At 47.8% G+C, this 60,948-nt stretch overlaps 1 long non-coding RNA gene across 1 annotated transcript; it reads right to left on the reverse strand.

The window, feature by feature from the left end:
• Positions 1-54,188: 54,188 nt before the first annotated feature.
• Positions 54,189-54,618, reverse strand: LOC124708608. Its single transcript, XR_007005216.1, has 3 exons — positions 54,556-54,618; positions 54,413-54,478; positions 54,189-54,250 (listed from the first exon to the last, which is right to left on the reverse strand). It is a non-coding gene; the product is annotated as an uncharacterized LOC124708608 (long non-coding RNA).
• Between the last annotated feature and the right edge of the window lie 6,330 nt (positions 54,619-60,948).

Raw genomic sequence — 60,948 nt, forward strand, 5'->3', positions numbered from 1 at the left:
ACAGCAGGCGCATCAAGTCAGAGGTTGGGTTGGTTTCATCCAGCCTGACCAAGTAGCAAGATCAAACCAATGGGCAAACCAGGAGAGGCTGATCCTTGTGATCGGCCCCAAAAAATTTACGAAGGGAACTTACAAAACCCTCAACGAACAAGCAACGTGGAGGCCGATTCCAGCAATCGGCCAAAATTATCCTCACCTACCTTTCTACTCCGGGTTCAACATGTTATCCAACAGAGCCGATACCATCAATTTTCTTGACAGAATCGGCTCGGGGGGGCACCCAGGTATATGAAAATGCGAGGATATGCAACAGAAGCATCTCATCTTTTGTTGATGGGTATTGGAATATGGGGGCCGATGTACAGGTCGGCCGTAATAAAAAAAAATGAAAATTCGAAAATTTTCGAACACAGCCGATGCAGCAGGCATCGACTTAAGGACATGAAAGCCGATGCATGGCCATCGACTCAAGGGAGATTTCTTCAAGGACAATGTCAGGAGCAGCATGGGCGCGCGGATCAGATCAATGATCAGATCAATGTCAGGGAGCCTATCTGGCCGGCAGGAACTGAAGAAACTCGGGGGGCAGCTCACCTTGAGGGCTCTCCGTTTTTTGGGAAGCCGATGCATATTTAAATCGGCTAGCTCGGCATAAGGAGCTCCCTCAGACATGATCGAGCCTAGGTCCATACAGCTCTGCTTTATCTTGGCTGAGACTCGGGGGGCAACAAGCCTGGAAGATGCCCTGTTTTTGAGAGCCGATTAGGGTCACCTCGGTAGCGGCTGCATCACGGTCGTCTCAGGCAGGAACTGGAAAGGAAAAGCCGACGCCTAGTACAGGGCTTGGACTGTGCTGTTGCTGCAAGAAAGGAAAGAAGTCCGACGCGTTGCTATCGGTCTTAGCATGGCAAACGGAGGGAATGAAATTGGAGCGATTAAAGGATAAATGGAAAGAACAATTTCATTAATTCCAAGGAGCGGCTTTACAAGAAAGAGCCGATGGCTCTCAAAAGAGGGATCTCGGTGCCTAGTGCACCGCTACTACTAGTCCTATACTACTAGTCGTCGCCGTCCTCGTCATCGCCGCCGTCGACGTCATCGGCGCCGCTCCCGGGGAGCTCTTCGTCGCCGCTGCCCCAGCCCTTGGCCGGAGCCTCTTCCTCCTCGTCATCATCATCATCCTCGCTGTCCGCCCAGGAGCGGAAGCGCTTGGTCGGCGGGGTACCCGATGGAGGAGGAGGAGTCATCCTCCTCCTCTTCCTCTTCGTCATCATCCTCGTCCTCGCCGTCCGCCCACATGCGGGGGCGCTTCTTCGGCGGGAGCCGGGAGGAAGGAGAGGCTTTGGCCTTCGCTGCTTCTCCTTCTTTTTCCTCCTTGTCGGAGGAGAAGGGATTCACTCGCGGGGTGGAGGCTGTCCTCGGTCTTCTTCTTCGGCGAAGATTGGGGGAAGAGTTTTGAGAAGGAAGAGGAAGAGGAAGACATTGCTACAGGAGGAGAGGGTTTTTTGGTGCCGATAGCTGGGATGGAATAGAGGATATGAGAGAGAGCTAACCAGTCGGCGCGGTTAAATAATGATAAATCTGGTGAAGGATTAATGCCATTACAACTTCCAAGGGATCGATGCTAAAGCCGTCGGGATTTTTAGAGAAGCTGAGAAGACAGGGCATAATGATGACGGATGCTCGTAACGGCTCGCTTCTGCTACGACATGACCTTTCGAAGAGAAAGCATAATGATTTTGGAAATGTTATTTCCAAAACCAGGGGGCATGTGTTATCACCAGATTTTAGACGAATCCAGAGGTGGGCCGGGCTTGGAAGATTACCTGTGGAAGAATTCTAAGGCGGCCTGGCACGAAGGGTCTTGGGCTGAATTGCCCGTGTATCTTTATTTAGTAGTTTATTATTTTAGATAAGAGATAGAATCTTAGTCGTGCACGGTTTAGTGCACGCCTCATTAGAAAGTCCCCTGGACTATAAATATGTACCTAGGGTTTATGGAATAAACAACAACTCACGTTCAACCCCAAAAACAAACCAATCTCGGCGCATCGCCAACTCCTTCATCTCGAGGGTTTCTATCGTAGTAGCGACATGCTGCCTAGATCGCATCTTGCGATCTAGGCAGCACAAGCCCCACGTTGTTCATGCGTTGCTCGTACCGAAGCGTTTTTGATGGCGAGCAACGTAGTTATCATTAGATGTGTTAGGGTTAGCATTGTTCTTCGTTTAAGCATGCTTACGTAGTGCAACCCTTGCATATCTAGCCGTCCTCACGCCTATCTCAGGTGTGGGGGCGGCACCCGCTTGACCATTATTTAGTAGATCTCGATCCGTTACGATTGCTCCTTGTTCTACAAGGATTAGTTTAATATCTGCAATAGTTTGGCCTTACAATGGGGGGAGGATCCAAGTGGCACGTAGGGTGGCGTTCGCAAGTCCTAAACGGGATGTTCCTAGGATCAACTTCATGTTGGTTTTTTGGCCTTGTTTAGGATCGGCTTACGAGCACCGTGCGTGGCCGCAAGGCCCAACCTCGGAGTAGGATGATCCGGTTATGCGGTGAAAACCCTAAATCGTCGTAGATCTCATTAGCTTCATCTTGATCAAGCAGACCACCAAGTATTCGTGCACCCCGTACGGATCATGGGTGGATCGGCTCTTTGAGCCGATTCACAGGATAACCCGAGAGCCGATCGAGGCTCGTATTTAACGTTTACATGTATGCCCCGCAGAAACTAAGCGAGGCAACCTCATCACCTTCCCCGACCGTGCATAGGTCAGGTGGCACGCCCTTGCACTTCGCAACGCCGCGTGTGACCAGAAGAGCATTGCGGGCCGTCGCTCGGAGGGGTCTCAGCCAGCCGCAGCTCTAGGCTCCCCCCGGCTCTACAGTGTTGACAAGGCCGCTGCCCGCCGGTGGGTTTTGGCAGTCAACAAAAACACACTTGCAATCATAAAGGGATATAAATAAGCACTTCACTATGCCATTCATAACAGTGAATAAGTATTCTGTGAAATATAGCCTAAGAGACCCACACGGTGCACACACTGTCACCTTTACACACGTGGGACAAGGAGTCTCCGGAGATCACATAAGTAAAACCCACTTGACTAGCATAATGACATCTAGATTACAAGCATCATCATATGAATCTCAATCATGTAAGGCAGCTCATGAGATTATTGTATTGAAGTACATAGGAGAGAGATGAACCACATAGCTACCGGTACAGCCCTTAGCCTCGATGGAGAACTACTCCCTCCTCATGGGAGACAAGCAGCGTTGATGAAGATGGCGGTGGTGTCGATGGAGGAGCCTTCCGGGGCACTTCCCCGTCCCGGCGGCGTGCCGGAACGGAGACTCCTGTCCCCGCGATCTTGGCTTCGCGATGGCGGCGGCTCTGGAAGGTTTCTCGTACCGTGGCTTTTCCGTCTCGAGGTTTTAGGTCAGGGACCTTTATATAGGCGAAGAGGCGGAGTCGGAGGGTCGACGAGGCGACGACACAACAGGGGGGCGCAGCCCACACCCTGGCCGCGCCAGCCTGGTGTGTGGGGCCCCCAGGGCTCCCCTCTGGCGGCTCTCGGGTGTTCTGGAAGCTTCGTCCAATTCTAAGACTCTGGGCGTTGATTTCGTCCAATTCCGAGAATATTTCCTTACTAGGATTTCTGAAACCAAAAACAGCAGAAAACAGGAACTGGCCCTTCGGCATCTCGTCAATAGGTTACTTCCGGAAAACGCATAAATATGACATAAAGTATGCATAAAACATGTAGATGTCATCAATAATGTGGCATGGAACATATGAAATTATCGATACGTCGGAGACGTATCAGCATCCCCAAGCTTAGTTCCTGCTCGTCCCGAGCAGGGTAAACGATAACAAAGATAATTTCTGGAGTGACATGCCATCATAACCTTGATCATACTATTGTAAACACATGTAATGAATGCAGCGATCAAAACAATGGTAATGACATGAGTAAACAACTGAATCATAAAGCAAAGACTTTTCATGAATAGTACTTTCAAGACAAGCATCAATAAGTCTTGCATAAGAGTTAACTCATAAAGCAATAAATTCATAGTAAAGGTATTGAAACAACACAAAGGAGGATTAAGTTTCAGCGGTTGCTTTCAACTTATAACATGTATATCTCATGGATATTGTCAATGTAAAGTAATATAACAAGTGCAATATGCAAGTATGTAGGAATCAATGCACAGTTCACACAAGTGTTTGCTTCTTGAGGTGGAGAGAGATAGGTGAACTAACTCAACAATAAAAGTAAAAGAAGGGCCCTTCGCAGAGCGAAGCATTGATTGCTATATTTGTGCTAGAGCTTTGGTTTTTGAAAACATAAAGAGAGCATAAAAGTAAAGTTTTGAGAGGTGTTTGTTGTTGTCAACGAATGGTAGTGGGTACTCTAACCCCTTGCCGTACAAACCTTCAAAGAGCGGCTCCCATGAATTATTTTTATTTTTGGGTGGCACTCCTTCCAACCTTTCTTTCACAAACCATGGCTAACCGAATCCTCGGGTGCCTCGCCAACAATCTCATACCATGAAGGAGTGCCTTTTTATTTTAGTTTTATTATGATGACACTCCTCCCCACCTTTGCTTTCTCAAGCCATGGCTAACCGAATCCTTCGGGTGCCGTCCAACAATCACATACCATGGAGGAGTGTCTATTTAGGTTAATTAATTTGGGACTGGGAATCCCATTGCCAGCTCTTTTTGCAAAATTATTGGATAAGCGGATGAAGCCACTAGTCCATTGGTGAAAGTTGCCCAACAAGAATGAAAGATAAACACCACATACTTCCTCATGAGCTATAAAACATTGACACAAATCAGAGGTGATAAATTTTGAATTATTTAAAGGTAGCACTCAAGCAATTTACTTTGGAATGGCGGAGAAATACCATGTAGTAGGTAGGTATGGTGGACACAAATGGCATAGTGGTTGGCTCAAGGATTTTGGATGCATGAGAAGTATTCCCTCTCGATACAAGGCTTAGGCTAGCAAGGTTATTTGAAACAAACACAAGGATGAACCGGTGCAGCAAAACTCACATAAAAGATATATTGTAAACATTATAAGACTCTACACCGTCTTCCTTGTTGTTCAAACTCTTTACTAGAAATTATCTAGACCTTAGAGAGACCAATTATGCAAACCAATTTTTAGCAAGGTCTATGTATTTCTTCATTAATGGGTGCAAAGTATATGATGCAAGAGCTTAAACATGAGCACAACAATTTCCAAGTATCAAATTATCCAAGACATTTTAGAATTACTACATGTAGCATTTCCCGATTCCAACCATATAACAATTAACGAAGCAGTTTCAACCTTCGCCATGAAAAATGAAAGCTAAGAACACATGTGTTCATATGAAGGAGCGAAGCGTGTCTCTCTCCCACACAAGCATTTATTCAAACAAGAACAAAAACAAAAGCACACAGACGCTCCAAGTAAAGTACATAAGATGTGGCCGAATAAAAATATAGTTTCAAGAGAAGGAACCTCGATAATTTGTCGATGAAGAAGGGGATGCCTTGGGCATCCCCAAGCTTAGATGCTTGAGTCTTCTTGAAATATGCAGGGGTGAACCACCGGGGCATCCCCAAGCTTAGACTTTTCACTCTTCTTGATCATATTGTATCATCCTCCTCTCTTGACCCTTGAAAACTTCCTCCACACCAAACTCGAAACAAACTCATTAGAGGGTTAGTGCATAATCAAAAACTCACATGTTAAGAGGTGACACAATCATTATTAACACTTCTGGACATTGCTCAAAGCTACTGGAAGTTAATGGAACAAAGAAATCCATCCAACATAGCAAAAGAAGCAATGCGAAATAAAAGGCAGAATCTGTCAAAACAGAACAGTTTGTAAAGACGAATTTTATTGAGGCACCAGACTTGCTCAGATGAAAATTCTCAAATTTAATGAAAGTTGCGTACATATCTGAGGATCACTCACGTAAATTGGCATAATTTTCTGAGTTACCTATAGAGAATTAGGCCCAGATTCGTGACAGCAAAGAAATCTGTTTCTGCGCAGTAATCCAAATCTAGTATGAACCTTACTATCAACGACTTTACTTGGCACAACAATGCACAAAACTAAGATAAGGAGAGGTTGCTACAGTAGTAACAACTTCCAATACTCAAAATAAAAAACAAAATTACTGTAGTAAAATAAACACATGGGTTATCTCCCAAGAAGTTCTTTCTTTATAGCCATTAAGATGGGCTCAGCAGTTTTAATGATGCACTCGCAAGAGATAGTATTTGAAGCAAAAGAGAGCATCAAGAGGCAAATTCAAAACACATTTAAGCCTAACATGCTTCCTATGAAAAGGAATCTTGTAATTAAACAAGTCATGTAGGCATAATGCAACAAGCATAGAAAGATAAAACAAGTGTAACTTCAAAAATTTCAGCGTATAGAGAGGTGTTTTAGTAACATGAAAATTTCTACAACCATATTTTCCTCTCTCATAATAATATCCAGTAGCATCATGAGCAAACTCAACAATATAAGTATCACATAAAACATCTTTATTCACATGCATAAAAGTATCATTACCCTCCACATAAGCATAGTCAATTTTATTGGTAATAGTGGGAGCAAATTCAACAAATTAGCTATCATTATTATTCTCATCATCAAATATAGGAGGCATATTGTAATCATAATCAAATTTATCCTCCATAACAAGGCGGTACTAAAAGACTACTATCATTATAATCATCATAAATAGGAGGCAAAGTATCATCAAAGTAAATTTTCTCCTCAATGCTTGGGGGACTAAAAAGATCATGCTCATCGAAACCAGCTTCCCCAAGCTTAGAACTTTCTATATCATTAGCAACAATGGTATTCAAAGTGTTCATACTAATATGTTCCATGGGTTTTTTAATTTTCGCATCAAACCATCCATGTCTTAAATCAGGAAATAGAATAAGAAGCTCATTGTTGTCCATTATGCCAAACTAGTGTAAACAAGAAACAAAAAGATGCAATTGCAGGATCTAAAGGAAATAGCTTTGAGTACTTACAACGGTCGTCGTAAAAGTGCTTAGTAGCCGAGATCCGGAGTGTGAGTACCTTTTACCTTTCCTCCCAAGCAACGGCGCCGTAAAAGTGCTTGATGTCTACGGGTGCTTCTATTCTTGTAGACAAGTGTTGGGCCTCCAAGAGCAAGAGGTTTGTAGAACAGCAGACAAGTTTCCCTTAAGTGGATCACCCAAGGTTTATCGAACTCGTGGAGGAAGAGGTCAAAGATATCCCTCTCAAGCAACCCCGCAACCACAAAGCAAGAAGTCTCTTGTGTCCCCAACACACCTAATAGGTGCACTAGTTCGGCGAAGAGATAGTGAAATACGTGTGGTATGAATAAGTATGAGCAAGTAGTAACTGGCACCGTAAAAGTTCTTGCCGGCGTGTGGTTGATGGTGGTAATATTGCAGGAAGTACAGTATGCAGTAAAACAAGAAACAAGCAGACGATAGCGATATTTAGGAACAAGGCCTAGGGATCATACTTTCACTAGTGGACACCCTCAACATTGATCACATAACAGAATAAATAGATAGATGCTAGACTCTACACTCTCTTGTTGGATGATGAACACCACTAATCGTGTAGGATTACACGAACCCTCAATGCCGGAGTTAACAAGCTCCACAATATTCGATGTTCATGTTTAAATAACCTTAGAGTGCACGACAGATCAACATAACCAAACCAAGTACTAACATAGCATGCACACTGTCACCTTCACGCTACGAAAGGAGGCATAGATCACATCAATACCATCATAGCAATAGTTAACTTCATAATCTACAAGAGATCACAATCATAGCCTACGCCAAGTACTACACGATGCACACACTCGTCACCATTACACCGTGCAGGAGGAATAAACTACTTTAATAACATCACTAGAGTAGCACACGGATAAATTGTGATACAAAACACATTGCAATCATAAAGGAATATAAATAAGCACTTCACTATGCCATTCATAACGTTGAATAAGTATTCTCGTGAAATATAGCCTAAGAGACCCACACGGTGCACACACTCGTCACCTTTACACACGTGGGACAAGGAGTCTCCGGAGATCACATAAGTAAAACCCACTTGACTAGCATAATGACATCTAGATTACAAGCATCATCATATGAATCTCAATCATGTAAGGCAGCTCATGAGATTATTGTATTGAAGTACATAGGAGAGAGATGAACCACATAGCTACCGGTACAGCCCTTAGCCTCGATGGAGAGCTACTCCCTCCTCATGGGAGACAGCAGCGTTGATGAAGATGGCGGTGGTGTCGATGGAGGAGCCTTCCGGGGGCACTTCCCCGTCCCGGCGGCGTGCCGGAACAGAGACTCCTGTCCCCCAGATCTTGGCTTCGCGATGGCGGCGGCTCTGGAAGGTTTCTCGTACCGTGGCTTTTCCGTCTCGAGGTTTTAGGTCAGGGACCTTTATATAGGCGAAGAGGCGGAGTCGGAGGGTCGACGAGGCGACGACACAATAGGGGGCGCGGCCCACACCCTGGCCACGCCAGCCTGGTGTGTGGGGCCCCCAGGGCTCCCCTCTGGCGGCTCTCGGGTGTTCTGGAAGCTTCGTCCAATTCTAAGACTCGGGCGTTGATTTCGTCCAATTCCGAGAATATTTCCTTACTAGGATTTCTGAAACCAAAAACAGCGAGAAAACAGAACTGGCCCTTCGGCATCTCGTCAATAGGTTAGTTCCGGAAAACGCATAAATATGACATAAAGTATGCATAAAACATGTAGATGTCATCAATAATGTGGCATGGAACATAAGAAATTATCGATACGTCGGAGACGTATCACTCCCCCAACCAAAGCTCTTGATCTTTGGAGATTCGAAGGAGAAGACACCGATCTACATCCTCACCGAAGCGATTTACTTTTCCCCCTCATTTGTTTGAGGGCCCTCTTGCTAGTGTTCCTCTTTGGATCCCTAGTTGATTTGTGTTGATGTATTGTTGTTGATTGTTGTGTTGTTACAGATTTGGGAGCCTCCAATTCGGTTGTGGATGTGTGCCCAAGAACCTTGTAAAGGCCCGGTTTCCGCCTCGAGGAAATCCCTTAGTGGAAGTGGGCTAGGCCTTCGTGGCGTTGCTCATAGGAGATCTGAGTGAAGCCTTCGTGGCTGTTGGTTTGGCTTTCGTAGCAACCACACTCCTCCAAACGTAGACGTACCTTCTTGCAAAGGAAGGGAACTACGGGAATCATCTCCGTGTCATCACGTGCTCCACTCTCGGTTACTTCTATCCTATTGTATCTCCTATATATTGTGTAGTTATAGCTTGCTTAGTTGGTAGTCTTGTCATATAGGTAAATTCACTTAGTTGCATATCTAGAGAATTTACCTTTGTGTCAAGCCTAAATTGAAAAAGAACTAAAAATTGGTTAGCACCTATTCACCCCCCTCTAGGTGCGGCATACGATCCTTTCAATTGGTATCAGAGCCTCGGCTCTTATTTCGGGCTTAACCGCCTAAGAGTATGCCGGACGAGGAGCCTCCGGAAGGGGCCGCTAAGATGGTCACCATGGATGATTTCAATTCATTGAGGTCCTCCATGGAAGCTCAAATGGAAAGCATGAGAAAGATGATTTCCGAGCTTTTGACTTCGGCCCCTCCCATGGCTCCCACCGTAGAGGTAAAGGACACGGGTGGGTTAGAAGAGGGAGATGCTTCGACATTACCCTCCTGTACCAAACCCGTGGATGGTGATAACTTAAACACTATCAAATCTCCCATTGCATCTCCTAGGGGAACTGGTGGAGGTGAGAGCTACAATCGAGTGCCTCCTCCTTTCCTATCTCCCGATATACCGGTTCCCCATCCTCATATGAACATTCGGGAAGACCCACCTAAGTTTTCCGTTAAAGATTTCGATACTTGGCAATTTGAGTTTCGCTCTCATGTTCGTAGTGCTTCCAATGAACTTTGGAGAATCATCGTGGAAGGCTTCAAGCCCTACAACCCCGACAAGTTGACTAGAAGAGAAGCGGTTGATAGTCAACTCAATAACACCGCCTTGCACATGATTCAAACTAGTGTGGGGACAAAGGAATTGTCTCGTGTTCGGAATTACACCACCACCAAGGAAGCTTGGGATGGTTTGGCCGCTAGTTTCATTGGAAGTGATAGCATGAGAAGGAACAAGTATAATGCTCTTCGGAATGAAGCCGAAGGCTTCTTGAGGCTACCGGGTGAAGATCATGAAGCCATGTATGGTAGACTTCTCACCGTTGCCGATGCTTTCCGGAATGTGGGTGCCACCCACATCAATGACTCTTGGATCAAGGATAAGTACATTGATTGCATGATGCCGTTTGAACCCATTGATGTCAAGACTCTTGTTGGGAGAGAATGCTTTTCCTCTCTCACTTCTCAACAAGCCGTGCACGAGATGCAAGCTCTCAAGGTGCTTGAGCAAAACTCTCATGATTCTCGCAATCGAGCTCTTGGGATGTCAAAAGGGTCCAACCTTGCCTTGACCGTCAAGTCCGTAGTAGAAGTGATCCCTCAAGATCAATATAGGGCATCTTGGAGTATGTCCTATCCGGAAGACTTGGAACTCCACTACAACGATCACATGGCCTTCCATGCAAAATCCTTTTGGATTGATCCTTCCAAGGCCAAGGAAGACAACATCAAGAGAAACAACAAAAGTGGGTTCACTAGCATGGGTCCAAGAACAAGATCATGCTACAACTGTGATGACAAGCGCCATTTCATCGCCGAATGCCCCTATGAGAATAGGGAGGCTCATGGTGGAAGGCTCATTCCCAAGGACAAGAGCAAAGACTCAAAGGGCAAGTATTCAAAGGCCCCCAACAAGAAATTCTACAACAAGAGCAAGAAGGGCAAGAGGCCCTCAAGGATTGTACTAGTGACTAAGGAAGAATATTCTTCCGATGAAGTTGAAAGTTCTAGTGATGATGAAGAAGAAGAAAGCTCAAAGGAAGTGGCCGCCATTGTCACTACCAACATTCCCTCTTCATCTCTCTTTGAATCCCCCAATGAGAATCCTCATATCAAGAATGCACATTGCTTCATGGCAAGGTCCACCTTGGACACATCTATTGTGCTATCAACTCAAGAAGAATATACCTCCGGAGATGATGATGTTGATGATGAAGAAGATGCAACCTCAAATGGATTGGTTGCTCTTGCATCCCTCTCCACTAACTCTTCATCACCAAGTGAATCCCCCAATGAGGTCATTCATGTGGAGGAAGAAAGTTGCCTCATGGCTAAATCTTCCGAGGTATCATCTCCTAACCCCTCTATGCCTAACATATCAAATGATCTAGGGGTTGATCTTGCTAGTCTAAAAGTGAAACAAGAATTGCTAGAGTTTGATGAGTTCATTCTTAACTTACAAGGTAACACTAAAAAGCATGTTTCAAATCTCATGGTTCGTATGGCTCAACTAAATGATACTCTTGAGAAAAAATGTCAAATAGAGAGAGAAGACTCTCTTGAAATTCATGCTCTTAAAAATGCTCTTGAGGAAAGTCAAGAAACCATAGCTTCCCTTGAAGAGAGGCTAGAAAGTCTTGAAGAACCTCAAGATAAAATTAACAAGCTCACTAAAGCTAGAGACCTTGCTAGAGCTAAGACTAAAGTGCTTATAAAAGAAAAGGCCAAATTTGGTGTTGATCATGAGAAATTTGTGAAGGATCTAGATGAACTAGACAAGGCTCACAAAGCCTTGAAGAGTGAATACTCTCTCCTCTCCAAGTCTAATGAGCAACTTCAAATTAGGCTTGCTTCATATGACATACCTAGTACCTCTACTCCTTCATGTGATCATGCAAATATTGTTGAGGAAAATGCTAGGTTGAAGGATGAACTTGCTAAGGCCTCCTCTCCCCAAAGTAAACTTTCCTTGGATGATCTTTTGAGTAAGCAAAGGTCAAACAATAGGAAGGAGGGCCTTGGTTTTAATACCAAGGCAAAGAAGGCAAACAAGCAAAAGGCCAAGCCCGCACAAAAGAAGGTTATCACTAATGATGAAGCCCCTAGGGCCAATATCATTAATAATGATGATGCGGGAATTGATAATCCTCACTATGTTTTATTTAAAGATTATTATGGTGATGTTTATGCAAAGTATGTTGGTCCTTATGACGGTTATGTTGCTTGGTCTATTTGGGTCCCAAAGACCCTTGTTGCTAACAAAAGAGGACCCATTGAAAAATGGGTACCTAAATCCAAGAATTGATCTCATGTAGGACTATGTCGCCGGAGGTTCAAAATGGGTACTTGATAGTGGATGTACAAGTCATATGACCGGCGGCAAGAACCTCGTCAAGGAGTTGAGGCCCAACATAAACAATATCACCGTCTCCTTTGGCGATAATTCTACATCCGAGGTATTGGGTTTTGGCAAGGTTGTGGTTGCACACAACATTACTCTTGTGGATGTCATGCTTGTCAAAACCCTTGGTTACAATTTACTTTCCGTTTCCGCCCTTGGCAAGATGGGTTTCTCCGTCTTTATTGATAATGATATTGTGGTCCTCTTGTGGAGCAAGACTCTAAAAGTCGCTTTCGTTGGGTATCGCGAACACAACTTGTATGTGGTGGACTTTTCGGGGAACACCACGACAAGTGCGATGTGCCTATTCGGAAAGGCGGATGTGGGTTGGTTGTGGCATCGCCGCTTGGCCCATGTCAACATGAGAACTTTGCAAAGTCTTCACAAGGGGAACCATATTGTGGGACTAATGGAAAATGTGTCTTTTGCCAAAGATCGTGTTTGTAGGGCTTGTGTTGAAGGCAAAATGCATGACTCTCCGCATCCAAGCAAGACTATCATCTCTTCCAAGAGGATCTTGGAGCTCCTTCATGTGGATCTCTTTGGTCCCGTTTCTCATGCAAGTCTTGGTGCGAAGAAACATTGCTTGGTGATTGTTGATGACTACTCAAGATACACTTGGGTCTACTTTCTCAAGACGAAAGATGAGACTCAACAAATATTCATTGACTTTGCTACCGAGGTGCAACGCCAACACAACCTCCTCATTATGGCAATAAGAAGTGACAACGGCTCCGAGTTCAAGAACTATACACTCAATGATTTTCTTAGTGATGAGGGGATTCGACATCAATATTCCGTCGCTTACACCCCTCAACAAAATGGTGTTGCGGAGAGGAAGAACCGGACTCTTATGGATATGGCAAGATCTATGATGGCGGAGTATAAATCCCGCTATAACTTTTGGGCCGAAGCCATCTCCACCGCTTGCCACTCTTCTAACCGGCTCTATCTCCGCAAGGGCTTGAACAAGACTCCATATGAAATACTCACCGGGAACAAGCCTAATATCTCTTACTTCAAGGTGTTCGGGTGTAAGTGTTTCTACAAAATCAAAGGAGTTCGTTTATCTAAATTTGCTCCTAAAGCTTTGGAGGGTATATTTGTTGGTTACGGTGCCGAATCTCACACTTATAGAGTCTTTGATGTATCCTCCGGGATTATCATCGAATCTTGTAGTGTGAGGTTCGAAGAAAATGATGGCTCCCAAGTGGGGCAAGTTGATGTATGTGCAGGTGATGAAATACCTCAAGATGCCATAGTAAGAATGGGTGTGGGATTTTTCCGCCCCATTGAGGGACACGGTGTGGCGTCTCGGGAAGGACTATGCTCTACCACGGTGGAGCCCTCATCTTCTCAACATCAACAAACCCCATCTAGTGAAGCAAATGATGCACCAACCCAAGAACAAGAACAAGACCCTCCCTCTTGTGTGCAAGATCAAGGACAAGATCAACCAAGCATTCATGATGGCTCCAATGAGGATCCATTCAATTCTTGTCATTCACCGAATAATGTTCAAGATCAAGCACATGAGGATGAGCAATCTCAAGAAATTGAGGAAGCTCAAGTTGAAGGTCAAGACGGGGACCCAAATGATCAAGTTGATCAAGTGATACCTCCAAGGCCAAGAAGAACCAAGGAGGAGATCGAGGCCCGTCGTCTAGCAAGAAGAGAAAGGAACCTTGAAATTCGTGAACACACTCATGACAAGGTCCTTGGTGATTTAAGGGCAAGTGTTTCCACAAGAAGGCAATTGGCTAACTTTAGCAATCATCATGCTTATATCTCCTTAGTGGAACCCAAGAAAGTATTTGAAGCCCTTGAAGATTCGGATTGGTTGGAAGCTATGCACGATGAACTCAACAACTTCAAGCGCAACAAAGTATGGACCTTAGTAGAGAAGCCAAAGGGGTGCCGCAATGTTATAGGCACTAAATGGATTTTCAAGAACAAGCAAGATGAGTTTGGAAATGTTGTGAGGAACAAGGCAAGATTGGTGGCTCAAGGGTTCTCTCAAGTTGAGGGAATTGACTTTGGAGAAACCTATGCTCCCGTGGCTCGCCTTGAGTCCATCCGTATCCTTCTTGCTTATGCATCGCATCATAACTTTAAGTTACAACAAATGGATGTGAAAAGTGCATTTCTTAATGGTCCTTTGCATGAAGAGGTTTATGTTAAGCAACCCCGGGGTTTGAGGATCTCAACTTTCCTAACCATGTCTATAAGCTTGATAAAGCACTTTATGGTCTCAAACAAGCTCCTAGAGCTTGGTACGAGCACCTTAAGGAATTGTTGATAGACCGTGGATTTGATGTTGGGCTAATCGATCCCACTCTTTTTACTAAGAGGGTCAATGGGGAGCTTTTCGTTTGCCAATTATATGTTGATGATATTATCTTTGGCTCTACTAACAAAGCTTTCAATGATGAATTTTCAAAGCTTATGACCGATAGGTTTGAGATGTCTATGATGGGAGAGATGAAGTTCTTTCTTGGTTTTGAGATCAAGCAATTGAGAGAAGGGACCTTCATCAATCAAGCAAAATATCTCCAAGACATGCTCAAGAGGTTCAAGATGACCGAGATGAAGGGTGTGGCCACTCCTATGGTTACCAAATGTCATCTTGCACTTGATCCCAATGGTAAAGAGGTGGATCAAAAGGTATATCGCTCCATGATTGGATCCTTGCTTTACCTTTGTGCATCTAGATCGGACATAGTGTTGAGTGTTGGTGTGTGTGCAAGGTATCAAGCTTCTCCTAAGGAGAGTCACATGTTGGCTCTCAAAAGAATCTTTCGATACTTAGTTGATACCCCAAGATATGGTATTTGGTACCCTAAAGGCTCAAGTTTTATTCTCAATGGATACACCGATGCGGATTGGGCGGGAGACAAGGATGATAGGAAATCAACTTCCGGGGCTTGCCAATTCCTTGGTAGGTCCTTGGTGTGTTGGTCTTCTAAGAAGCAAAATTGTATATCTCTCTCCACCGCCGAAGCCGAATATGTTGCCGCCGCAAGTGGATGCACTCAATTGTTATGGATGAGGCAAACTTTAAAGGAATACGGTGTCATTTGTGACAAAGTGCCTCTATTATGTGACAATGAAAGTGCCATCAAGATTGCCTATAATCCGGTGCAACATTCAAGAACGAAGCATATTGAGATCCGGAATCATTTCATTAGGGATCATGTTGCCCGTGGTGATATTGAGCTTATCTATGTTCCTACCAAAGATCAACTTGCCGATATATTCACGAAGCCTCTTGATGAAGCAAGGTTTTGCTATTTGAGGAATGAGCTAAATATCATTGATTCAAGGAGTATAGCTTGACCATCTTGCAAACACACCTTTGTCTCAAAACTTTATTTGGTTTAGATGTGGGCATGGAAATAGGGGGAGTGCGGTTTAAATTATTGAGCTATCCCTCCCACCATAATGCCAACATTAAGAAATCATTCTCTTTATATCATATGTTGATATGTGAGCTTCAATGATGAGTAGTGGTTTGGGCCCAAGATATATCTTCGCGGTGCCATGCCATAACACTCATATATGGTGGCCTAGGCCACCACACTCTTCTTTGTGAAGAGTTGGAGTTATTTGGATCTTCATGTTTTTATTTGACAACTCCTTGTTCTTATGGGAAATCACTCTAGTTTGGCCTTATTTGCTCGTATCTTGCAAACTTGAGTGATCATGTACCATTAACAGTTTGAGCTTTCTAAACCCAAGCCTACACTCATCTATAAGCCATTTCCATCTTGCTCATATGTCATGTTTTGGTAAAAACTTGGAGTTTGAGGAATTTCGGTCGGATGATCTAGGTTGCCCCATCTTATTGGTCAATATGCATCTTATATGTGTTGTGATACTTCATTGCACCACATATGGGTTTATGCAAATAACCAACAAAAGATAGGCAGGATTTCCGGTGTTCTGGAATTTTCCAGAAAACCGGATAATCCGGCCCCAGGGCAACCCGGAAAATCCGGCCCGGCCGGATTATCCGCCCTAAACTAGGGCCGGATTATCCGGCCTGGGCAGGTCTTGAAGGGGTTGAGGACGAGGCCGCGGGGGCAAACGGTTCACAACCAGCCCCCACGCGCCTCTCTCTCCTCTCTCTCCCCTCAAGGTCGCCGGAGCTCCTCCTCCTCGCCGGAGCCGCCCCGTCCGCTCCCTTCCGGAGTTTTTGGGTGGATCGGGTGCTCCTCCTCCCTAGCTCTCATCTCCTCCAAGCGGCTCCTCCAATGGATGGGGGTATGGCTCACAATCCCTAACCCTAGGTGTTGTGTTTTATATGTGCTATTTTCTTGGTGGAGATGTTGCCTAGTTGTTTTAAATCATGTGTGGTATACTCCTCTTGCATGCTATAAAGCCGATCTGGTCGTAGACAAGTTTTTGATTGCGATTTCTGCAGATTCACAGGGCCGGATTATCCGGCCCCGCGCTAGCCGGATTATCCGGCCAGGCCGGATTATCCGCCCCTCGGGGACACCGGATTATCCGTCCTGGAGCTTCATCTCTGCTGCAGTGTTGATTCAATCTATCATGTCTAGACTTCTACCGACTTATAGTATGTTTCTAGAGTACATTACTGTATCATACATGACTTATGAGCATTATCTTCTCTTTACTACCCGTCTTTGCTTCTCACATGTAGTGGTTCTCGGGGTCGGAGACGCCCAAGGCATGACCGGTCGAGTGGTGAATTTGCACCAAATGCTCCTCGCAAGTCCACCGCTACAAGGCAGAAGAACAAGGCACCTAGGGTGAACTACAAGTCAATGGACATTATCTCTTATGCAGCAATCCGTATGAAGAACTGGTATGAAGACCTTGCAAGGGATGATGAGATAGAGGACAGGCGCTTCTGGTGCTTGGAGCAGGAGTTCATCTACAAGGATATATATGAGCCCATGAGGAAAGTGCGACCCATGCAAGCTATCAATGTGGATGATCTGGCAGTCAATGATCATTTTGAGGATGCCATCTGGGTGACTGGTAGGATGGGTTTGCAGGATCTGATGAAGATTCAGTGTGACTACAGTCCAGAGTTGATTAAGCAATTCTTTGCCACTCTAGCCATCAAGAAAGATGATGAGCGCACTATGGAATGTATGTCTGGCTCCACCCATTGTGTGGCAACCTTGCGCCGGTTTGCCTCTATTCTTGGACTTCCACCAGCAGGTGGTCTTCGCCTCCATGGTCCTTAGAAGATGGATAAAAATGTGCTTTTTCATCTCTATGACTCGTCTGGGGTGGTTGGTACTACCAAGGGGCTTCTTCCCATCTACAGTCAGGTGCTCCGTTTGCTTCGAGCCACCATTGCTCCTAGTGGTGGCAACAATGATGCACTCCGTGGAGCTCTTGTGGATCTTTTGCACCTCAGCCTTAAGTGTGCTCGTGATAGTAATGAGGACCAAGACTTCTCTATTGATGTCATGGACTTCATCTTTAATGAGATTCATGATGCCATGGTCTCCCGGACCACCATGCCATATGCACCATATATCCAGCTCCTCATCAACAACTCTGTGGCTATGGATGAAGACTTGAGTCGGTTCCCATTGGAGAAGCACTCTGTCAAGAAGGCATACAAGAAGAAGCCAGTTCCCCCTGCTGCACCTGCTACTGACTCCTTTATGGGAGATGCCCGCTCTAGTGGCTTTGCCCCCGCTCGTCATGTTGATATGCCTGTGATGAAGAAGCAAGTGAAGAAGCTTAGTTGGTTTCAGCGCCACATTATGTGCATGAATATTGAGATTCATAAGGAGAACTATGCGGCCAGCCGAGAGCGTTCTGAAATTCAGCATACTCAGGCGGTCATTCTTCACAAGCTCAGTGGTGAGCAAGGACCTCCACCTCAGCCTCCCGTTCACCCAGGTTACCGTGGGTGGCACTCTTCACAGGTTCCGTGGAATGATCTTGAGGACTGCATTCAGAGGGCCAACTACACTCGCAGCTCTCCTCCTGCCCCTGACACTGAAGATGAAGAGGAAGAGGCGTACCAAACCGAGGACGAAGGAGGCTCCGAGTAATCTCCATGGGGGTGAGTAGCATCGCGCTTCTTCCTTTTTGGCGTCTCGATGCCAAAGGGGGAGAAGTGTTCTATTAGGTTCTCTCTACGGGATTTGCATGGTGGTTAGGGCACAAGCATATGCGTTTATCATTCTTTTATTGCTTGTGTCCTCCTTTATGTCGTTTACTTGAACTATTTGGCTTGTTGGTTTGTTCGTACAAAACTACGTGTTTTATGTGGTTGTGAGACATTGTTAAGGTTTTCGGATTTCTTTGTTGAGATCAAGGTTATTATAGTGTGTGAGATCAAGGTTATTATAATGTGTGTGATGCTATATATCCGGTATAATATATCTCCACATGGGTATGATTTCTATCACCTTATCTCAACTTCATATATGCCTATGTCTCTTGTTTGAGCTCATGTTGGATACCTCTTGTGTTGAGGCACCTCGCACCTATATGTTGTGTATTTGTATTCAAATGCAAATTACTTGTATGCACACATGTAGGGAGAGTGCCTCTATGTTTTGCCAACATGCTTGCTCTCTATAGTGATTTTCTTGCAAATCCGTATATTGTCATCAAACACCAAAAAGGGGGAGATTGAAAGAACATCTCTCATAATATGTTTTGTGTGTTTGATGTCAATGTATGTGATACTCTAATGTTCGATAAAGTGGTGCAGGGATTATATAGATACATGAATATGAGTGACTTGTGCGGAAAAACGAGTCAAAAGATAGCTGAAAAGATTTCACTAGGCCGGATAATCTGGGCCGGACATTTGCAAAATATCCGGCCCCCAAATTTTGGCTAAGGACTCGAGGCTTTGAGGCTCAGTACCTCCTTGGCATGAAGCCGGATTATTGGCCGGACATTTGGCCGGAATTTCCCCAAGACCGGATTATCCGGGCCGGATACTGGCAAAATATCCGCCCCCCAAAAAATCGACTAAGGACCAGAAGCAACACGGCTCAGTACACCCCTGGCATGAGGCCGGACATTTGGCCGGACATTTGGCCGGATTTTCCCCTGAGCCGGATTTTTCCCAAATCAGGCCGGATTATCCGGCCCCCGAAATGCACCAACGGCTGGATTTTGAGAGGGGGTATTTATACCCCCTTCTCCTACCTTCCTCCTTGCTCAATCATTGAAGAAATTCTGCCAAGCCTCACCACCATTAGAGCCACCTCAAGAACTCAAGATTTGCAAGATCTTCTTCCTCCCCCAACCAAAGCTCTTGATCTTTGGAGATTCGAAGGAGAAGACACCGATCTACATCCTCACCGAAGCGATTTACATTTCTCCCTCATTTGTTTGAGGGCCCTCTTGCTAGTGTTCCTCTTTGGATCCCTAGTTGATTTGTGTTGATGTATTGTTGTTGATTGTTGTGTTGTTACAGATTTGGGAGCCTCCAATTCGGTTGTGGATGTGTGCCCCAAGAACCTTGTAAAGGCCCGGTTTCCGCCTCGAGGAAATCCCTTAGTGGAAGTGGGCTAGGCCTTCGTGGCGTTGCTCATAGGAGATCTGAGTGAAGCCTTCGTGGCTGTTGGTTTGGCTTTCGTAGCAACCACACTCCTCCAAACGTAGACGTACCTTCTTGCAAAGGAAGGGAACTACGGGAATCATCTCCGTGTCATCGCGTGCTCCACTCTCGGTTACCTCTATCCTATTCTATCTCCTATATATTGCGTAGTTATAGCTTGCTTAGTTGGTAGTCTTGTCATATAGGTAAATTCACTTAGTTGCATATCTAGAGAATTTACCTTTGTGTCAAGCCTAAATTGAAAAGGAACTAAAAATTGGTTAGCACCTATTCACCCCCCTCTAGGTGCGACATACGATCCTTTCAACATTGGGCTCCTGATTGCCCAGAACGCCATGATCGGCGTGGAAACAGCGGCAAGTCCGCAAATGTTGTTATTGGCGTTGATACTAAGATGACGTTGGGTACAGTACTTGTCCTACTGTCCTTTCAGTATGTAATTCTCCTGGTTGGTGGATAGACACCGGAGCGAATACACATGTATGTTCTGATGTCTCTATGTTTTCTTCTTATCAGGTCGCAAGGACTTCCTCCGTGCTGATGGGAAACGGCTCACGTGCTTCTATTCGTGGTGTTGGTACGGTGGATCTGAAGTTTACTTCGGGAAAGACCATCCAGCTGAAGAATGTGCAACACGTTCCCTCCGTTAATAAGAATCTCGTTAGCGGATCGCTTTTATGTCGAGATGGTTTTAAGTTGGTTTTTGAGTCCAATAAAGTTGTAATTTCCAAGTGTGGACAATTTGTTGGAAAGGGTTATGTGTGCGGAGGCTTGTTCCGCTTATCTTTATCAGACTTATGTACTCAAATTATTAATCATGTTTGCAATGATAGTGAGTCCGATATTTGGCATTAACGACTTTGTCATATTAATTTTGGGTGCATGACGCGGCAAGTGAATATGAATATAATTTCGAAATTTGCTATTGTCAAGAAATCCAAGTGCCAAGTATGTGTGCAAGCTAAGCAACCACGTAAGTCTCATAAGACTACGGAGGCAAGAGACTTGGCACCGCTGGAGCTTATACATTCATATCTTTGTGAAATGAATGGTGAATTGACAAAAGGAGGGAAAAGATACTTCATGACTTTAATTGATGACTCTACTCGATATTTTTATGTGTACCTCCTGAAATCTAAAGATGAAGCTCTTAATCACTTCAAAATCTTTAAAGCCGAAGCAGAAAACCAACTTGATCGAAAGATCAAGCGGCTAAGGTCTGATCGTGGTGGAGAGTATTTTTCCAACGAGTTTGATTCTTTTGGTGCGGAACATGGTATTATCCATGAGAGGACGCCTCCCTACTCACCTCAGTAAAATGGGGTGGCCAAAAGAAAGAACCGTACTCTAACTGATTTGGTTAACTCCATGTTAGATACATCGGGTCTATCCAAGGCATGGTGGGGGAGGCGATATTGACTGCATGTCATGTTCTAAACCGTGTCCCCACAAAGAACAAAACCATTACCCCGTTTGAGGAATGGGAAAGGAAAAGGTTGAAACTCTCTTACCTACGAACTTGGGGCTGCATGGTGAAATTAAATGTGCCGATACCCAAGAAGCGCAAGCTTGGACCAAAAACCGTGGATTGTGTTCTTCTGGGATATGCATTTCATAGCATTCGCTACATATTTTTGATAGTAAAATCTGAGGTATCTGACATGCATGTTGGTACAATTATGGAGTCGAATGATGCGACATTCTTTGAGGACATCTTTCCTATGAAAAAAACGTCTAGCTCATCAATTCAGGAGATGCCCAGTTCATCTACCCAGGAATTATTTCCTGAACCTACCATGGCTATAGAACACTTTGATAATCTTGTGGAGGATGACAACGAAGCTCCCAAAAGGAGCAAGAGACAGAGGACTGCAAAGTCCTTTTGACATGATTTCATTGTGTACCTCGTGGATGACACTCCCACTTCTATTTCAGAAGCCTATGCATCTCTGGATGCTGACTACTGGAAGGAAGCTGTCCGTAGCAAGATGGATTCCATCTTCGCCAATGGAACTTGGGAAATTACTGATCGTCCTTATGGGTGCAAACCTGTAGGATGTAAATGGGTGTTCAAGAAAAAGCTTAGGTCTGATGATACTATTGAAAAGTACAAGGCACGTCTTGTGGTCAAGGGTTATACCCAGAAAGAAGGTGAAGATTTCTTTGATACATACTCACATGTTGCCAGACTGACCACTATTCGAGTGCTACTATCCTTGGCTGCCTCACATGGTCTTCTCGTTCATCAAATGGATGTTAAGACTGCTTTCCTAAATGAAGAGCTTGAAGAGGAAATTTATATGGATCAGCCTGATGGATTTGTAGTAGATGGTCAAGAAGGAAAGGTGTGTAAATTACTGAAGTCTTTGTATGGGCTTAAGCAAGCGCCTAAGAAGTGGCATGAGAAGTTTGAAAGAACTTTAACCGCTGAAGGCTTTGTTGTAAACAAAGCTGACATGTGTGTATACTATCGCCATGGTGGGGGCGAGGGAGTTATTCTTTGTCTCTATGTCGATGACATATTGACATTTGGGACCAACCTTACTGTGATTAAGGAGGTCAAGGAGTTCCTATCTCGTTGTTTTGAGATGAAGGACTTGGGAGTAGCTGATGTGATCTTAAACATCAAGCTGCTGAAGGATGACGATGGTGGGATTACATTGCTTCGGTCCCACTATGTGGAAAAGATCCTGAGTCGCTTCGGGTATAGCGACTGCAAATCTTCTCCAACGCCTTATGATCCTAGTGTGATAATTCGTAAGCATAAAAGAATTGCTAGAGATCAATTGCGATATTCGAAAATCATTGGCTCGCTTATGTATTTAGCCAGCACCACGAGGCCTGACATCTCCTTTGATGTAAGTAAACTCAGCCGTTTTGTGTCTAGACCTGGAGATGTTCATTGGCATGCTCTTGAGAGAGTTCTGCGCTATTTGAAAGGCACTGCGATTTATGGCATTCACTATACTGGGCATCCAAGGGTACTTGAGGGTTATAGTGATGCAAATTGGATATCTGATGCTGATGAGACTAAGGCCACAAGTGGTTATTTGTTTACACTTGAAGGTGGCGCTGTTTCCTGGAAGTCTTGCAAGCAGACCATCATTACGAGGTCAACTATGGAAGCATAACTCACATCATTAGACTCATCCACTGTTGAAGCAGAGTAGCTTCGTGAGCTCTTGATGGACTTATCTGTGGTTGAGAAACCAATACCCGCTATTCCTATGAACTGTGATAATCAAACTGTGATCGTCAAAGTAAACAGTTCTAAGGATAATATGAAGTCATCAAGGCATGTGAATAGGAGGCTGAAAACTGTCAGGAAAATGAGAAACTACCGAGTTATAGCGTTGGATTATATCCATACGTCTAGAAACCTGGCAGACCTCTTCACAAAGGGACTATCACGAAATGTGATAGAAAATGCATCGAGGGAGATGGGTATGAGACCCACACTATGAGTTGCCCATGGTGGTAACCCACTCTATGTGATCGGAGATCCCGTGAATTAGAGCTGGGAGACAAGCTGTTGGTCAGCTTGGAGGAGAGTATATATCCCTATAGCAATTTTACCACTCCGTAAGATGCAATACTCTTCTAATCTGTATGGCAGGTTGATAATTATCTTAATGTGTTCTAAGTGGCTAATTTTAGCAGAGATATTGTCCTGCAGAACATCATTTGAAGAACACACCTATATGAGTCTGATTGTCAAACGTCGCAATCTATGAGAGTTGGGTGCTCTCTAGTAAACTCATGAAAGTCCCTGGAGTATGACGTATAAGCTGCAAACCGCGAGGAAGCCTCGCGGTAGCCTAGTATCGGTCTAGACTTTGTATGAAGCTAGTGCGCAGAAAACTTGTAGTTCAAGGCATAGTCCACTATCCAAGTTGCAATCTAGTGTAATATGAAGCTTTAAGTGGAAGTTCAACTTAACAGTCTCCACGACATACCGGTATATAAAACAATGTTCTGGAAACTTATTGATGAGATGTGCCAATGAGAGTTTGTGGGGGATTGCTGGAATTTTTGGGCATTTGGCCTTTGGCCCATGACCCATTATCAAATTCTGAAACTCACATGGCCCATTCCAAAAATCAGTGGCAGCACTAGTGGGGCTAAAGTTTAGTCCCACATTGCTAGTTGGGAGAGAGTTGGAGTGGTATATAAGGTGGGTTGTTCTAGTCCTAGTAAGTGAGTGAGAAGAGAGAGAGAGCCCTCGCGCACTCCTCCTCCTCTGCCGCCCGCCTCGCCACGCCACGCCACGCCACGCCGCGGGTTGCGGGAATCTCGCGTTACTCAGCCGTTTTGCCTTCCGGTTTTTCTGGATCGTGGTTGTGCCGACTCGGACGTGGGCTGCGCCCCACGACCTTCCCGAACCGCACTACATAAGACCATGCGCAACCCTAGCCGCCACTCCAATTCATTGCGCCGCCGCCTTCGTCTTCCTCATCCCGTCCGTCGGCGTGCACCGACTGCCGGGACAGTAGGCCTCCGGAACCCTGCCTCTCATGAACCTGTACGGGTGAGGGGCAATCAGGTTTTTGGGGAGCGCTCCGGCGCGACTACTGGCATCACGACGTCGTCATCGGACGACGAGTTCCTCCACACCGACAACTTCTTCCCGGATGTCGTGAATGTAACCACGGTAGATGCTACAGGGGGTAGCACTTCGTTGATGCGAGGGCAAGGGAACATCGCCATCTACGGGTCGAGGTGCAAGGGACGCAAGGTTTTACCCAGGTTCAGCCCCTCCGGAGAGTAAAAGGCCTACGTCCTGCTAGATCTTATTGCTCAGTGGAGAATTACAATGGGGGGCTCAGTCGGCACGGAGCCAAGAGCTTACAAAGGGGAGATTGGATCTCAGATGAGGTCGTCTAGGGTTTAGCCCGGGGGTTTATATATCCACCCCCGGTCTAGGGTTACAAGGGGATAACCCCGAATCACATCAGTTACTATTAATCCGGGATACCACACCCTTCTTCAAGTAATCTCCACCTCCAGCCGAGCAGATCATCTCCTTGGGACTTCGGCCCAGTCGCCTTCGGGCCCAGTCGGTTAGGCGACTGGCGGTCCTTCCTGGGCCTTCGTCCTTGTGGCGAGTGGGACTGGCGACCCACCCCCTATGGGCATATCCCCATCAGTAGTCCCCGAGTGCGGTGGTGATGAGGCGTAGATCCGGCGCTGGTCGTGAAGAGGCACTGGGGCGGATTAAGACGAATCGCCGCGGGGCTCCCCAAATAAACATCAGTTGGCCGCCAGTCTTCAATCACCCGAACTTGATGAGCCAGTCGGCGCATGGCAGTCGGCGTGTTCCAGTCGCCGTATGACAGTCGGCGTACGCTAGTCGTCGTAAGCCAGTCGGCGTAGGCCCCGGGTGCGGACACGTGGAAGAGCCAACGGCTAGATTTCACGTTGACCGAGGCGCGAGCCGTTTGCGCGAAGTTGACCGTTGGGTCTGATGTGACCGCTAACGGCTAGCTTTAACGCCCGTTCCGCCGATCCCGTCGTTGATCTTGACCGTTAACTGCGGGGCGATAATCCCGCGGCGGATCAACGGGTGGATTTGATACCTATCTTGAGCGAGTGCGGCGGTATAAAAGGTCGGACCCGGGGATTAGGGCTCACCATTCTGCCACATTCTCTCCCCACTCCTATTCCATCTGCTTCCTGTCGAGAGCTCCCAAGCGCAACCATGGCGGCGAGAGCCTGGGGCAAATCCAAGGTCACTCGCGAGTCTCTTCTCCCGTACGTTGCCTCCGGGGTCATCCCCGAGTTCAAGCAGGAGCGCTGGCGGGTCCCGCCGGCGAACGAGGTGGAGCCGCTCCCGAGGCCGGGCGAGTTCGTGCTCTTCCTCAGCTTCTTGGATCGCGGATTCGCGCTCCCCTCTTCCGACTTCATCCGGCAGCCTTCGGCCTTCTATGGCATAAAGATATGCGACTCGGGGCCGCATAGTGTGCAGCAGATCTCCCTGTTCGTGGCGCTGTGCGAGTGCTACCTGGGCTGCCCGCCATACTTCCCATTGTGGGTATCGATCTTCCATGGGCGGGCGACCCGGGCCAGCATGAGCAGCGAGGCGCTCATCCCGAATGGCGGGATCACCTTCCAGGTGAAGTCCGGGGAGAGCTTCATCGACATGGCGCTCCCCAAGAAGGCGCAGCCGCGAGTGGCGCCGCTTCTGGTTCTACGCCAAGGAGTACACTCCCCCCGGCGAGGTTTGCATTCCTCAGTTCGACCCCGAGCCCAGCGTCCCGCGACGTCTCAACGTCCGGTCGGCTGCCGCGCGAGCAGGAGGAGGTGGTGAAGGGGATGCGCCGGGCGATCCAGGCTCGAAGGACAAGGGCTCGACGGCGGCCAACATGTATAACTCGGCGGCTCGGCCGCCGGCTGATCCCCTGCGGTGCCGAGCCCACTCCATGTGGGAGTACGGGGGCAAAACGATAGCACCCGGTCGACGGCGACCGAGTGGGACGAAGGCGAGTACCGGAAGGCGCTCGCCAAGATTACCACGGCCACCTTTACCTCCTTCGAGGACGGCCTGCAGCCCTTCTCCGAGGACAACCCGGCGCCTCAGGTATTGACTTGTACAGCGACCCCGGACGCCTAGGTAGTGCTTCTCCTTTCTAACTTATTTCCTTGATTCAAATGCAGCGGTGGCAGAAGATCGCCGACCATCTCCCCCCTCTCGCCGGGAAGGAGCCTCCGGAAATGACCGAAGGCGAGGAAGAGGAGGTAGACGACGAGGAGGAGCGCACCGAGTCGGACTCCGAAGCGCGAGACTTCGTCCGACTCCCGCGCGGATCGAAGAGGGGCGCCGGGTCTTCATCACAGGGCGCTCCGAAGCCGCAGGAGGGCGAAGGGGACGAAGAGGTGACCTCTCGCCCGGAGGAGGGGGAGCCTTCAAAGGAAGGGGCCGAGCCGTTGCCCAAGCGGCTGCGCCCGACTATCCTGGAGGGCTCCATAAGGCTTCAGCGCCCCCTGAAGGACGCGATCGACGCTGGAGCCCGAGCCGGCCCGGGCGTAAAGGCGATCCCCACGGTGAAGTAAGTACTCCTTGTCGAACTTGCTCTCTTCATGGCGGGATTGGCTAACGACCCACCTCGCTCCCCCGCAGGTCCAAGAGGAAGGTCCTGGCAAGACCTGCTCCAATTGGGGCGGCGGCCACAAGGGCGACCGAGGCGAAGAAGGCGGTCGAGCTGAAGAAGGCCGCGGAGAAGAAAGCGGCGCCTTCCGACCTTGGAGGCACGGGGCCGGCTCGGGAGGAGCCTGTCGCTGCGAGCCAGGCTGAGAAGGCGAGCGCCGGCCGGGCCGACCCCACCGCCGACGTTTTCCCCTTGCCCAGCGTGGGTCGCGGGGGCACGGCGAGTGCGGCGATGGGACCGAGCGCCGCTCCCCCCGTGGTAGAAGAGGAGTCGGTGGGCGTCGGCTCGACTGAGGGTCAGAGGGCGCCCGAAGTCGAGGATGACACCGCCGAGGAGGGCGGCCTCTCGGTGCCGATGAAGGAGCGCCGGTCCAAGGCCGCCAGGGACCGAGTCCACCCCAGCGACCCCGAAACGGGGACAGATGGGGCACCGTCGACCGACGCGGTGATGCAGGCGGGTGAGGCGGCCGAATCGCGCCGTCCTCCGCCTTCTACTTTGACCTTCACTGAGCTCCACACGGCGCTTGGTGAAGCACACGTGGTGAGTATTTCTGTACTCGCAGTCCAGTCGCCCCCCAGTCCCCGAGGGTCGACTTGGCCTGTAGGGGCGAGTCGAGTCTTCTCCGTCCTGCCTGGACTGCTTTTACTGACCTTCGCGCCGTTTTTGTGCAGGTGGAGGTTAAGCGACTGACCGCGCTCGTGGAGGAGGCGGCGCAAAAGAACCGGAAGCTCATTGCTCTGGGCAGTAAGTCATACCCACTCGCTTTCCCCTCCCGGCCGCGCTCGCCTTGTTTGTACTTTTGTTCTCACCGCCCCCTTTTTTTGTAGCGAGAGGCGCGAGCGAAGGCGCTTGCCGAGGCTCGGGAAGGGTTCGTCAAGGAATCCTTCTACCGCCGAGTTCCGGGCGCAGCGAGCCGAAGAGGCCCGGAAAAAGGTGAAAGCGGAGGTGGCGGACCCGACGAAGGTCCCGGAGCAAAAGGGCCGGGAGCCGGAGGATGTCATCGCCGAGTACAAGGTGAAGCTGGAGGCCGCGACGGATGCGCGGGATTCCGCGCGGGGGGCCGCCGCAGCCCTGCGAGAAGAGGTCGCGGCCTTGAAGCTGCAGCACGCCAAGGAGTTGGCCGCGGAGAAGGAGGTGTCCGAGGGCATCGTCCTGACGGTGCAAGCCGAGAAGACCAACTTCGAGGCTTTCGTCCGCGAGATGTCGCGGTAGCTTCTTGGTAAGTTTCCATCTCTCTCCTGTTGTTTTATTGTCGATTTCTGCGGCGGCGAGTCCCCGAGTGTGGCGAGTCGGCGTCAGGGGCGAGTCCCCGAGTGTGGCGAGTCGGCGTCGAGGGCCAGTCCCCGAGCATGGCGAGCCGGCTTCGGGGGCCAGTCCCCGAGCATGGCGAGCCGGCTTCGGGGGCCAGTCCCCGAGCATGGCGAGCCGGCTTCGGGGGCCAGTCCCCGAGCATGGCGAGTCGGTGTTGAGGGCGAGTTCTCACTTCACTTTCTTCTTGTTGCTGGTGGTAGGTACAAGCGACTTCACAGAGACGGCGACTCCACGGGAGTGCCTGTCGACCGCGACCGCGCGCATCATTGCCTGCGCGGGGGAGATACTGGAGGCGCTCCAGTACCTGAGTCCGCGGGAGATTATTCCGCGGGACACGCCGTCCGTCTTCAGGGCCGTGTCCAACATCCCGGCCGTCGTTGACTGGCTTCGCCGCTCCTCCTGCCGCGTTGGCGTTACCATGGCTTTGAGCATGGTGCTGGCGCACTACTCGGAGGGGTTTGACGTGGAGGAGGTCACTGCTGGCTTCCCCTCGGAGACTGGCGAATTTGACGTCGCCGAGGTGCTGCGCTTGATGGAGGCAGTGCGCCCTTATGCCGACCGGGTGCTGGCGACCGCTGACTTGGAGACTCACATCCCCAGCCAGGCGGCGCCTGGGGACGCGGAGAAGGAGGTCGGCCCGGTGGACTACCCCGCGGAGCGCCTCTTCCACGCCGCGGCTACCGGCTCCTTGTCCACGTACCCGGTCGTCTTGTACACGCCGAAGTTTCGTCATGGCGATGGTGGCGCCGAGCCCGTTGTGGAGGAAGCTCCGGGGTCATCCCAGTAGATTCTTGGACCCCTGCACATGATGTAACTCGAATTCCCGCGAGCGGGTGTCAGTTGTAAATAGAGTGTCAGCTTTTGCTTAATTGTAACTCGATGGTCGCTTTTAAATTAAGTGAGTGTGACGGCGATGTTTTGGAGTTGGGTCCGACTCTCCATGGCCTACAGGCCAGTCGCCATGCGACCCCGATGAAGGCTATCGACTTGACTGTTTTCCTTGTCGAGCTGGGCGTCCCCAGTCGCAGTACGTAGTCATTATAGTGCGAATAGCAGCCTCATGGGTGGAGTAGCGGTGAGCTTGTAGTTGCGCTGTTTGCATGTAGCGCGCCACTCGTCGTGGCTCGGTGAGCCAGTCGCTAGGCGACTCCAAAGGGGGTTCTTGCGGGCGTTTTTCCTTGGCGAGCCGCGGGTCCGTTTTGCGGGGTCCCTGGTCGAAGTACTTGGCCATTCAAGTCACCGGCCTAAGGTAGAGGAGGGCATTGGTGTGCTGTATAGCGTAGCACGAGACGGTCGCCGTGGCCCGGGGGGCTGGTCGAGCATGCGACCCTGCTGTGGGTTCCAGTCGCCGTTTTCACCCGACGGCGTAAGGGGTGGTAGGTGACCGGGCCTGGTGTTGCGCCCAGTCGCCCCGCCGTGCCCTTGTTAGCCCGGCTACTTGGCCAATCGTGGACTTCACTCTTCCAGCAGCGGCGACCGAAGGTCTCTCAGTACCAAGTCGCTTGTCATGGCGACTAGGCCGGTATGTACCGAGATGAGAGATGGAGACAGCTAGCGGGTGATGGAGAGGCGATCGGAGTTGGAGATCAATGCAATCGGCGACTTTTATTAACCTCTGAATTTGTGGGTTACTGGACGCGCCTAGCGCAAGCCACCAAGGTGAACAACAGGCAGCACGTACATCTAGTTGTGGAGGGTATACCTCCACATGCTTGGGACAAGGACACGGCGGAGGAGCTGCTGGGCACATCCTGTGTCCTCGAGGATCTGGCTCCGGCGACGCGTGAAAGATCAGACCTGGCGCTGTTCAGGTTGTCTGCCTGGACCGACAACGCAGCGGCTATCCCAACGGCGAGGACGTTGGTGATCCCGGAACCGGAGGAGATTGATGAGGTTTCCTTTGAGCTCGCTCGCCACACCAGGGAAGAGGTCAGCACCCTGCGCTACAAGGTGCTCATTCATATCGACAGCGTGGAGGATGTTCGTGGTGCACCGTTCGACGCACCGGGCGGCCATGGTGGCGATGGCTCGCGGTCGCCCAGGCTGGGCGGCGGTGGCCGTCAGCGCCGCTGGTTCCAGTGGCAGCGTGGCATTCCGGACCGCCGCGGAGGCGGCGAAGCCAACCACACCGGAGCTGGGGAAGAAAGGCGCACGTACAGACAAGTCGTTGCGGCACCGTCGGATTGGAGGATCCCGCCAATGGAGGATCGGATTGTTGGCCACGGAGGATCGGCCGGGCAGGAATATCCACGGCCTTTGGGGCAGTCGCGTTCAATTTTGGCGGCGCCGACAAACCAGGCAGAGGCGGGTACAGGCGCTTTTGTCAATCCCAAGGTGATAGACAAAGTGTGGGTCAGAAAGGCAACCCCGAAATTGCCGTTGGAGTTGGTAGTGGGGGAGCCTGTGAGCATGGGTGCGACAGCTGGCGTTGGTGTTGGTGGAGCATCGCCCAACGTCCAGCTCTCGGGGACCATGCATGCACACACTCCAGAGTGTGTTTTGGAGCCTTCTGAAGACTTGGTCTCTGAGGATGACAGGGATGTCGTGCTTCGTTGGGAAGACGCGGAGGATTCCCTGATTGGTGGTGAGCCTACTGTTCAACAGGACACAGTGGGGATGGAGGACATATACGTGCTTGTTCCGCTGGATGGTGGGGCCACACCAGAAGGGGACAAGGCACGGGACCCGGTGGCGGACCAACCTCTCTCCCATGTCCAATCAGAGGCTGGCTCCTCGGACGGAGCCCCACCCACGCAGGCCACGCTCCCGGAAACAGCAGGAGCGGATCTCTCGGGATCGGTGGAAGAGGAGACCCACGTATCTCCAACCTGGCCGGAATGCCCGGGATCTTCTGTGGCAGCTGATAACGTGGACGGCCCTGGAACAAACGAGGCGGCGGAACAGGACGTGGTGAACATGGCGAGAATCAAAACTTTCTGTGCCAACATCCTCAAATCGCTAGCACCACCGCTGCTCCGTGAGATTGAAACTTCGAAGAGGTTGAGAGCGGAGGCGGAGCCTTTCATCCCCGTGCGTGTCACAAGGCAAACAGTCACAAGAGGCGTCCCGTCCCATAGCAAACCGGGGAGGAAGGCGTCTGCGGCGGAAACTGTGCTGCTGAAAGCCCTGGGCATCACACCGACGGACCTGGAAGTGAACGAGGAGGACCTGCTAACCTTTCGGAATCTGTTTGACTCTCCCCTAAGAGAGCAGCATTTGAGAGTGGTGGCAGCCATTTTTGGGAAGATGATGCCCACAAGCTTCCCAAGCTTGGAGGTGGGCCAAGTGGAGGTGTCTACGCAGTAGACGTGTGTCAGATAGGAGTTCTCTTAATCCTTTCCATGGATATAAACCCAGAAGTGTTAAATCTCAACGTCCGTGGTCTCAATGATCCGGCGAAGAGAAATGCGGTGCGGGAGTTTTTCGCTTCGGTTCGTGTTAACATTGTGTGTTTCCAGGAGACGAGAATTGATGTGTTAGACGATTTCATAGTTATGCAGTGCTTAGGGCCAGCTTTTGATGGATATGCGTACCTCCCTGCCATTGAGACGCGGGGGGGAATTTTACTGGCATGGGATACCTCCGCGATCGACATTGCCAACACGAGTCTAGATACTCACGCTATCACTGGCGAGGTCTCGACTAAGGATGGTAGAAAGTGGTGGATCACCACGGTTTATGGGCCGCAGAATACCGAGGATAAAATCAACTTTCTGACAGAACTGATGGAGCGGCGATCGCTTTGCCCTGGACCCTGGATGCTTTTAGGAGATTTCAACCTCATACTCTATGCCTCGGAGAAGAATAATGGCAACCTGGATAGGAGCATGATGTCCAGATTCCGGAGCTTCGTGCAACAACTGGAACTTAAGGATCTTTACATGCATGGAAGAAAGTTCACGTGGAGTAATGAACGGGACCCACCAACGCTCACACGCATAGACAGGATTTTGGTTTCCATTGATTGGGACCTGGAGCATCCTGATGCGCTGCTTCAGGCGCTTCCTTCCTCTCTATCTGATCACGTACCGCTGCACCTATCGATCAGTGCGTCACTTAGGCCCAGGAGGCGATTCAAGTTTGAATTGGCCTGGATGAAACTTGATGGGCTAGATGAGGCCATAAAGGAGGCCTGGGTTTGTGATCGGAGGATCACAGACCCGTTCAGGAGACTCGATGGTCTGTTCAGAAACGCGGCGCAGCACTTGCATGCTTGGGGGCAAAGGAAGACAGGCAACATCAAATTGCAGCTTGCTATCGCAAATACGGTGATTTTTCACCTGGATGCCGCACAAGATAGGAGGCGCCTGTCTCAAGGGGAGATATGGCTGAGGAAAACTCTGAAGCTCACGGTGCTAGGTCTATCGTCGTTGGAAAGAACTATGGCTAGACAACGGTCTCGTATCAGATGGCTACAGGATGGAGACGTTAACTCGAAACTGTTCCACGCAGTTGCAAATGGTCGAAGGACCAAGAATTATATTGCTTCTATCCGGGTGGGGGAGGAAATCATTACCGAGCAAGATCGGAAAGTGGAGGCCTTTTCGGAGGCATATACGCACCTATTGGGATCTATCCAAAATAGGGAATACACCCTTGACCTCGAAGCCTTGGGCATTATCCCGCGTGACCTGCAAAGTCTGGATGCAATTTTTACTGAGAAGGAGGTTTGGGAAACTATCAAAGAAATGCCGGCGGATCGTGCCCCGGGCCCCGACGGATTTATAGGAGCATTCTATCAAAGGGCATGGCCGGTGATCAAGGCGGATATTATGGCAGGTTTGCACAAGTTAGGAGTGGGAGATGGCAGAGGCTTTGCCAGGTTGAATAGGGCCTTGATCACCTTGATCCCGAAGAAGCAAGAAGCTGCAACCATTGGTGATTATAGACCAATCAGCTTAGTGCATAGCTTTTCAAAGCTCTTCTCCAAAGTGGTAGCCAACAGACTGCGCAAGATACTGCCGGACATTATCAGCGCGAATCAATCGGCATTTGTGAAAAGAAGGTGCCTCCACGACAATTTCCTGCTGGTAAGGCAGGTGGCAAGAAGAATCAATCAGCGGCGCCAATCAGGCCTCCTTCTTAAATTGGATCTGTCTAGAGCGTTTGACAGTATTTCATGGGGATTCCTGTTTGAGGTACTTCGGAGGTTAGGGTTTGGGCCCCTGTTTCTCAAATGGATCATGCTGCTGCTGCAAACAGCGAATACTTCGGTTATTGTGAATGGGGTGCCGGGAAGAAGGATCATGCACGCTAGAGGACTTCGGCAAGGGGACCCGACTTCGCCGATGTTGTTTGTATTGGGGATGGAGGTTCTGACGGCTGTTTTGGCGAAAGCTGTGAACGAACAGATGCTTACGAATTTGGTGGGCATAACAGCCCTACAAAGAATATCAATCTATGCCGATGATGTGGTCATTTTCTTGAGGCCGGCGGAGCAGGAGCTATGGACAATAAAGCAAATCCTGTCTATCTTCGGCGAGGCGTCCGGGCTGCAAGTCAATTACACCAAAACCACAGCCACCTTGATCAGAGGGACGGACGAGGACAAAATCAGGACACAACAGATCCTCGGGTGCCAGCATGCCGACTTTCCCATCAGGTACTTAGGCTTGCAGCTGGCCTTGAGGCCCTTGACAAGGGCAGAGTGGCAACCCCTCCTGGACGCCGTGGCTCACGTGCTCCCGGCTTGGCAGAGGGGTCTCATTGGCAGAGCAGGGAGACTTACGCTCATCAAATCAGTGATCTTAGCGAGGCCAATCCATCACATCTTGGTTGATAAACCACCCGATTGGCTAGTGGAGGAGGTGATCAGACATATCCGCTCGTTCTTCTGGGTAGGCAAGAGACAGATCAATGGAGGCCAGTGCTTAGTGGCATGGGAGAGCATTTGTAAGCCAGAGCGCCTTGGTGGTTTGGGTGTGAAAGATATCAGGTTACATGGGCTTGCGCTAAGAGCTAGGTGGGCATGGCTTCAGAGAACGGATCCGAGCCGACCTTGGCAGGGTTTATCGTTGGCACTTGATCCGGAGGCCGTGGCAGTGTTCCAGAGTCTGGCTCGAATCACGGTTGGAGATGGGAGGAGCATCCTCTTCTGGAGGGATCACTGGATCAACGGCAGATCAGCGGAACAGATAGCCCCCTTGGTGTTCTCGATGGTCTCCACGCGGAAAAAGAATAGCAGAAGGGTTGCACAGGCTCTGTTGGAGAATGACTGGTTGTCTGACATAGACATGGATTTATCGATCGATGCCTGCGCACAATGTGTAAATCTATGGGAGGAGATTGAGGTGGTGCCCAGGAACAACCAGGTCCCGGACTCCTTCTTCTGGACCGGGTCCACCACGGGAGTATATTCCGCTAAAGACACATACAGTATGCTTTGTCAGGGCACGGTGGAGTTCAATATGTTTGAGGCCATCTGGAAATCTTTTGCCCCACCTAAAGGGAAGATCTTTGCTTGGCTAGCCTTGAGATATCGTCTTTGGACCTCAGATCGGAGGCAGCGGCATGGTCTTCAGGAGAATGTAGATCCATGTGCTGTCTGTCTACAAGAAGAGGATACCGTGGACCACGTCCTCATGCAATGCCCATATGCTCGTCAAGCGTGGTTTGGGTGCCTAAATGCTGCAGGTCTGAACATTGTGGAGCCGGGGAGAGATAGTCGTTTCGAGCCTTGGTGGGAGTGATGACCCACAAGTATAGGGGGTGTATCGTAGTATCTTCGATAAGTAAGAATGTCGATCCCAACGAGGAGCAGAAGGTGTTGACAAGCAGTTTCGATGAAGGTTTCACCGTAAATGCTCACGAGACAAATATTCGGGGGTTTTGATGTAACGGATAAATAAAGTACGAGTAAGTAAAATGCGAGAGAAATAATTGCAACGAGTGGCCCAATCCTTTTTAGCACAAAGGACAAGCCGGTTTGTTTACTTATAATGACCAAACGTTCTCGAGGACACACGGGATTTTAGTCTAGTGCTTTCGCTACATACGGCTGATTAATCTTCATTGTTTTGATAAGTGTTGTGTGGGTGAACCTGTGCTAATGTACCGCCCTTCCTAGGACTAATACATACTTGTGATTATACCCCTTGCAAGCATCCGCAACTACAAGAAAGTAATTAAGATAAATCTAACCACGGCCTTAAACTGCGAGATCCTCGCGATCCCTCCCGCATCGATATACCAACGGGGGCTCAGGTTTCGTCACTCCGGCAACCCCGCAATTGGCAAACGAGTACAAGATGCATTCCCCTAGGCCCATAAATGGTGAAGTGTCATGTAGTCGACGTTCACACGACACCACTAGAAGAATAACACCACAACTTAAATATCATAACATTGAATATTACTCAACCATAGTTCACTACTAACAATTAGACTTCACCCATGTCCTCAAGAACTAAACGAACTACTCACGAGACATCATATGGAACATGATCGGAGGTGATATGATGATGAATAACAATCTGAACATAGACCTTGGTTCAATGGTTTCACTCAATAGCATCAACAACAAGTAGAAATCGAGTATCGGGAGAGTTTCCCCTATCAAACAATCAAGATCAAACCCAAATTGCTACAGCGGTGACGATGTCCAGCGGTGGAGATGGCGGTGATGATGGTGGAGATGGTGATGATGGTGATGGAGATGATGTCCAGCTCGATGGCGGTGACGATGGCGTCGATTTCCCCCTCCGGGAGGGAATTTCCCCGGCGGATTCCTGCCCCGCCGGAGAGCTCTTTCTCTCTCGGTGTTCTCCGCCCCGCGAGGCGGCCGTAACCCTTCGTGAGGATTCCTCCGTGGCTTAGGTCTTCGGGACGAAGGGTTTCGCGAAGAAAAGGAGGCGAAAGAGGCCGAGGGGGCCCCACACCACATGGTGGCGCGGCCGGGCCATGGGCCGCGCCACCCTATGGTGTGGGCCCACCCCGGGTCCAAGCTCGGCTCCCCCTTCCGGCTTCCTCCGTCATCTGGAAAAATAGGATTTTCTGTAAAACTTCCTTCCATAGTTGATCTTCCGAAATATCGCATCCTGACGGTGCTTTTTCCAGCAGAATCCTGGCTCCGGTGCTCAATCTCCAAATAATCATGAAACATGCAAAATAGATGAAATAACATAAGTATTGTGTCCCAATATGAAATATATCCATGAATAACAGCAAATTATGATATAAAATAGTGATGCAAATTGGACGTATCAACTCCCCCAAGCTTAGACTTCGCTTGTCCCCAAGCGAAACCGAACTCGTAAACGAGTCCACATGTTTATGGAGTGAAGAGTCGATAAATAGAATACGGACAAGAAGCATCATATTCATTCACACAAGACATTATAGTAAACAACTTCCTCATATAACTCAACTTGAAACAAGTATAAGGTAATCACAAATAAAGGTGCATAAGAAATCATAATTGGTGATGGCAAACTTTGTTCTTGGTCAGAGAACAGTTAACAGATTATACTTATCTATTGAGCAGCGCTCTCATATTAAAGCTTATGGTAAACTTGCATACTCAATCATATTAATCATTGATGACTTTCAAATCTATATTCATTCAAGGTAAAACTTGTACTAAACAAGAAAGAGTAAAGACATGATGAAGCAAATCACAATATAATAGTTTGATCACAACAACTCAAATGCTTGCTTGAGATGGAGGGAAATAGGTTTACAGACTCAACATAAAGTAAAAGACAGGCCCTTCGCAGAGGGAAGCAGGGATTAAATCATGTGCTAGAGCTTTTTCAGTTTTGAAATCATATAAAGAGAATAAAAGTAAAGTTTTGAGAGGTGTTTGTTGTTATCAACGACTGGTAGCGGGTACTCTAACCCCCTTGCCAAACAGACCTCCAAAGAGCGGCTCCCATGAAGGACGTTATCTCTACCAGCAAGGTAGATCATCCCTCTTCTCTTTTGCTTACACATGTATTTTAGTTTATTTAAGGGTGACACTCCCCCCAACCTTTGCTTACACAAGCCATGGCTAACCGAATCCTCGGGTGCCTTCCAACAATCTCATACCATGGAGGAGTGTCTATTGCAAAATTAAGTTGCTTACTGATGAATTAGGGCAAAACATGTGAAGAGAATTATTAATGAAAGTTGATTAATTGGGGTCGGGAACCCCGTTGCCAGCTCTTATTGCAAAATTATAGGATAAGTGGATGAAGCCACTAGTCCATTAGTGGAGGCTGCCTAACAAGACTCGAAAGATAAAACACCACATACTTCCTCATGAGCTATAAAACATTGACACAAATAAGAAGTAATAAGTTTTGAATTGTTTAAAGGTAGCACATGAAGTATTTACTTGGAATGGCAGAAAATACCATGCAGTAGGTAGATATGGTGGACACAATTGGCATAGGTTTGGGTTCAGGTTTGGATGCACGAGAAGTATTCCCTCTCAGTACAAGTCTTTGGCTAGCAAGGTTAAATAGCAAGCATAGGAGTTTGAGGGAAACAAACAAATATACATGTGATAGAAACAATCATGCATCTTACTTGTAAGCACAAACAGTTTTAACTTTAGAATACTAAGCTAAGAACCGATAAGAAAGATAATAACATCTTCTACATTTATTTCCTCTATTCTTCTTAAACTCAAAGTGTTGTTGCTATTGACCATTGCTAAGTTTGCCAAAACTAAATAGATTTACTTAATGCTCCCAAAGTGGTACCAATACTAAAATCAAGATCAATCATATAGTAGAAATTGCAAACTAAAATAAGGTGTGCAATATGTAAATGATAAGACTTCTCATTAATATTCCATAACGATAACTCACACCAAGGGATACATAGACAAACTAAAGGAGAGATACTTCCACACCGCAACCCATCTTATACGATAACTTCCCTACTCATGATATGACACTACTTGATAGTAAAAAGTAAAAGGTAATGATAATGTGATACCGCGCACTCCCCAAGCTTGGAACAAACCAAGGGGATGCCAATACCGATGATGGATTACTCCTTTGGCGATGGTGGTGATGAATTCCTGACAAGCTTCTCAATAAGCTCCTGAAGCTCATCAATCCTGTATATGAGGTTGCGAATCATCTCCGAATTGTGCTCGACGCGGTTAAGAAGTCTGTCCGACGACGAGTCCCAACTTTTGGAGTTATTCCCCCAACCTTCAGCTTCAGGCTCCGTCTTTCCTGCATTGTTAGAACGATCTATATCCCAATTGCTAGGCAGTGCTGCCTTGGGAGTCCTTTCAATTTGATTATTGTAGATTAGATTGTGGAAAGGATGGTGAATGCCTGAAGAAGATGTCCTTGGAGCTAGGTAATGGCGGGGAAGTCCTCCTCCGGTCCTAATCCGTGCGCTCTTCTTGGCGTTGAGCGAGGTTGTCACCACCCCGATGCTTGCAATGGTGGTGCGTGGGTGCTCTTGCGGAACTTCTTCGACTTCCTCTTCATCCTCCTTTGCTTCTTCCTTGACGCTCTTGTCCTCTTCTTTCCACTCACGATCTTGATTATCTTCGTCCGGAAGCTCCTTGCCCTTGTTCTTGGAGACCATGGTGCCTCTAAACTGAAAACAGATCCCGGCAGAAACAGACTCGAAACAAAACACGTCGAGAAAATGATATACGGACCTCCGGGGGTCCGGGGATTTTATAGTAAAAGTTTTCGGAACAAACGGAAAGCACCGGATCGAACTAGAGTCGGAAAGGGGCGACGAGGCGGCCGGACCATAGGTCGGCGCGGGCCCGGAGTCGGGCCGCGCCGGCCTGTGGTGGCACGCCCTCGTGCGTCCTTTCCACTCCGTTTCGAACTCGTAATTTTTCATATTTTCCAAAAACAACAAAAATAATGTTCGGAAAGTAAATCGCGAACTTTTCATTACCAGTACTGTTACCTATTCAAAGTCGAGTTCTGGCGGATCGTCAATTTGTCCCTTGATGAAAGCCTCCGGCGTTTCCACTCGAATAATATCAACATCAACATTATAAGAATCACCCGAGATATAATGCTTGAGTCTTTGTCCATTCACCACTTGCGTAGCATTGCCTTGGAGAGAGCTAATTTTAATTGCTCCTGAACGATACACCTCCTCAACAACATATGGTCCTTCCCATTTCGAGAGTAATTTCCCTGCAAAGAATCTGAGACGAGACCGATACAACAGGACTTTATCCCCAATATTAAACTCTCTTTTGATGATCCTTCTATCATGCCATTTTTTAACTTTTTCTTTAAAGAGTTTAGCATTTTCATAAGCTTCGCTTCTCCATTCATCTAGAGAACTTAATTGTAGCAACCTCTTATCACCTAGGCAAGTTTAGGATCTTTGTTTAATTCTCTAACGACTCGATAAGCTTTGTGTTCTAGTTCTAAAGGTAAATGACAAGCTTTTCCGTAAACCATTTTATAAGGTGACATTCCCATGGGGTTTTTATAAGCAGCTTCTATAAGCCCATAGTGCGTCTTTCAATTTACTAGCCCAATTCTTTCTAGATTTATTAACGGTTTTCTCGCAAGATAGATTTAATTTCTCTATTTGATAGTTCTACTTGACCACTACTTTGAGGGTGATAAGCAGAAGCAATTCTATGATTAATACCATACTTAGCAAGAGTTTTTCTAAAACCTCCATGAATAAAATGAGAACCTCCATCAGTCATAATATATCTGGGTACTCCAAATCTAGGAAAAATAACATCTAAGAGCATTTTTAAAGAGGTCTCACCATCAGCACTTTTTGTAGGTATGGCTTCCACCCATTTAGTAACATAATCAACAAGCAACAAGTATATGAGTGTTACCTTTTGAAGAGGGAAAAGGTCCCATGAAGTCAAATCCCCAACAATCAAACGGTTCAATAACAAGAGTATAATTCATAGGCATTTCATTGCGTCCGGAGATATTACCAACCCTTTGACATTCATCACAAGATAAAATAAACTTCCTTGCATCTTTGAAGAGAGTTGGCCAATAAAAACCTGATTGTAGAACCTTTTGCGCGGTTCTATCTCCGGCGTGATGTCCTCCATAAGCACTGCCATGACATTTACTCAATATCTCTTATTGTTCATATTCGGGAACACACCTTCGCATAATACCATCCACTCCTTCTTTATATAAGTGTGGGTCATCCCAAAAATAATGCCTCAAGTCATAAAAGAATTTCCTCCTCTGCTGGAGCTGAAAAGGTTGGAGGCAAGTACTTGGAAACAATAAAGTTAGCATAATCAAGCATACCAAGGATCTGTCTCGCGAGCTCACCTTTATTACAGCCAATTGTTCATTTGGAAAACTATCATTAACGAGAACAGGATCATAAGCAATATTTTCCAATCTAGACAAATTATCAAGCAACAGGATTATCAGCTCCTTTCCTATCTACAATATGTAAATCAAATTCTTGCAAAAGAAGTACCCATCTAATAAGCCTCGGCTTAGCATCTTTCTTTGTCATAAGGTATCTAATTGCAGCATGATCGGTATGAATTGTAACTTTTGAATCAACAATATAAGATCTAAATTTATCACAAGCAAAGACTACAGACCAACAATTCTTTTTCGGTAGTAGCATAATTTCTTTGAGCAGCATCAAGAGTTTTGCTAGCATAATGAATAACATTTAATTTTTTATCTACTCGCTTGTCCAAGAACAGCGCCTACAAGCAAAATCACTAGCATCACACATAATTTCAAAAGGTAAATTCCAATCGGGAGGTTCAACTATAGGAGCAGCTTGTTAAGGCTTTCTTTAGAGTTTCAAAAGCTTCCTTACAATCATCATCAAAAACAAAAGGTACATCTTTTTGAAGAAGATTAGTAAGAGGTTTTGAAATCTTGGAGAAATCTTTAATAAATCTCCTATAAAACCCCAACATGACCAAGAACACTACGAATACCTTTAACATCCCTCGGATAGGGCATCTTCTCAATAGCTTCAACTTTAGCTCTATCAACTTCAATACCTCTTTCAGAAATTTTATGTCCCAATACAATTCCTTCATTAACCATAAAGTGGCATTTCTCCCAATTAAGAACAAGGTTAGTTTCTTCACATCTCGCAAAACTTTATCAAGGTTTCGCAAGCAACTATCAAAAGAATTCCCGTAGACAGTAAAAATCATCCATGAATACTTCCACAATACTCTCACAAAAACCATGAAAAATAGCAGACATGCATCTTTGAAAAGTAGCGGGAGCATTACATAAACCAAAAGGCATACGCCTATAAGCATAAGTTCCATAGGGACAAGTAAAAGTGGTTTTCTCTTGATCTTTAGCTTTAACGAGCAATTTGTGAAAACCCGTAATAACCATCAAGAAAGCAAAAATGAGTATTTTTAGATAACCTTTCTAGCATTTGATCAATAAATGGTAAAGGGTAATGATCTTTCTTAGTAACTTTATTAACTTTTCGATAATCAATGCACATTCTATACCCTACAACTACTCTTTGAGGTATGAGCTCATCATTATCATTAGGCACAACGAGTCATTCCTCCTTTCTTAGGAACGCAATGCACAGGACTAACCCATCTACTATCAGCAATAGGATATATAATACCAGCTTCAAGAAGTCGTAATACCTCATTTCTTACCACATCCTTCATCTTGGGAATTAGACGACGCTCGAGGTTCAACAACAGGCTTTGCATCATCTTCCATATTAATGGCGTGTTGGCAAATAGAGGGAGAAATCCCCTTCAAGTCATCAAGAGTATAGCCAATAGCTCCTCGGTGTTTCTTCAATATTTGCAATAATCTTTCTTCTTCAAACTCGTAAGCTTAGAACTAATAATAACAGGATATATTTTCTTATCATCAATATGAGCATATTTAAGATTATCGAGCAAAGGCTTTAAATCAAAAACGAGGATCTTCCTTTGGTGGCGGTGTTGTACCCAAGTCTTCCACCGGTAAATCATGCTTGAGAATAGGTTGGCGAAGAAAAATCTCCTCAAGCTCATCTCTTTCTTTCCTAAAAACTTCACTCTCGCTATCCTCCAAATGTTGCTGCAAAGGATTATTAGGAACAAGAACAATAGATGCACACTCGCTCCATTTTAAAATCATTACTAGGCAAATCAGCTTTATAAGGAGTTTTAGTAAATTTAGAGAAGTTAAACTCATAAGATTCACCAGCAAATTTAGTCAAAATTTTCTCTTTCTTGCAATCTATAATAGCTCCACAAGTATTTAGAAAAGGTCTACCAAAAATGATAGGACAATAATCACTAGCAGCAGAACCAAGTACCAAAAAGTCTTTTAATCTTACCACATAGAACTTCCACATCTCGAACAATACCAATTGGAGAAATAGTTTCTCTATTAGCCAGCTGAATAACCACATCAATATCTTCAAGTTCACAAGAATCAATTTCGTGCATAATCTCCGTGTATAGCTCATAAGGTATAGCACTAACACTTGCACCAATATCACATAGACCATAATAGCAATGATCACCAATTTTAACAGATAGCATAGGAACACTAGCTTGTTTGGGTTTATTAGGATGTGAAACAATATTAGAAGCATCTTCACGTGAAAATAATATGACCATCCTCTACATTTTCAGATCACAAGATCTTTAACTATGGCAACAAGCAGGTTCAACTTTTATTTGTTCTTCGGGTTCTCTAGGTTTCTTTTCACTTTTATGAACCGCACTATTTATAACAGAGTACTCCCTCATTTTAGCGGGAAAAGGAGTTTTTTCAATATAAGCTTCGGGAATAACACGATCGCAGTTTCAACTACAACACACTTATTAATAGATGAATCAATTTTATCTTTATACGGTTCATGATACTTATCAAAATTCTTCTTAGGCAATTCATAATGAGAGGCAAAAGCTTTATAAAGGTTTGCAGCAACTTGAGAATCAAGACCATATGTAGCACTAATATTACGAAATGTATCGAGTATCCATAAAAGCTTCAATGCATTTATAATCATAAATTATACCTGATTCTCTATCTTTGTCGTTCTCCCAACCTTCGATATTTTCTTGGATCCGATCAAGAAGGTCCCTTTTAAACTCTTCTTTATTGCGCGTAAATGATCCAGAACAAGAAGTATCCAGCAAGGTCTTGTCTTGAAAACAAAGTCTTGCATAGAAATTATCAATAATAACATTACCAGGAAGCTCATGAATGGGGCATTTGAGCATTAAAGACTTCAATCTCCCCCAAGCTTGGGCAATACTCTCTCCATCATGAGGCCATAAATTATATATGCGGTTCCGATCTTTGTGAATTTCACTTGGAGGATAAAATTTGGAATAAAATAAAGGCACAATGTCCTCCCAATCAAGAGAATCACCATTCTTCAGCAATTTATACCAATGTGCCGCTTTACCAGACAACGATATAGAGAATAGCTTCTTCCTAACTTCATTCATAGCAATACCTGCACACTTGAATAACCCGCATAATTCATGCAAAAACAGTAAATGATCACCTGGATGGACAGTTCCATCCCCTTCATAGCGGTTATCCATAACATGTTCAATAATTTTCGTAGGTATTTTATATGGTATTACTTCCTCACCTGGCGCCTCATCCACTACCGTTGCAGTAGTAGTAAATTTCCCAAATAGAAATTGAAGAGAAGATCTCTCCATAATGACTTATAGCAGCAGGCAGAAATAAAATCAGCACAAACAGTAAAGGTTTTCCTTACCAATTCCACTTACCAATAGCGCTTCACTCCCCGGCAACGGCGCCGGAAAATAGTCTTGATGACCCACAAGTATAGGGGGTGTATCGTAGTATCTTCGATAAGTAAGAATGTCGATCCCAACGAGGAGCGAGAAGGTGTTGACAAGCAGTTTCGATGAAGGTTTCACTGTAAATACTCACAGACAAATATTCGGGGGGTTTTGATGTAACAGATAAATAAAGTACGAGTAAGTAAAATGCGAGAGAAATAATTGCAACGAGTGGACCAATCCTTTTTAGCACAAAGGACAAGCCGGTTTGTTTACTTATAATGACCAAACGTTCTCGAGGACACACGGGATTTTAGTCTAGTGCTTTCGCTACATACAGCTGATTAATCTTCATTGTTTTGATAAGTGTTGTGTGGGTGAACCTGTGCTAATGTACCGCCCTTCCTAGGACTAATACATACTTGTGATTATACCCCTTGCAAGCATCCGCAACTACAAGAAAGTAATTAAGATAAATCTAACCACAGACCTTAAACTGCGAGATCCTGCGATCCCTCCCGCATCGATATACCAACGGGGGCTCAGGTTTCGTCACTCCGGCAACCCCGCAATTGGCAAACGAGTACAAGATGCATTCCCCTAGGCCCATAAATGGTGAAGTGTCATGTAGTCGACGTTCACACGACACCACTAGAAGAATAACACCACAACTTAAATATCATAACATTGAATATTACTCAACCATAGTTCACTACTAACAATTAGACTTCACCCATGTCCTCAAGAACTAAACGAACTACTCACGAGACATCATATGGAACATGATCAGAGGTGATATGATGATGAATAACAATCTGAACATAGACCTTGGTTCAATGGTTTCACTCAATAGCATCAACAACAAGTAGAAATCAGTATCGGGAGAGTTTCCCCTATCAAACAATCAAGATCAAACCCAAATTGCTACAGCGGTGACGATGTCCAGCGGTGGAGATGGCGGTGATGATGGTGGAGATGGTGATGATGGTGATGGAGATGATGTCCAGCTCGATGGCGGTGACGATGGCGTCGATTTCCCCTCTCGGGAGGGAATTTCCCCGGCGGATTCCTCGCCCGCCGGAGAGCTCTTTTCTCTCTGGTGTTCTCCGCCCCGCGGAGGCGGCCGTAACCCTTCGTGAGGATTCCTCCGTGGCTTAGGTCTTCGGGACGAAGGGTTTCGCGAAGAAAAGGAGGCGAAAGAGGCCGAGGGGGCCCCACACCACATGGTGGCGCGGCCGGAGCCATGGGCCGCGCCACCCTATGGTGTGGGCCCACCCTGGGTCCAGCTGGCTCCCCCTTCTGGCTTCCTCCGTCATCTGGAAAAATAGGATTTTCCGTAAAACTTCCTTCCACAGTTGATCTTCCGAAATATCGCATCCTGACGGTGCTTTTTCCGGCGAGAATCCCGGCTCCGGTGCTCAATCTCCAAATAATCATGAAACATGCAAAATAGATGAAATAACATAAGTATTGTGTCCCAATATGAAATATATCCATGAATAACAGCAAATTATGATATAAAATAGTGATGCAAATTGGACGTATCAGGGAGGCAGCACGAAGTCTGGTGCGCAAGAAGGACAGGAGGAGCTTCGATACGCTCGTGCTGCTCACGGCCTGGCGCCTGTGGAAACAACGGAATGCTAGGGTGTTTGGCAACACGGCGGAGCAGTGCAACACGACGGAGCTTCTTCGGAGGATCGCCGAGGAGTTCAGCCTGTGGAAAATGGCTAGAGTCGGAGGGAGGCAACTGATGCCGCGAGAGTAGGTCCTTAGGTGTGTGTGGAGTTTGGGCCAGCGCTTTGTTCGCATTGTCGTCTGGCGTCTTGTAAATGAACTTTGCTCTCCTTCTATAAAGATTTGGTACGCCAATTTGGCGTACCCTCGAAAAAAAAAGAATTTGTGGGTTACACTTTTTCCTTAGGTGTAAAACCGTTGGAGGAGGTTGACGTTCCAGGGGCGCTCCACCTCTCTGGTGAGCGGTTCGCCTTTGTCGTCCTTGCGGACGTCTGTGAGGTAGTAGGAGTCGTTGCCGAGTACGCGGCTGACGGCGAACGGTCCTTCCCAGGGCGGGGATAGCTTGTGCATGCCTTTCTTGTCTTGAATTAGCCGGAGCACGAGATCTCCAACTTGGAAGGAGCGACTCCGAACGCGACGACTGTGGTAGCGGCGGAGATCTTGCTGGTAGATGGCGGTCCTGGAGAGTGCGAGGTCCCTGGCCTCGTCAAGGAGGTCGATATCATCTTGGAGAGCTCGCTCGTTGTCTTCTTCGGCGTAGTTAACAACCCGAGGCGAGTCGTAGGCGATATCCGTGGGCATAACTGCCTCGGCGCCATATACCAGGAAGAAAGGCGTGAAGCCGGTCGATCTGTTTGGTGTTGTGCGGATGCCCCACAGCGACCGAGGGAGCTCTTCGCCCGGCAACCGGCTACGCGTTCCGGGGGCACGACCGGGCGCGGCTTGAGTCCGTGGAGGATGCTCTGGTTCGCTCTTTCGCTTGGCCGTTCGACACGGGGTGTGCGGCCGACGCGAGGTCGAGTCGGATGCCTTTCTCCTCGCGAAGTCGGCCATCTCCCCTTTGGCGAAATTGGTGCCATTGTCAGTTATGATGCTGTGAGGGTAGCCATATCGATAGATAAGCTCGCGTAGGAACTTTGTGGCTGTCTTCCCGTCGCACTTCTTTATGGGTTTTGCTTCTACCCATTTGGTGAACTTGTCCACCGCGACCCGGAGGTGCGTGTATCCGCCGGGGGCCGTTTTGAACTTCCCTACCATGTCCCGGCCCCGGACGGCGAAGGGCCAGGTGAGGGGATGGTCTTCAATGCCGACCCCGGCATGTGCGGCCGGCTTGCGTACTTTTGGCACCGGCGCACGAACGGACGAGCGCGATTGCATCTTCGTGGGCTGTTGGCCAATAGAAGCCATGACGGAAAGCTTTGGCGACCATGGAACGCGCGCTGCGTGGTGGCCGCGGTCCCTGCGTGGATGTCGCGCAGGATGTTGCGCCCTTCTTCGGTGGCGACGCATCGCTGGAACACTCCCGAGACGTTGCGCTTGTATAGTTCTTTATTGATGATGGTGAAAGACTTGCACCTGCGTACGATAGCTCGTGCTTTGGCTTCGTCCATTGGCAGTATCTGGCGCTCGAGGTAGCTCATGTATGGCTCGGTCTAATCGACGCTGTCGGAAGCGAGTGCGACTAGGGTGGAGTCGGGAGCAGGAGGTTCAGCAATGTCCAGCTCGCGGGGTGCGCGCACCGAGGGGTGGCTGAGGATATCCAGGACGACGCCTGGAGGGGGTTGGAGTCGCTTGGACCCGATTCTGGCTAGCGCATCAGCTTCCTCATTCTTGCGCCTGTCGACCCATTCGACGACGTGGCCGGCGAAGCTAGCGCCGGCTTGATCGACGGCGCGCTTGTATGCAATCATCATCATCATGTTGTATCCGTAGTGGGGTGCCGCCATGAACCGGGCGAACGCCTGCCGGCCGAGCACACAGTGGTAGGAGCTGCGGAAGTTCACCACCTCGAATGTTATCCGCTCGGTGCGGTAGTTCACGGGCGTACCGATGGTGACTGGCAACGTAACCTTGCCGATCGGGAAGGCCTTCCGCTCGGGGACGATGCCATGGAACGTTACCTTGGTGTTCTCGAGGCGTGAGTCTGGTAAACCGAGTCGCTGGAAGGTTTCGTAATACAGAATGTTGATGGAGCTTCCCCCATCCATCAGGGTTTTCGGCAGCCAGTAGTCGGCGACCTTGGGCCTGACGACCAGTGCCACTCGACCGGGGTACTCGATGCGGGGGGCGTGATCTTCGCGGCTCCAGGTAATGCTCTGCTCGGACCAGTTGAGCCACCGGGGCACGTCAGAAAGGATGACCGCGTGTACTGCCACGCCCTTGCGAGGACCTTCTCGTCCCGCCGATCGCCGACCCCGGTGAAGGTGTGGAGCGAGCCGGCGCTGCGACCGAAGCCTTCTCCCTTGTGCTGGTCTGGGTCCTTGGCGCGGTCCTTGTGCTGATTGCCGCCGTCGTTTTCCTTGGCGCGGCGGGCCTTCTCTATCTGCTTCAGGGAGTAGCAGTTTCTCGTCGTGTGATTGGAGGGCTTGCCCTCCTTGCTGTGATAGATGCATGGGGCGTCTAGGAGGCTGCGGGCGTCGAAGCGCTTGGGCTGAGGCCGATCCTCTCGTGGTGCACGGTTGTCACGCCGGAAGGATTTTGGCTCGCGCTGCTCGTAGTCGGCGTTGGCGACGAGCTCGTTGTGTCCTCCTTCTCCGCGACGCTTGCCGTTGTTAGACCGTCCGCTGAATCGGTAGTCGCCGCGTCGGGGTTCTGTGTGAGTGGGACGGCGATTGCGTCGCTGGCCGTACTCGTCATCCGAGTCGACTGTAGGATCTTCGTCAGCGTAGCGAGTGGCGATGTCGAAGAGCTCGGAGATTGAGATGTTATCTCTGCGCCGACGCGACGGAGCTTGGCGCTTAGCGGTTCGTACCGGCAGCACCGTCGGAAGCACTAGATTGCCGTGTCCGTGCTGATGCCGCTGGAGGTCGTCCACATGTCTTGCCAGCGCTGGACCCATCGACGAGTCACTCGCGCGGGCCCTGGACACAGCGATCCAGGTCTTCTATAGTTGTCGCGCGGGTGTACGCGCTGGCGAAGTGCTGGATAAATGCGGCGCGGGCTTCCTCCCACGAATCGATGCTGTTGGCGGTGAGGGTGTTGAACCAGTGGCGATTGACGCCGTCCATCATGAGAGGCAGGTAGCGTGCCGCGAGTAACTCGGAGTGGCCTTGGATCCCCATTGCCATGGCGTACGAATCGATCCAGACTGTGGGGTTGATATGTGTGTCGTACTTCTCGATGTCACGGGGCCCCTTGAACCCAGCGGGGTACGGCTCGCCTCTGATCATTGGCCCGAAGCAGGCGGGGCCGACTCGAGTGAACGCGCTCTGGCGCGGGGCTTCATCGGCGTAGCGGTCGTTCAGCCGGTTTCGCGCCCGCCATTCTTGATCGTTGATGATGTGGGTTCGCGCGTCGACGGGCTGTCCGTTGGCGGCGACCATCACCCGCGCGCGGCGCGGCTCGATTCAGTTGTTGGTCGAGTGGGCCGCGCGCGGTGCTGGCGGCGGACCGTTGTTGGCGTTGACGACTGCACGATTTGCCGCGCCCGACGACGCCGCGCGGCCGGCGGACGTGCGCGAATAGAGTCGCCCTTGCGAGTCGGGCTGCGGCGTGCTGTTGCTCCAATGCCTTGGCAACCAGGGCCTTGGCGTGCTGGATGAGGATCGCGCCGTCTCCCGTTTCGGGGAGCCTTGCAAGGACGGCTTGGGCGGCCGCGACATTGTCGGCTGGAGACGAGTGCAATGGTAGGCCGTTGGCGTCAACTTCTGCCCGAGGAACTTCGGGTGGTGGTGGTGGCGGTGGTGGTGGCGGTGCTCCGTGTGCCGCTCTGTCGGCGGTAGCCCGACTTCCTTCCGGGATGTCGGGGTTCTGGACTCGGGCGACCCGAGTTTCTCCATCTGGATCGTCGAAGTTAAGGCGCGCGCTGGGGAAGTCGTTCGCGCGGGCGCGCTCCATGCGCAGGCGATTGCGCTGCGCGGCGATAGTGGGATACGGCTCTCACTTCGTCTTGCTCGAGACGAAATTTCGCCGTTCGGCGAGCTCCTTCTTCCTCGCGTTCTTCGAGGGCCGCCCGGTGCGCCTCGATCTCCGTCGCGGTGGCGGTTGCAGGGAGCGGGGTGGTGAAGGCGTCGACCGGAGGCTCCTCCTCGGCTCCTGCCATGAAGACTGCGGTTGGGTAACGATATCGTGGGCCCTCGACGAAGTCCGAGTCGGAGTCGGCTGCCGAAGAGGGAGAGGATGGAGTCGTCCTCGAAGCCATCCTCGAAGTCGCTTGGGTGAGAGACCAAGGAGATGGAGTCTTTGAACGACGCCGTGGCGATAGAGCGGGCAGTCGGGGACACGGCGGTGGACCCGGCGGCCGATGCCGTGGCGATGAAGTCGGCGTCGATCGCTGCGATACCGGAGTCGGCGGGCCGGGACGGTGTCGATGGAGTCGGCGGCTGACGCGGTGACGATGGGGTTGGCGGTCGGCGCCACGGCCGCCGAGTCGGCGTCGTCCTCCAGGGCGGACTCGGCCTCCGCGTATACCTCGCCGGTAATTGGGCGAGTGGCGGTGAGGAGCTGTCCCGGTGCGAAGGGGTCGTGCGATCGACCAGGGCGGGGCTCGGTGGGGTCGCTGACGCCGGTGAGCCCAACGAAGAGGTTGATGGAGCCGATCGGCACCATCCAGGCGTGCTTGAGAGGTGACGAGGTGGGCCGGTAGGTGCTTGGCTGGATGTGGAAGAAATTGCCGGTGGCGATCATCCTGCCGGAAGCGACCGGCCGCTGCACTGGCGAGTAGGGCCTCGCCGTAGCTCGGAGGCTTGATGTCCCAGGCCCCACGGTGGGCTCCACTGTCGTGGATGTAATCACGGCAGATGCTACAGGGCGTAGCACTTCGTTGATGCGAGGGCAAGGGAACATCGCCATCTACGGGTCGAGGTGCAAGGGACGCAAGGTTTTACCCAGGTTCAGCCCCTCCGGAGAGTAAAAGGCCTACGTCCTGCTAGATCTTATTGCTCAGTGGAGAATCACAATGGGGGGGGGGAGGCTCAGTCGGCACGGAGCCAAGAGCTTACAAAGGGGAGATTGGATCTCAGATGAGGTCGTCTAGGGTTTAGCCCGGGGGTTTATATATCCACCCCCGGTCCAGGGTTACAAGGGGATAACCCCGAATCACATCAGTTACTATTAATCTGGGATACCACACCCTTCTTCAAGTAATCTCCACCTCCAGCCGAGCAGATCATCTCCTTGGGACTTCGGCCCAGTCGCCTTCGGGCCCAGTCGGTTAGGCGACTGGCGGTCCTTCCTGGGCCTTCGTCCTTGTGGCGAGTGGGACTGGCGACTCCGGACCTCAGCGACTTCTTCGACAACCTCAACATGAGTGACACCGATGCTGCTGCGAAGTATGTGATCTTGCCGTTTCTCTTTCAGATTCTGTTACAGTTTCTTCTTCTAGTTTCTGTGGTAGATGCGATCGGTTTGTCTTGTTTAAATGTGATCTGTTAATCTACCTTATTAGTCTGCACGATTAGTTTATTTGGTATTTTCATAATCATGATTTATCAATCACTTGTACGGATTATTTCATATGGATATTTGCTTATATATTCAACAGTTAGGTATCTTACCTAATGCACGGTGCTTCACACTGGTCTACACCTTTCCCAAGCAACCTCCATCGCTCGATATGGAATACTGTCGCGCTAATCATACTCTGGAAGATTTGGGATGCAAGAAATGCTAAAGTATTCAGAGGAATCGGCCAGACACGGCCAATGACAATTACAAACATCATCTCAGACTTTACTCTATTGTCTCACCGCTTCAAGCAAGCGGGCATGATAGTGGACGCCAATCTATGGCGTAACCACCTCTCTCATTGTAACATCTAACTCTATTTTCTTTGAGTGCAATATATTCAGGTGGGATCCTCTCCTCCCAGTGAAAGCTTCAAAAAAAAAAAAAAAAAAAAAAACTAGACCCAGCTAGAGGGTTTTGAGAAGATAGTTACCAATGCATTCAACTCAGCGCCATTCTCCTCTGATCCCTTCGTATACCTGGATAACAAGCTGCTGAATACGGGCAAGATGCTGAAAACCTGTAGTTCCTCCCTCTATAGCGGCAACATAACTTGATCCATGATCGTCAATGAGCTCAGCTTCCGCCTTGATGTGGCCAAGACAAACAACTCACCGTGGCAGAACATAACTTCAGAAAATCGCTGAAAGTCCAATGTATGGTTTTGGCAGCTTGGGAGCGATCAATCTGGCAGCCGAAGTCTAGATTCTTTTGGCTCTCGGAAGGGGTCTGCAATAATGTTATTTCACCTAAAAGCTTCGGCTTGCATAAGGAAAAACTATCTTCCTTATCAACATATCTCTGAGCTTCCGTCACAGGCCAGCAAAGAAAAATGGAAAGCATGTGGGGAACATTTCACTAACTTTATTGTCCAATGTCATGACCGGTCCCAAACCCTTAACCTGCAGGCCCTAGACTTTGCTCAATGTTCATTAATTTGCATGGTTTCACAACAAACGTACCTTATTTACAATTCCGGAAATCCTAATGCATCTAGAATGCCCTATAATTTGGGTACTCAGTAAAAAAATTAGGCCTAGAACGGTCTAGAGTATCCACTAGTACCCAACAGTCATAACAGAGGCATTGAATAAGATATGTCGCTTTTCCTGGACAGCAACAAGAGCCCGAGAAACCAAGAAAGAAAGGCCAGGGCAGCGCTGAGGGCAAAGCCCGGTGTGTTTCCCCCATCACCGCAAGCATTGTCTATTGGGCCGGTCGTGAGCACCGCTAGCACCTGGTCAACACAGAGCAAAAAAAGAAAAGAATGAAGTTATTCGAAAGATAGGACAGGTTAGCTAGCTGGCTGACCAGCAGGAAATTTTTACCTGTGGCATGACAATAGCAATGGAAATGGCACCAACGGCGTTGCCCTGGCTGTCCCCACCGTCTGTAGCAGCTATATGAAAAGCAAGTGCCATTGGCACACATTGCGTTATGGACCCTGAAATTCCCAGTAGTGCAAAGATGCCGAGCGCAATTGCCACGAGAGTTGGATCAGGTTCCGTGCGGCTATGTCTCGAGGAAGGCCTGTATCCATTGCTGGATAGGACGCTGATGATAACAGCTGTCAACATGAGGAGACACATGAGGAAGTTGCTCAACGCCCGGACAGTCCTTGCTTGTTAGCTTGTGGCACAACTTGGGGATGAAGGCGGTAGTGATCTGTGCGCGTAATGACGGAAAGTATGAGTCCAATGCAACCCTGGCGGAAACCGTTGGTATACATATGCAACTCTTCCCTCGACCCTCGTGGGTTGCCATGGTAAATCTCGCGACCCATCCAGTCGGTGTTGTAAATAAAGAAGGGGTACAAAGCTAGCTGTACAGTTGATCTATGCATGTCAGATTACATAGGAGCATGCATGAATGAATAATGTGATCGAATATGTACGGATGCACTTACCCATGACAATCCCGTCAAAATGAATAATTGCGTCGTAGACGGAGACATGTTCTTCAAACACTTGAATGGATTGCTGAAAGACTGAACGTGGGATGTGTCAACATCTTTCTTTTCAATTGGCTGTTCGTCAGCGAAGGCCATGGTGAGTGCCATGGTGATGACAATATACACCTGATCAAATGCATGCCATTAATTTTTGCAAATATTAGGTATGCATTTCGTGCCATGGAATCAATGGGACTATGTAGAGAATACACACCACACTTGCAATGCAGGAACCCTTAATGTTTGCGCAAACGTGACAACAAGCTTCAGTCTTTAGCCAAGGGAACCACCTACATGTGACACATTATAGGCACTGAAATATGACATGCATGACACCAAAGCTGATGGACTGAGGATCTGGGTGACAAGCTTACCCTGGCCATTTTCCAGTCGCGCCGGCTGCTAAGCCCAGAGTGACTCCAACACTCCCCCAAAAGCAAAAAAGAACATAGCCGATTTGGGGGCCATATTTATTACCCACTGTGGTGTAATGAATTTCATTTCAGCTCAGTGTCATTAGAACATGCATGTATGTACATTACTCACCGGATAGATCATCCATCATAGCACGGGTAACCCCTCGAACTGTGTTGTTGGCAAAGTCGAGGAGCCAAAAACCGAAGATGACCATGGCGGAAGCACCTTTGCGGACGCTAAAGACACTGCAAGGAATGAATGCACCAAAAACACAACAAAGTCAACCGCACCGTGTGCCCGACATGCAAGTCAGACCAAAATATGAAAATTGATACTGACCCGCATTTTATTTTGGGGTCTCCGAGGTAGTGCCCAATGTCTGGTGAATAACCAATGACCATGGCCTATGTTGGGCAGTTGGTCAAAATTAGGCATGACAACAAATGGTTCTTAGATACATGGATAGAGAAGCATGACCTTTTCATGAGCCTACCGAAATGGAGAGGAGGAGGCATCCAACTAGGATGAATGGCCTCCTGCGTCCCATCCTCATTGTGCATCGGTCACTGTGGTAATTGAGCGTGGGATTTACCTATAGTGGCACATCAAATTACTAGAGATAATATTTCCCATGATTGCATGCAGCAATCTCAATTCTCATGCAAAATATGCAGGTTCTTGTATCGTTATGCTTCAAACAGAATGTTTTTTGAACGAAAAAATAAATGAAGCAATAGCATTGAAATAGGCTCACCAAAACTCCAGCCAAAGGTCCAGAGCTGCAAATAAGGGAAGCAAACATGTGTGGAACTCCAAGAAGCTGCATGCCATAGTGAAGATAATGAATGGATCAGCGAAGATCATGAAAGCTCCAAGTAGAAAGGAAAGAAAGTACACCTGAGCATACGGTGTGAGGATAGAGATCTGCATCCCCCAGCCATAGTGGATTGCCCCGGAGACACTGGATGTTAGGAACAGCCGGAGGAGGCTGCCACCGTTGTTGTCACGAGGCTTGACCAAAAGTTTGGCGGACACAATCCTCTTGATGGCCAGCTCCAGTGGCTTTTGATCACCACGGTCCACCTCCATTATTGTTTACCTAACAAGGGCAAGAGGAAGGGACATAGATTTTCTAGACAATCGAGGGAGATGGAGGAAAACCTGGGATGGCAAGGTTTTTCGTGAGGTACATGCCGGTGACCCGCCTATAGACAGACGCATGGAAGGGTTAACCTTTTTTCCGGGGTGATAAGATTGATTTGGGTGTTCAGACGGTTAATATGGTTAATAACTTGCACACCAAATCTGGCAGCTAAGCTTGGTTTAAGTGCCCTTTCCCAGAATAGAAAAAGCACATGGTCGACAGCTCACGCCTTCCAAAAATAGAAAGCATGTGGTTCACAAGTACTCCATAGATGAACCGGACACGTACTTACAACCTGCATCACCCAAAGCCAACATTCCTGCAAAGGAAAACAGTAATCAGCAGGCAGCTAAAACGAAGATAAAGCAAACAAATGGTAAAGAGCACAAGTTTAATTTATGCTCAATATGATGGGACCTAAACATATCACCTACTCTCCACTGAAACTTGTGAGAGCCTACCATGGTTCTAAGTCTAGGAATAGGAACTCATCCTTACTTTCTCCAGATGTTTCTCCAAGCGGGCGCCTACATGTTTAAGCCTAAACCTCATATCTTGAAAGTTGCAAAGAAGAGTATTCCAAACCGCGTCCATGGGGTCTTCTCCATTAGAGTGGTTACTTGCTTAGTACTTGGCTACTTGCTGAGAAAATGAAGACATATGTCCCACGGCAAGAAACCAGCTGCTGGCAGGTTTTTTTCTTGTATTCAGCCATGCACCAGGGATTTATTTTGTTCTTCCAGCACTTTTAGCCGAGTGTAGTTCCAGTCCCTGATGACCGTATTGGTTGCCTCCTCAATGTACCCGGGAGCTTTTATACATGTAGTGTCTTGTGCTATTTCATAATCTTTGGACTGGATTCTAGGCATCGAGATGTACACAGGAGAACCTTCCAATGGCAACATAGAGGCATTAAAGAGCATAGTCACACTCACTTCGTTCTCCTCGCATAATTCAATATGGTACGCACCCTTTGAAACACCAAGTTCTTGTAGCATAAGATCGAGTAATATTCTATAAGGAACCCTGACTATCCTTGGGAGTATCCTACAACAGCAGATACGGGCATAAGTGTTAGAATTTACTCTAATCACGTTTTTATTTTGAAGGTCTACATATTTAAGGTTGTACATGTCTGTGAAATGATATATAAAGGTATAGGGCAGAATTCCTGAATGCGTTGAGCACATAATGGTCTGTTAGTGCTTTATATAAGAAACTGGTCTGTTAGTGCTTTATATAAGAAACATAAGCCCAAGCAGTCAACATAACACAAAGTTGTGATGATATTTAGACAGGCCTTGAGAAATAACCATTAAATTTGTCTGATTTACTAACTCTACATCCATAAGAACGGAAGATATAGTGAAAGTAAACGGAACTGTAATCATGAGCACATGATAATTTACCTATTTCCCAGACAAAAAAATTACATCTAAGGAATTAGAAAACATAAGTCAGTAAGTATCAGAAATCGTTGCTAGGCATGTGGCTGTGTACACAACATGGAAAAAATAAATCGATATACAGATCAACCGGTTGTTAGGGGTTAAGTGAGCAAGAGCGTATAGCTGATTGCTGGTTGAAGATGGAGACCCTATCCGCTGATATAGTACTTACCGGCTACTATTAATTAGAATACAAAATCTACTAAAAGTCTAAAGCAATGCATACAGTAGTGTTTTATCTGCAACAATATTTGCATAAGTGCACCAACATTGAAACCAATCTCGACTGACTTTCTGTTATGCATTTTGCCAACAATGGAACAAATGCATACAGTTGACCCAAATGAAAATGGCAGGTTTGGCATAGTGGTGTACATTTAATTTATATCATGCTTCTAGTTTTGTATCCTCTCTCATATCGCTTGCCATCTTCTAGTCCCAAAATTTAGTGAAAAGAATGGACATTGCCAAATGGCTAAAACACAAACATGATCATTTTTTTCTCGTACACAAATACCAGTTCCAACATTAGTATGGATAACTATGCAGAAAATAACTCTCTGTCACTAAGAATAATATGTGCTGCCAGCAGTGGCATGCAAGAACTCCAAACCACCAACAGGGGCAATAAAGGGACTGAGATTCAGTAAGTCAGCTTACAGGCAGGTGGAAGCACTAAGGTTTCCAGCTTCAACATTATAAAACTATGCTGCTAGTGAGAGATGCATAAAATACACTGGCGTTTTATAAGTGGGAGCTTGTCAAATTATTACAGGCATGAGCAGAAATTCTCGTCACTGATAGGTTTACTTAGCTAGGGGAAACATCCAAAATGGAGAAACAGTACAAGAATAATCTTTAAAAATGCAAACCTAGGCTAATTTAAATATACCGATAAATCTATAATTACAAAGAGATAGAGTATGAACTGACCTGTGAAAGGCATCTATATCAGATGGTAATAGAAAACTCTCTTTTTCTATGGCCATGATAATAATGAAATATAGAGGAACCTCACCCCACTACCAGTGGCGGATCCACATTATAGCTGTGGGGTCAGCCGACCCCACAGCTATTTGGCAAATCCTTCATATTTTTTCGATCAAGGAGCATAGCCCCAGCCTCTACATCCAAAGGATGCACACAGCTTTCTTCTTTATTAAATTATTCGCAATGCCTTACAAGGGGAATACAAAGATCAATCTCGAAGCCTCCTTCCTAGCGACAACTCGCTATACCTATGATGAAGGGGGGACCATGAACAAGGCCATACTCCCTGACGGTACACCAACACGCATCATTCAAAAAGCAAAACCCTGAGAGTGTGCCATTGCACACGTCGCAGAGTTCGCAACCACCATCTATCTCGAACCCATCTCCAAGAGAGATTAACGTATTGACCGTGTCAGGCCTGTGGCAAATCCTTCATATACTTGTGTGTTTTTATACTGAAAATTACCAAAAACTAGGTAAATTCTGTGATAACTATAGCTCTGACCCCACAGGATTATCGTCCTGGCTCTGCCACTGCCCACTACCAAACATTTATGCTACACATATGGACCCAAAGCTATATAAGTCTCAGGTGGCATCTGTATTACAGCACACCAAACTGCACTGGCATTGAAACGCATACAAAAATATAAACCAAGATTAGTACTCCAGGATGTACCTATGTTCTAGTGAACTACCAAGAATATTTTCCATCACTGGTTCTGCAAATTGTGCATGCACATATTAGAGAAGAATCGATCATTTCGACTTCCAACAACAGAAAAACACAAGATTGATTTATTCATCTCCCCAACAATGCCTCCTATCAAAAGATAGGAGTGAACTTCAAATATTTTCTGTCATTCTAAATGAGCTCTTGAGGATGTGATGGGATCGCTGCGGGGGGCTTGTATGCGAGACTGGGAGAGGATTGAACTACCTTGCACCCTGCTCTCTGCTGCTTCCATTCGCTATTCTAGACTATTTGGTGCTGTAATTTGAACCTATGTATATGTGAAACTTGTGATGCCGTTCGTGGCTTTATATATAATGCCGGGCCAAGGTGTTCCATTTAAAATTCCAAATAAGCTTTAAATTTTCTGTGTGAACTTTCAGTAAAGCTAGATGGAAACTGGGAAGCCAAGTTTCATAATATTTGGTTCAACCTTTAGTAAATCGAATAGAAGCTATTAGGAAATAAGCTCTCATAATCTACGGCTCAACTCTTAGAAATCTGAATATAAGCTATCAACAATAAATTGGATATGTTTCTCTATCCATGGCTCAACTTGCATGAAGTGGATCCGATATTTTAAACAACACTGAATTCAATATTTCCATGTGAGCTTTTACAAAACTCAAATGAGATTTAAATATTTTCTGTGAACTCGCATGAAACCTAGACATAAAACAGAGCTACTTCTTTTGTAAAATCTAGATCAACTTTAGGATGGCCACTCTCAACAACTATATGAAGCCACTTTGAACAAACAATCAGCCAAGAAACAAAAGAACACTAACATGTGAGCCCAAAGCCACCCGTGGTAACAGCAAGCATCAATCTTCAGCAAGACGAATAGCTGCAGGTAACAAACAGTGGCAGCAGAGCAACGGTTTTAAAATAAATAGTAAATACAAAAAATGCTCAAAAGCAAGAGGAAAACAATCTAAAAAACTTAGAAAACAGCAAGGAAAGAGGCGTGCTGCAGTTTTTTTTTTTTTGTTTCCAGCCAAGTGGCCTTTGCAATTCACACATGCCATGGTCCCTGAATGTTGTTGATCCAAGGTACAAACAAGATTTTTAAAAAATCTCATAAGAAATCTCTCTCTAATATCTCAGTGCCTTAATTGTAAGATTAAAAAACATCTCGGTACCTTAATTGCAAGATTACAAATAGCTAGATGGAGCATCAATATTACGTAAACTAATCTTAGCTAGTATTTCCATCAAACACGTTGTAAGCATAAATAAAAATGGATTTGCACAAATAAGATGAGTCTGCCACCAATTTTAGGTCGCGAGCGGCGACCTGCTCTCCTCCCTCCCTGTAGACCAGCGTTCTAGAAAGAGAAAGAGAGGGGAGGGCATGTAGGTACCTGACAAAGAATATGCATAGGGAGGCAGACCGCTGCGTTGCTGGCCGGCGTCTTCAGTGACGAAGAAGCCGCGGAGTAGGCCAGGCAGTTCTGTACTTCTGTCTCTGGCCGATGTCCTCCCTGACGAACCAGAGCAAGCACATCGCGTCAAAGGAGAAAGGACCCGTCCTCCACGCTGCGCCACCGCCCTGGCGTCCTGCTGCCGGCATGTTGGTGGATGGAGCATGTGGTCCTCCTCGTGACCGTCGCCGGCGTGTTGGTGGATGGAGCATGTGGTCCTCCGATAGGACCGAGATGTTGGTTGATGGAGCATGTGGCCCTCCTCGTGACCGTCGCCGGCGGCTCCCGCGTCGGCTCGGCGTGAAGGGAGAAGGCTCTTCCGAGCGGAGTTTGCCACCCCAAATGAGCTACTCATGTTTTTTTTTTCTTTTTTTTGAAACGAATGCAAGATTTGCCATTTTCTTAATAGAGAAGAATAGGTGGCCAGTTTATTAACGGAAAACCAACCAAAAATCAGTACAAACCTCCATGCCGATCGTCACGGAACACGACCATCGCATGGGCATACACAACCACCCTGACAACCTACCGAAGCTGCACAAACACCACCTAGGCGAAGATCGTCGTCGAGGTTGCTCACCGGCGTCATCGTCATCACTCCGCACCCGCAGCGACTCCAACTTTCCCGAAGAAGCGACCACCAAAAAAGACCTTGTGAAATTGAATTGAAATAGAATACTAAAGCCAATATGAAAAGAAAATGGCTTCCGATTCGAAATTAGCGGGTGGTAAACCAATTTCAGTTCGTGCTGAATGTAGAAACTATAGAATTGGATGTTTTGCTGACTTTGGACAATTTAAATTTTTTGCTTTCTGAAATTTGAAAAACTTTTTCGATAACAAAATTGGATTTTTTTTCCTAAGAACAGTTGGGATAGAAACGAAAAGATCGACCAACCCAATCGAGCGAGGTGTCACCAGCTGTCTCCTGAGGTGTGCGTTTGGGGGTGGTGGGGGGTGCTGGAGCGGATCAGCGGCGACCGGGAGGCAACCACGGTCCACGGGCAGAGGGGAGGGAGCACAAGCACAAGAAATGCAGCATGCTCTAGAAGAGAGAGCGGACAGAAGGATGAAGAGCAGCACACTCGGGTGCAGGAGACCAAGCCGGTCTAAACTAACAACAATGGCGGCGGGTGGAGAAGCATGGAAGTTTCAGTGTGAGGAGGCGAGCGACTGGAGCGACACAGGCGAAGCGGTAAACGGCTTTCCAATTTAGAGCCCTATACACTGCCCTAAGCGGCCCTCATGTTTCACTCCACACCGGATCTTCCACCGATTTGCTGGCCCATTAGGTAACAGGTGCATGGTGATTTCAACCATTTGAATAAATATTACCTTTCAAAGAAAATCCTAGTCAATATTATCGGATTGGCATCTTCATTTCCATGACTTGTGAAACATAGTCACTGGTCGAGTCGTACAAGGATATGTGTTCACATAAGTACATGGATTAAGTCCCAAGGATACGGGGCTCACTTCTCCCCTTTTCCACTCTCGCTTTCTCCTATGGTTTGAGGGTCGGCGACGTCCATCCAGGGTATTTCCCCT

This window comes from Lolium rigidum, chromosome 4, assembly GCF_022539505.1.
Source record: "Lolium rigidum isolate FL_2022 chromosome 4, APGP_CSIRO_Lrig_0.1, whole genome shotgun sequence".
In the NCBI taxonomy this organism is placed as follows: Eukaryota; Viridiplantae; Streptophyta; class Magnoliopsida; order Poales; family Poaceae; genus Lolium; species Lolium rigidum.